This window comes from Coregonus lavaretus (genome assembly GCF_964263955.1).
Source record: "Coregonus lavaretus genome assembly, chromosome: 38".
Lineage (NCBI taxonomy): Eukaryota > Metazoa > Chordata > Actinopteri > Salmoniformes > Salmonidae > Coregonus > Coregonus lavaretus.
Window position 1 is genome coordinate 29,551,612 of NC_140025.1, and position 71,230 is coordinate 29,622,841.

The 71,230-nt window shown below is 44.7% G+C and overlaps 3 protein-coding genes, 1 long non-coding RNA gene and 1 pseudogene across 6 annotated transcripts in view; 2 read left to right on the plus strand and 3 right to left on the minus strand.

The window, feature by feature from the left end:
• Positions 1 to 2,069: 2,069 nt before the first annotated feature.
• On the minus strand, positions 2,070 to 4,272 carry LOC311112567 (T-cell ecto-ADP-ribosyltransferase 2-like). 2 transcript variants are annotated; one of them, XM_084155705.1, is made up of 4 exons: positions 4,209 to 4,272; positions 3,704 to 3,791; positions 2,632 to 3,341; positions 2,070 to 2,483 (listed from the first exon to the last, which is right to left on the minus strand). In XM_084155705.1, exons 2-4 carry the CDS (start codon positions 3,761 to 3,763, stop codon positions 2,351 to 2,353), a joined length of 903 nt encoding a protein of 300 aa, XP_084011831.1. In that variant the 5' UTR covers positions 3,764 to 3,791; positions 4,209 to 4,272; the 3' UTR covers positions 2,070 to 2,350. The 2 variants fall into 2 exon arrangements, with proteins under 2 accessions (XP_084011831.1, XP_084011832.1); XM_084155706.1 differs by having other exon boundaries at positions 3,704 to 3,786; positions 4,209 to 4,218.
• Positions 4,273 to 4,886: 614 nt separating this feature from the next.
• LOC311112570 lies at positions 4,887 to 7,522 on the minus strand. Its single transcript, XR_014610884.1, has 3 exons — positions 7,442 to 7,522; positions 6,333 to 6,701; positions 4,887 to 6,024 (listed from the first exon to the last, which is right to left on the minus strand). It is a non-coding gene; the product is annotated as an uncharacterized lncRNA (long non-coding RNA).
• Positions 7,523 to 15,355: 7,833 nt separating this feature from the next.
• Positions 15,356 to 23,668, plus strand: LOC311112121 (putative E3 ubiquitin-protein ligase HERC3; the record flags this gene model as incomplete). The annotated part of the gene is made up of 18 exons (XM_084155099.1): positions 15,356 to 15,435; positions 17,629 to 17,753; positions 17,852 to 17,928; positions 18,037 to 18,164; positions 18,356 to 18,415; positions 18,536 to 18,641; positions 18,805 to 18,997; positions 19,245 to 19,399; positions 19,657 to 19,779; positions 20,081 to 20,179; positions 20,550 to 20,717; positions 20,821 to 20,961; positions 21,285 to 21,454; positions 21,719 to 21,782; positions 22,258 to 22,328; positions 22,595 to 22,778; positions 23,081 to 23,183; positions 23,298 to 23,668. 18 exons carry the CDS (start codon positions 15,356 to 15,358, stop codon positions 23,507 to 23,509), a joined length of 2,259 nt encoding a protein of 752 aa, XP_084011225.1. The 3' UTR covers positions 23,510 to 23,668.
• LOC311112123 (beta-galactosidase-like) lies at positions 23,663 to 44,617 on the minus strand (the record flags this gene model as incomplete). The annotated part of the gene is made up of 19 exons (XM_084155102.1): positions 23,663 to 24,763; positions 25,175 to 25,414; positions 26,217 to 26,348; positions 26,708 to 26,821; positions 26,942 to 27,031; positions 27,657 to 27,731; positions 27,947 to 28,059; positions 28,394 to 28,434; positions 28,861 to 28,982; positions 29,154 to 29,212; positions 29,652 to 29,832; positions 30,041 to 30,135; positions 30,231 to 30,291; positions 30,497 to 30,647; positions 31,318 to 31,487; positions 32,683 to 32,777; positions 36,315 to 36,396; positions 37,348 to 37,518; positions 44,099 to 44,617. 19 exons carry the CDS (start codon positions 44,615 to 44,617, stop codon positions 24,509 to 24,511), a joined length of 2,766 nt encoding a protein of 921 aa, XP_084011228.1. The 3' UTR covers positions 23,663 to 24,508.
• Positions 44,618 to 61,258: 16,641 nt separating this feature from the next.
• The window catches only part of LOC311112124 (putative E3 ubiquitin-protein ligase HERC3), a 15,943-nt pseudogene continuing 5,971 nt past the window's right edge, over positions 61,259 to 71,230 (plus strand). Inside the window, exons 1-13 of the transcript in view lie at positions 61,259 to 61,490; positions 61,570 to 61,681; positions 61,887 to 61,963; positions 62,097 to 62,309; positions 62,691 to 62,782; positions 62,994 to 63,124; positions 63,287 to 63,411; positions 63,510 to 63,586; positions 63,695 to 63,822; positions 64,014 to 64,073; positions 64,194 to 64,299; positions 64,463 to 64,655; positions 64,957 to 65,111. The product of the transcript in view is annotated as a putative E3 ubiquitin-protein ligase HERC3 (transcript). The remainder of the gene's footprint in view (positions 61,491 to 61,569; positions 61,682 to 61,886; positions 61,964 to 62,096; positions 62,310 to 62,690; positions 62,783 to 62,993; positions 63,125 to 63,286; positions 63,412 to 63,509; positions 63,587 to 63,694; positions 63,823 to 64,013; positions 64,074 to 64,193; positions 64,300 to 64,462; positions 64,656 to 64,956; positions 65,112 to 71,230) is intronic.

The following is a 71,230-nucleotide window of genomic DNA, read 5'->3' on the forward strand; positions in this document are numbered from 1 at the left end:
ACACCACTCACACTCAATTGTTGTGATACCCAAATTATTGGCAAACATATACGACATTGTTTTAAAGGTCTTATCTAATCACCATGATCTTTTTTTACAAGAACAATAAAAGAGAATATCATTATGCTAAGAGGGGTTTGACAAGTTTGTGCTTTGTCACCTTTGATGAATATCTATGTGTCTGTGTGCATTGATATTGCATACAGTACCAGTCAAAAGTTTGGACACAACTACTCGTTCAAGGATTTTTCTTTATTTTTACTATTTTCTACATTGTACAATAATAGTGAAGATATCAAAACTATGAAATAACACATATGGAATCATGTAGTAACCAAAAAAGTGTTCAACAAAACAACATATATTTTATATTTGAGATTCTTCAAATAGCCACCCTTTGCCTTGATGACAGCTTTGCACACTCTTGACATTCTCTCAACCAGCTTCACCTTGAATGCTTTTTCAACAGTCTTGAAGGAGTTCCCACATATGCTGAGCACTTGTTGGCTGCTTTTCCTTCACTATGCGGTCCGACTCATCCCAAACCATCTCAATTGGGTTGAGGTCGGTGGATTGTGTAGACCAGGTCATCTGATGCAGCACTCCATCACTCTCCTTCTTGGTAAAATAGCCTGGAGGTGTGTTGGGTCATTGTCCTGTTGAAAAACAAATGATAGTCCCACTAAGCCCAAACCAGATGGGATGGCGTATCGCTGCAGAATGCTGTGGTAGCCATGCTGGTTAAGTGTGCCTTGAATTCTAAATAAATCACAGTGTCACCAGCAAAGCACCCCCACACCATAACACCTCCTCCTCCATGCTTTACGGTGGAACTACACATGTGGAGATCATCCGTTAACTCACACGCGTCTCACAAAGACACGGCGGTTGGAAAAATCTCAAATTTGGACTCCAGACCAAAGGACAGATTCCCACCGGTCTAATGTCCATTGCTCGTGTTTCTTGGCCCAAGCAGGTCTCTTCTTATTATTGGTGTCCTTTAGTAGTGGTTTATTTGCAGCAATTCGACCATGAAGGCCTGATTCACACTGTCTCCTCTGAACAGTTGATGTTGAGATGTGTCTGTGACTTGAACTCTGTGAAGCATTTATTTGGGCTGCAATTTCTGACGCTGGTAACTCTAATGAACTTATCCTCTGCAGCAGAGGTAAATCTGGGTCTTCCATTCCTGTGGCGGTCCTCGTGAGAGCCCGTTTCATCATAGCGCTTGATGGTTTTTGCGACTGCGCTTGAAGAAATTTTCAAAGTTCTGAACATTTTCCGTATTGACTGACCTTCATGGACTGTCATTTCTCTTTGCTTATTTGAGCTGTTCTTGCCATAATATGGACTTGGTCTTTTACCAAATAGGGCTTTCTTCTGTATACCTTGTCACGACACAACTGATTGGCTCAAACACATTAAGAAGGAAAAAATTTCCACAAATTAACTTTTAAGAAGGCACACCTGTTAATTGAAATGCATTCCAGGTGACTACCTCATGAAGCTGGTTGAGAGAATGCCAAGAGTGTGCAAAGCTGTCATCGAGGCAAAGGGTGGATATTTGAAGATGCTCAAATATAAAATATATTTTTTGGTTACTACATGATTCCATATGTGTTATTTCATAGTTTTGATGTCTTCACTATTATTCTACACTGTAAAAAAATGTTTAAATGAAGAAAAACCCTTGAATGAGTAGGTGTGTCCAAACTTTTGACTGGTAGTGTACATGTTGGTGTGTGTGAGTGTGTTTGTCCTTTTCAATAGACGTGGTAAAGAGGTCAATGAAACTCGACCAAAACAATGGAAATGCCATCGAAACGCATGGGGGGAAAGATGCTGTTGGGGAAAGATCCAGAATCTCCTCATTGCCCACCAGCAAAATTAGCCCACATTTAGGCTATTGTTTATATCACACTATGTTGAGGTAAAAATCAGAGTATAATGCTAGTATTGATGTCAACCCCAATACATGTTCATGTCATCATCACCAAGAAACTGCATTACAGTTAAAAACGACTTTGACTACCACCATCGATTTCTCTATAATATCTATGGTACCAGTTCATACGAATGTGAGTTAGCCTTTAGCAGTCACTTCTTCTAAACCTGAAAAGGGACTACTTCTAAATGTTATGCAGCGAAAACAGAAAAATATATCCAAATCAGACTTAGTAACCACATTGTGGACATGTTATAATAAATAACAAATTACAATTTGACAAATATCTATTTTGTTAAATCCGATTTGTTCAATGTGCGCTAATCTGCCGTCCTTCTTCTATCCCCCACGGTCTCCGTTCCATTGACTTCTTTACCGCATCTATTAGCATTCAAAACTTGTTTATCAGAGATGATCAGTCCTGGTGATCAGGGAGATAGAGAGAGATACAGCCACAAGAACAGACAGACTACTGCCAAGCCATTGAGTAGAGGAGCCTGTGGGGATGATTGATGGAGGACTCATACTTGTAGGAGATCTGGTGAGACAAACAGACAAAGACAGACTTTAATTCTCCAAAGAATAAGGTAGACATTTTAAAACCACTTGACTCTTGTGTCGTCTACACCTATTTGGTAGTCTAATGTTGTTTTCTCTTTTCGAACGGTTACATAGCCTGGCCTCACCTGGGGAAGAGGTAACAGTCGCGGACGCTGTCAATGCTGTGAGTCCTTGAACTTGTCAAAACGATCTCTCTGTACTCGTGATCTTTATTGCTTACACTCTTTACTTCAGCCACCCTGAAGACCTCTGCTGGGGATATCAGCTGATCAATGCTTTCTGAGAAGCAAGTGTAGTCCTCCACGTTGACTACAGTGCAAGAAGTGATGTTGAAAAGGCTCCCATTGTCTGTAGCAACTTCCTCCGAGTCGGAACGTTTGGCCTTGGTTGAGGTAAACCTCCCAAATCGCACTTCTGACCCTACTTGTGCCTCATACATTTTGCTTGAGCCACGAAACACAGTTTGGCAGTTATTTGGCTTCAAAAGCCTCATGGCATCCATCAGCAGGAAGTGAAGGGATTTGAACTGGAAGTTGCCATTATAGACATTGACATTCCCACCTTGATTCTCCACTGCATTGTTGAAATTCTTTCTGAACGCATTTCCCCCATGGTCGTAAGCCACCAATGCAGTCGTGTGTTCCTTGACGCCTCCCGGGATTAACTTTGTACACTGCTTTACCCCCCAGGCAGCACTATACTCTGGACTGCTATTCAGTTCTTCTTTCAGCAGACCCCCTTCCAAAACCTTCTCCAGCATCTGCTGCCGACAGTGAGTGTACTGCTCATCCACGGCATTAGGAGCCATGTCCATTTGCTTTGGCAGAGGAGTCACCTGTAATAGTACAGAGAATTGTTACCTCTTGTAATACAGGTAGTATCACAGTGTAACAATATATCTTACATATAGGCACTCAACAAGTTATGACAGTAACATTCCAATTAGCCAAGTTCAAATTCAAGCATTGGCCAAATTAGCCAACTCTGACCCAAATTTAGGACATCAAGGCCAGTTTCCCAGACCCAGAGTAAGCTTACTCCTTCACTAAAAACATGCTCAATGGAGAGTCCAGGAAAAGGCTCGCTCTAGATCTGGGAAACTGGCCCAGAAGTCTATTTACACAGTATGATGGTTCAATCAATTAAATGTTATGGCAAATGTATACATCTTTTAATGTGTTTGGTCAAAACTCTTACCATGTGAGAGAGCGCAGCAACGAGGATCAATATGAATATCTTCTCTCTCTGGCCCTGCATTTTCCCAGCAATGGCTCCCTCGTCTGTTCTGGTGGTCAATGAATGAGGGATTGAGAGGAGATCAGACAGATCAGAGATGAGAAATGAAATGCAATCAAGAGTAAATTACATAGAATAGAAAATAATCTTAAACATACACACAGACACACATTTACTGTTTGTCTTTCATCAGAAAATGTCCAAGTAATGTTTAACTACACAACTACTGCCCCTGCTCACATGTATTATTCTGAAAGTTTAAGTATCTACTACACAGATATTTTCAGTGTGGTATGTTCGTAGACTCAAGTGTAAGTAGCCTACAGCTGTTTTAATTAAGTAAATTCTACTATTAATCACTAAAACTATAGGCCTACAATTCACTTTTATAAAAGGCCCTAAAACCTAACAAGCATAACATGGGACAACCAAAAGAATACATGAACGATAAGAATTGGAAATATACCTTCAGAGTAGTGGGGTGCTCTCCTTGGGTAGGATAAATCACAGAATGAGAGAATATCAGTGTGCCTCTCTTCAGGGGCGTTTGCACATATTTTCCACTCACTCCCTGATTACCAAAAATGGAAGGAAACCGAGGCACTTATCTTTTCAGAGCAACTCCTTTTCCTTCCTCCTGACCATAGGATTTTTTCGCATCCTTTTTTTCCCTCATACCATAGTTTGGTTTGGCAATGGGCCAAGTGCAGTTTTACCAAGCCGTGCAATGGTTGATTTGTGGTTTTAGTGTTTTGAGTGGTATTTAGCACTTTTGTACTCCAGGGTTTCCAAAACTCAGACCTGGGGTCCCCCCTGGGTGCACATTTTGGTTTTTGCCCTAGCACAACACAGCTGGTTCAAATAACCAATGAATCATTAAGCTTTGATGTTTTTAATCAGCTGGGTAGTGCTGGGTAGTCCTAGGGGTGGCCCCAGGACCGAGTATAGGAAACCCTGTTATACTCCTTCCCAGTTTTGCACTTTATCGACCACTAGAGGGTACAGTGACCAAATCTCCACCCACAGTAATGCAGCCTTCATCCGATGTTTTTTGACATGAAGTACCAACAGGTTCACGAACAGTATGTGAAAAATAGTTCTGTATTCATGTCGATGGATACATTTCCTCCTTACACAATTTACTTAGCAAAACAAGCTTTATTGGGTTACAGATTCATTGCAACAAGCATTGACAAAGAGGTGATTGCACAACTCTGTGTGTGACCAAACAAGCAAACATACGCTTTACGAAGAATTACTACAAAGGATACGCTTTGAAATTGTAATACATATTATCCACATATTTAATCAATAGGATCATATTTATGGTCAGGGATTTGTTTAAAATATTGATGTAGCCTAAATCAGGGGTTTTCAAACCTCTCCTCAGGGACCCCCATCCATTCCTTGTATTTTAACTATTCCACAGATAGCACACCTGATTCAACTAATAATCAAGCCCTTGAATGGGTGAATCAGGTGAGCAAATTGTGAAACATCTGGGGGTCCCCAAGGAGAGGTTTGAGAGCCACTGGCCTACATCAATATCATTTATAGGTTCACAAACATAATTATATAATCATTATACAGTTGGCCTATACTAAATAGTAACAACAAACGTAATAGCCTAAGCATGAATTCTAAATCCAAAAACCATCATACCAGATATATTAGACACTTCCACATCTGTTAGACTAACAGCCATTAAAAATGTTGAAATTGTTGCCAACACTCAGTAGCCCTCTAAGCACAGTCTCAAGGGCTGTAACAGACGTATTATACTCTGTAACACCATCCTGAGCTGTGTTAGGACCCAAGGCACCTCCAGACTTGAGAGGTTTGCCGTTGTTGTCGGTGCAGCAGTAGGCATTCCAGTAGTGACTCGGAACATTGACTCGCTGGTTCTGGTCTACCCACGTGCCGCTTGGGACCACCCCTGTCACCACATACATCTTACTACAGCCTACACTCAAAACATTCTTCAGCTTCTTCTCGTACTCTTGCCATGGCCCGGTGTTCATCTTCCTGTCTTGCGGAGCTACGTTGGTATGGGTCATAGTGGCTTCGGCAGCATCTCGATTACCATGGTGTCCTGCGGCGTTGAGGTGCCCGCGGTCGTACTTGCCAAAGTTGTCATCGAGAGCCTGACTCCAGCCCAGCTTGTATTTCTGTTGGTATTGTGTAGAGCTTTCATTGCAGCCATTGTTTTGGTTGTATTTCTTGATCTCACTTTTGGATCCTTTAATATTCATTTGATTTGGTGTTAGGCCAGGATGCACAAGCTGAAAAATACAAATATTTATAAATTAGCCACTCCACTTCAAGCTTTATACAACCCAATATTATATTACTGGCATTCTAGGCCACTGGTAGTTAGTCTGAAATTACAATGTATGAAATAGTACATTCTAGTGCTTATTGCATAAACACAATCGTTTTCGAATCTGCTCTACAGCTAATGTCCTGTTCTACTGCAAATAGTACACTAAGGTGTTGCGTCATTCTGTAGTTGTGCAAGTCACATTAAATGGCTTCTGCACTGCATTTATATGACATTGAAAAGGTGATAATAAACATTTAAAATGCAAACCTGCGGTTCATAATAAACTATTTCCCCCGGTCTGTTGGGGTCCCCTTTGATATCCATTTCATAGGCAGAGTACAGAGGGATCCTCCTGGCTCGGTCATACAGAGTGGCAAAGTAATAGTGGTTACCGTTTCTCTGACAGATGTATGCAGGAGAGGTAGCATTGTAAGCAGAGAGACATTGCGCAGGATTCTTTAACCCCTGTGTGTTGGGCTCGACCGGAGTGGGGAGAGCTATATTCAGACCCGACACTGGTGTATTTTTGAAGAAAGAACCTTTGCAGTTGTCGAAATTTGGAGCCACTTCCCCTTTGACCCCCAACAAGGAGAGCAGAGAGAGGGACAAGAGGGACAGAGTCACCATGCTGTGCCCCTGTGGAGAAAAACATTACAGATGAACATATATTGCAATGATACCTTTACATTATGACTGTATAAGGTAATAATTTACATTTACATTTACATTTACGTCATTTAGCAGAAGCTCTTATCCAGAGCGACTTACAGATTGGTGCCATCACCCTATAGCCAGTGGGCTAACCACTTTACAAATATTATTTTTTTTTGTTTATTTTATTTCTTTTTTATTTATTTCTTTTTTGTATTTCTTTTTGTTAGTTTTTAACTGGAAGCCAGTGGAGTGTGCGCAGGAGCGGGGTGACGTGAGAGAACTTGGGAAGGTATAAGAAGCAGGAAGTCACTAGAATCAACTCAAATCAGGTTATATGAAAACCACCCGAGTTCCTGAAACATTATAGTTCGTCTTTACTGTAGTCTCCCCCCATCTAGAGGTTGACTTCCTGCTTCTTATTTCTGGTCAAAGGTTTCTTAATGATCATGTTGCTGTGCGATTAATTATGCTATAATAATTTACACTGCAAACATATTGTTAATTTGTCAGCAGATACTTTAGAGGTATATTTCCTTAAGTGCATACCTTGATTGCATGACATGAGTATTGTTACTTAAGTTTTCACTAGCCTTTTTCATTTCCATGTTTGAGATAGCTGTTGCTGTGCTCGATACAGAGAACTTTGCACTATTGCATCGATTTGGAAATAACCATAACAAATTGAATATCCAAATAATTATTTGTTAGATTTTCAATCTCACCTTCTGAACTTGTTTAACAGTCCGTTGAATTGTTTCAATCCCTCAGAGGTCTGTAGCTTCAGAGTAAACACTTCCTCTTACTCGTTATTATATACTGTACTCTCTCACACACACACACACACGTGCTCACACACGCGCACACACACACCTTTTCCTGCAATCTAGAGCCTTAATCATTATGCCTAATTCTATGTAAAAAATTTATACATTTTTCTGTTAGGGATGTGCATGGTTATTTGAATATCCGACCTACAACCCATACACTTATTATGGACACAGCGTGCCTACATTATTAGTTATCTTGTTATTGTTGTTGTTAGTTGTTATTAGTCCCATCCTTCAATTCCATTCAACACCTCCCATCTATCTTTTAACACCATCCATATAGGATTTCTATTTGCCATATATTTCAACAGTACTGTGATGTTCTGAACCTTTCTATTCTCATTGTTTCTACAGATTGTGAATTGAAAATAAACATTTTTGCTAATAGTATTATTATGTTATTGATAGATTGACTATGACTTTTCAGATCACCCAGTATGTTTTAACCGACTTGCCAAAAGTTATTTGTTAAATAGAAATTTGTAAAATAGAAATTTGTTAAATAGAAATTTGTGGAGTGCTTGAAAAACTACTTTTAATGACTCCAACCTAAGTGTATGTAAACTTCTGACTTCAACTGCACCTCTTTACCTGTTCAATTGTCATTTTAATTAATGATGCACATTGATTCTTTAATAACTTTTATGCCTTAGGAGTTTAGCACATCTGAAAAAAACAAAACAAAAAACAGGGCAAATCTGAGGGATGCGACTGAAGCATGGGTCTTTTCAAACTCCGAAACAATTTTCACTTCAGCATTTAACGTTAGCTGTCAGGCATGACACAGCATAAAGTAGACGTAGAAGCCAGCTCCACTGAAATGCGTCTAGGTAGGTGTCGACTGGGTGCAGTGGCGGTTCTAGACACATTTTACTAGGGGGGCCAAGGAGGGGCCAGTGTTTAATCAGGGGGGCACACATAAAAAAACTGGCAACACATGATATTCAAAGATTATAAACTTTATTTTACTTTAAAATCATATGACATTTATTATAACACGTATTTTGTACAAGAGTGCAGATGCAAGAGAGATAGTGCCATAAAAATGAAAAAATAAATAAATAAAAGAAAATTAAAAAGTACAGGGTACAAATACAGGGTTCATATTCAATGTGAACAAAACTCCAGGATACAACAAAGGGTACAACAATGTTTAACAAAAATTATGAATTTATAACTATTTTACACGCGAGCGCCAAAAGCGGAACTAATGCAACGCTCTACACGGCAACGTTCTACACGGGTAAATTAGAGTGGCGCACCCAAAAACGGTGTGGTTTTTAGCGTCATGGCAGATGAAACAAAGGATATTTCAAAAAAAGAACAGATGTCCTTCACACTCAGGTACTATTACAATGGGGCCATTAAGGAGAGTTTTCTCCATTTTGAATCTGCAGAGAGGTTAGATGCAGCAGGGCTTACTGGAAAAATAGTACACTTACTGGAACGTTATGGCCTGGACTACAAAAATAACCTTGTAGGCCAAGCGTATGATGGCGCTGCCGTTATGAGCGGTAAGCATTCAGGGGTTCAGGCAAGGATCAAAGAACAGGCCAAATTTGCCTTCTACGTCCATTGTAGTGCTCATTGTCTGAATTGAGTGTTAGATGATGTAGTCAAAAGTGTCCCAGAAACGGAGGAGTTTTTTTCTTTGTTACAGAGTCTTTATATGTTTACTTCTTCCTCATATGTGCACCCAAAATGGCTGTCTCTCCAAAGAGAAATGTATGGCAGAACCAGAGAGCTGCAACGTTTAAGCGACACACGTTGGTCATGCCGATTTCTAGCCCTACGTAATATCATGGACACTCTACCTGCCCTTAAACCAGTGGCGGTTCTAGACACATTTTACTAGGGGGGCCAAGGAGGGGCCAGTGTTTAATCAGGGGGGCACACATAAAAAAACTGGCAACACATGATATTCAAAGATTATAAACTTTATTTTACTTTAAAATCATATGACATTTATTATAACACGTATTTTGTACAAGAGTGCAGATGCAAGAGAGATAGTGCCATAAAAATGGAAAAAAAAAAAAAAAAAAAAAAAAAAAGTACAGGGTACAGGGTTCATATTCAATGTGAACAAAACTCCAGGATACAACAAAGGGTACAACAATGTGCCATTTCCTATTTATGGAAGCCTCACTACTGTGGACAGTTGATTCCACATTTTGTTTTAAGAAAGAAAACTTTCTGAGTGATTTATAAACAAAACACACTACCCTGTATCCATTTAGGTAAAATAAACCAAATCAGAAAAGAAATTCAATTCAAAGAGGCTTTACTAGCATGACCATATTGACATACAGTATTGCTAAAGCACATAAACAGGGAAACGTGTTACACATTAACATCCAGTAGTCCAATAGGATGCAGACAATAAACATTAAGTTAACATTCGTTTAAAAGCAACAATCATGTCAACACAATGTAGCAATATGAACAACACTGATGGATATCAGCAACAACATGAAAACAAGAATATTACAGGTGTCTGTGTGTGTGTGTGTGTGTGTCTGTGTCTTTGTGTACTTCACTGTCAGTTGATGAGCAGGTGTACAAAAAAAGGCTTTACAACATACAACACATTCATTTTACCGGTGGTATTGAGAACAGATAAAGCCACCGTGTCTTAAGAAGCTCAAGCTTGTTGTTTTATTGTTCATTATATCTCTTTTTCCTCACAGCGGCACTCATACGCTACTAGCGTATATATCATATAGATACACTACAGCAACAGGATACGGCGGTTGTGCTGTCTGGCAAAACGGTCCACAAATACATCAAGATCCAGAGCCTTGGACCTTCTGGACTCTATGCTCAGGACACCAAGATCACTGAGTCTCTCATCACTAGTGGTGGACCGCAGGAAGGTTTTTATCAGTTTCAGTGTGGAGAAACTGCGTTCGCAAGAGGCTGAGCTTACAGGAAGGGTTACAGCAATCTTGCACAGTCTAAAGAGCTCAAAGAAAACTTCCCTGTATGGCTCAATAAATCAAACCAGCTCAACTGTACTGCATGGCTTTTTGACTTCACCACTCTGTATTTTTCTGTCCAAAACTCTCTTAAATTGATGGAGCTCATGCCCTAAATCATCAATGTCTGCATTATACAAACGGCCAAATGAAAAAACATTGCTCTCCTTTAAAAAGGTATCACTCTGGGGACTGAGAGACTGTATGCTTCTCATGAGCTCACAGTTTGTATTGGAGAAACGTCTGTTCAACTCATTGAGCATGCTGTCAATTACAGGATAGAAAAATGATGTGAGAAACATATCTTTGTCACGTTCTACCTCCCTCTGACCAACAGTGCTTAGCATGCAGTAGCCACTGAGTCTAGAGCTCAGCATTTTCTGACGTTTCGCCACTGACCTTGTTGCAGAATCACACTGCTCACAAATATTCAATGCTTCATCCCACAACTCATCAAAGAAAGACTCCTGCCTGTGGTCTTTCAATGTCAGGACTAAAGCATTTACTAAGTCAACAGCACTTGACAGATCAACAGTTTGTGACTGTAACATGTCAGACAATAGCTTTGTCTCCCCAAACAACTTACGCAGAGTAACAAGATGCACAACAAATTCTAGGTCAATTTGAGCAAGAAGACCTCGGGCCTCAACAGTTATTTCACCATGACGTTCTTGAGCAATCTCTTGCAGTAGTCGTTTAAGGCAGTGGCGGTTTTACACGGAGGCCGGGGGAGGCCCGTGCCTCCCTGGAAATGTCCCTGGCCACCCCTGTGGCCCCCCCGTGCTGACCAAATAAAAAATTATGAATTTATAACTATTTTACACGCGAGCGCCAAAAGCGGAACTAATGCAACGCTCTACACGGCAACGTTCTACACGGGTAAATTAGAGTGGCGCACCCAAAAACGGTGTGGTTTTTAGCGTCATGGCAGATGAAACAAAGGATATTTCAAAAAAAGAACAGATGTCCTTCACACTCAGGTACTATTACAATGGGGCCATTAAGGAGAGTTTTCTCCATTTTGAATCTGCAGAGAGGTTAGATGCAGCAGGGCTTACTGGAAAAATAGTACACTTACTGGAACGTTATGGCCTGGACTACAAAAATAACCTCGTAGGCCAAGCGTATGATGGCGCTGCCGTTATGAGCGGTAAGCATTCAGGGGTTCAGGCAAGGATCAAAGAACAGGCCAAATTTGCCTTCTACGTCCATTGTAGTGCTCATTGTCTGAATTTAGTGTTAGTTGATGTAGTCAAAAGTGTCCCAGAAACTGAGGAGTTTTTTTCTTTGTTACAGAGTCTTTATATGTTTATTCTTCCTCATATGTGCACCCAAAATGGCTGTCTCTCCAAAGAGAAATGTATGGCAGAACCAGAGAGCTGCAACGTTTAAGCGACACACGTTGGTCATGCCGATTTCTAGCCCTACGTAATATCATGGACACTCTACCTGCCCTTAAACCAGTGGCGGTTCTAGACACATTTTACTAGGGGGGCCAAGGAGGGGCCAGTGTTTAATCAGGGGGGCACACATAAAAAAACTGGCAACACATGATATTCAAAGATTATAAACTTTATTTTACTTTAAAATCATATGACATTTATTATAACACGTATTTTGTACAAGAGTGCAGATGCAAGAGAGATAGTGCCATAAAAATAAAAAAATAAATAAAAAAAAAGTACAGGGTACAGGGTTCATATTCAATGTGAACAAAACTCCAGGATACAACAAAGGGTACAACAATGTGCCATTTCCTATTTATGGAAGCCTCACTACTGTGGACAGTTGATTCCACATTTTGTTTTAAGAAAGAAAACTTTCTGAGTGATTTATAAACAAAACACACTACCCTGTATCCATTTAGGTAAAATAAACCAAATCAGAAAAGAAATTCAATTCAAAGAGGCTTTACTAGCATGACCATATTGACATACAGTATTGCTAAAGCACATAAACAGGGAAACGTGTTACACATTAACATCCAGTAGTCCAATAGGATGCAGACAATAAACATTAAGTTAACATTCGTTTAAAAGCAACAATCATGTCAACACAATGTAGCAATATGAACAACACTGATGGATATCAGCAACAACATGAAAACAAGAATATTACAGGTGTCTGTGTGTGTGTGTGTGTGTGTCTGTGTCTTTGTGTACTTCACTGTCAGTTGATGAGCAGGTGTACAAAAAAAGGCTTTACAACATATATGGGCAAGTCCATTTAGGACAGCACATTTCCACCATAGTTCACATTAGGAAAAAATGACAGCATGAATGCTCACTAAACAAACATATACAACATATACCTTTTTATACACATTTTTTTTCAGTAATTTTTTAAGAGTGAAAGGGAAGTAAGCAATCGCTCATCATAGGATCATACATATTTCAGTTACAATATTAGTTACAATATTAGTGTTAGTTAGATCATCATGTCAAAGCTGGACCTGCAAAGTCTGAACGACACAAGTGTGCAATGATTGGAGTGATTTTGTTTCTTTTTTTTCTTGCTTTGCTTGTTTTCAAAAGGAAAAATCATAGTTGGTAAAAAATAAAATAAACTTTCGTTGAAAGGTATCACACTGTATAATTTACAAATATCTAAAGAGGTTTAGTGGATGCCATAAAACATCTGTGGAGCTTGAAGATTTGTAGTACATAGATGTTTGGCAGAGATAATTCAAAAGAATAAAATCATAAACTCTATCTATCGAGAGAGAGAGAGAGAGAGAGAGAGAGAGAGAGAGAGAGAGAGAGAGAGAGAGAGAGAGAGAGAGAGAGAGAGAGAGAGAGAGAGAGAGAGAGAGAGAGAGAGAGAGAGAGAGAGAGAGAGAGAGAGAGAGAGAGAGAGAGAGAGAGAGAGAGAGAGAGAGAGAGAAGTGTTTCCTTAGAGCACCGTAGAGCAGTACATGCAGCAATCACTTAATGGAGTGATGTCATAATGGGCCACAACACTTTGGGGATGTGGATGGAAAGTTACAGGCAGGAGAGGGGAACCAACAGAAGCAGGTCTTGAGACATGAGTTTGCCCCTTTTTGAAAACCTCTTGAGAGAGGATTGGTGGGATATATATACATACATACAAACATACATACACTCTAGTAGTGTGTGGAACTACTGGTACTGTGAGGAAAAAAAGATAGATGATGTAAAATGAAAAATAAAACAAGCTTCAGCTTCTTAAGACACGGTGGGTTCATCTAAATAGACACATGTAACTTCATGTGGACACCAGACTGTCTTTGTCTACACATCTAACTTCATATGGACCCCAGACCGTCTCTGTTTACACATGTAACTTCATATGGACACCAGACTCTTTGTCTACACATGTAACTTCATATGGGCACCAGACTGTCTCTGTCTACACATGTAACTTCATATGGACACCAGACTCTTTGTCTACACACGTAACTTCATGTGGACACCAGACTAACTCCATTCATTTTACCGGTGGTATTGAGAACAGATAAAGCCACCGTGTCTTAAGAAGCTCAAGCTTGTTGTTTTATTGTTCATTATATCTCTTTTTCCTCACAGCGGCACTCATACGCTACTAGCGTATATATCATATAGATACACTACAGCAACAGGATACGGCGGTTGTGCTGTCTGGCAAAACGGTCCACAAATACATCAAGATCCAGAGCCTTGGCCCTTCTGGACTCTATGCTCAGGACACCAAGATCACTGAGTCTCTCATCACTAGTGGTGGACCGCAGGAAGGTTTTTATCAGTTTCAGTGTGGAGAAACTGCGTTCGCAAGAGGCTGAGCTTACAGGAAGGGTTACAGCAATCTTGCACAGTCTAAAGAGCTCAAAGAAAACTTCCCTGTATGGCTCAATAAATCAAACCAGCTCAACTGTACTGCATGGCTTTTTGACTTCACCACTCTGTATTTTTCTGTCCAAAACTCTCTTAAATTGATGGAGCTCATGCCCTAAATCATCAATGTCTGCATTATACAAACGGCCAAATGAAAAAACATTGCTCTCCTTTAAAAAGGTATCACTCTGGGGACTGAGAGACTGTATGCTTCTCATGAGCTCACAGTTTGTATTGGAGAAACGTCTGTTCAACTCATTGAGCATGCTGTCAATTACAGGATAGAAAAATGATGTGAGAAACATATCTTTGTCACGTTCTACCTCCCTCTGACCAACAGTGCTTAGCGTGCAGTAGCCACTGAGTCTAGAGCTCAGCATTTTCTGACGTTTCGCCACTGACCTTGTTGCAGAATCACACTGCTCACAAATATTCAATGCTTCATCCCACAACTCATCAAAGAAAGACTCCTGCCTGTGGTCTTTCAATGTCAGGACTAAAGCATTTACTAAGTCAACAGCACTTGACAGATCAACAGTTTGTTACTGTAACATGTCAGACAATAGCTTTGTCTCCCCAAACAACTTACGCAGAGTAACAAGATGCACAACAAATTCTAGGTCAATTTGAGCAAGAAGACCTCGGGCCTCAACAGTTCTTTCACCATGACGTTCTTGAGCAATCTCTTGCAGTAGTCGTTTAAGGGCAGGTAGAGTGTCCATGATATTACGTAGGGCTAGAAATCGGCATGACCAACGTGTGTCGCTTAAACGTTGCAGCTCTCTGGTTCTGCCATACATTTCTCTTTGGAGAGACAGCTATTTTGGGTGCACATATGAGGAAGAAGTAAACATATAAAGACTCTGTAACAAAGAAAAAAACTCCTCCGTTTCTGGGACACTTTTGACTACATCAACTAACACTAAATTCAGACAATGAGCACTACAATGGACGTAGAAGGCAAATTTAGCCTGTTCTTTGATCCTTGCCTGAACCCCTGAATGCTTACCGCTCATAACGGCAGCGCCATCGTACGCTTGGCCTACGAGGTTATTTTTGTAGTCCAGGCCATAACGTTCCAGTAAGTGTACTATTTTTCCAGTAAGCCCTGCTGCATCTAACCTCTCTGCAGATTCAAAATGGAGAAAACTCTCCTTAATGGCCCCATTGTAATAGTACCTGAGTGTGAAGGACATCTGTTCTTTTTTTGAAATATCCTTTGTTTCATCTGCCATGACGCTAAAAACCTCACTTTTCTTCACTTCTTCTATGATTTCAGACCGAACCATTTCTGCCAAACAACCCAAAACCTCATTCTGGATGATCTTGCTTGTGTACTTTGCATTGTGAATGGAAGTTAATCTTCTCTTAACAAGTTGGTCGTGGTTAGCAACTGTGTTAAGAATTTCCCTAAAGTTTCCTTTGTTAGTGGACCCTTCAGATTCATCATGTCCTCTTTGTGCTATGTTTTGTGTAGCTGTAAGCAACAGCACTTCCCCAACTGTTTTAATGTATGCCTGATTTTCTTGTACTTGTTTAGTGTGTTCTTTGTCAAGGAGATCTGTTAGTGTTGCATCAGTTCTAACAGCTCTTTGATAATCCCTCCATGCGATCATTGCACACTTGTGTCGTTCAGACTTTCCATGTAGTGAAAACCCTGCATTTCTCATAGTTGCCTTTTTCCAGTTTGTAAAACCAGGTGTTGAAACAAAAACGGTGTCTGGGGCATTTGGTGTGCTAAAATGTCTACATGCATAGCAACATGTAGAGTCCGTCATTACAGAATACTCAAGCCATGGATGAGTAGTGTACCAGTTTGGTCTGAAGCTTCGTCTTCTGTCCCCCATCAGTGTGGTTGGGAATATCTTCAAGTTCGGCTGTACTGGTACGTCATACTTAGACTTGCTGATATCTGAAGAAGATGGACAGTAAACATAGGGCACAACTACAACATTTATTTACTGTATATCTGCATGTATTTCAAAATGTAGGCAAAGTATTTACTTTTTTAAAAAAACAGAGCCATATTGACACAAAAAAGAATTAACAGCAGAAAGCAGCATTTTAAGGACACCCAGCAGGCCTACCATTACATTGTAATTGCATTGCTTTGCAAATAGTAAGAACCTTCCTCATCACAAACCTGATGGTGCAGTACTTGATCCACATGGATCCACTTGCTGTCCCTCTGGCTGTTCATCTCTCTGTCCCTGTATGCTTTCTTCTTCATGCTTCTCACCCTCTTCTTCATTCTCCTCACCCTCTTCTTCATCCTCCTCACCCTCTTCTTCATCCTCCTCACCCTCTTCTTCATCCTCCTCACCCTCTGGAATTTCCCTCTCTTTGTCAGACCCCTCACTTTCATCACATGCATCCTGTAATCTCCCTCTTCCTCAACTTTCTCAAAACCTTGATTTGTTTCTCTCACTTTTTTGTTTGCTGGGGCAAAAAATGACTTTATGTCCCTTCCTCGTTTCATGATAACTATTAGAAGAAGAAAAAACGTAGGGGCATGCATTACATTTTGTTACCTAACCATCCCTCCCTACTTAACACTGGCAGATAACCTGTTGATTACTTTACTAAAAATGTATTTGTTATCGCGATGCAACAGCCAAGACGGATGAAGTTACGTGGTTAACATCACAACATTGTGTAGACCTAGCAAGGATAGCCTACTAACATTTGGATATTTGCTTCTGCTTCGATGAGTTTGCTTAGATATGATTACATTTCTAAACAAATCGAGACCAGACATTTAAAAACTTGATTTGATTTATGTGTGAGGAACAAAAGGAACATGTAGGCTATGTGCAAGAACAACAAGTCACTTATGATATTAAATCGTTTTGCTTACCTTCGACTCCTGCAAATAGTAGTTGCTGAGCTTTCATTCACCGAAGCAGCACCACACGTGGCAGGCAGGCAGATGGCAGGATAGTTTTTGGGTGCGCCACTCTAATTTACCCGTGTAGAACGTTGCCGTGTAGAGCGTTGCATTAGTTCCGCTTTTGGCGCTCGCGTGTAAAATAGTTATAAATTCATAATTTTTTTTTTGGTCAGCACGGGGGCCACAGGGGTGGCCAGGGACATTTCCAGGGAGGCACGGGCCTCCCCCGGCCTCCGTGTAAAACCGCCACTGCTAGACATGATCTGGATTTGACCAAATATTTTGACAGTACACAAATTGTGATATAGGATCTGTTTGGTTATGTTCATCTTAGAATTCATTGTTGATTTGAGAAATGTTTTCTCTGTCCGTTTGCCACATTAGACACCACACATTAGCATGTGTGGGGCCATCTAATGAGATCTACTCATTTGGGCGCGGAGAGCAAGGGCAGCTGGGAAATGGAGTAAAGATTGATCAGTCTGTGCCCCTCCCAGTACAACTGCCAGGTAAAACATTCATTTATTTCAATACGCAACTAAAATAACATGAAGTAAACATGAAATAACATTAACTCGATCATGAACTATTTTTGTCAACATTTCAGACCAGATTGATGACAAGAAAATTGAACACATTTTTGCTGGAGGAAACCATTCCTTTGCATTGTGCACTCTTGGTCAGGTATGGACACAATTCGGTTTGGAACATTTAGTTAACAAAACAGAACATAGTTTGTCCTTTGTACTTAACATTGCTGTGATACATTGCATCACATTGTCATCTTCACAGGAGTCTGAAGAAAGGTCAAACAATCTCAGGTCAAGTGTGGGCAAAGTGACACAACAAGCATTAGATGAAGAAATCATTGACAAATGGATCTCAGAATGTGATTCAAAATCATGGAAAAAAGTACAGAAGTAAGTATGATTACATTTTTACATTTTAGTCATTTAGCTGATGCTCTTATCCAGAGCGACTTACAGTTAGTGAGTGCATACATTTTTCTTTTGATATAAGTAACTATCATTTACTGTTGTTGCTGTTTCCTTGTTTTGTTTATGTACGGTCACATACTGAACTGAATAATTACTCAAACTTGTATTTGCAGGGAAATCAAAAAAATGTTTTCCTCTGCGTCATGTTTAAATGGGAGCTTTCTTGATAAAAGGTAACAGTTTTTAATATTGGTTCAAATACATGACTGACTTATGTTTGAAATATTGCATTATCGAAGAATGCTGGTTTAAATATGGCATAGATATTGACAATTATTTATTGGTTTTATTAGTTGTGACAAAGATTACCAAACCTCACCAAAACAGTCTGGCCTGGATTTGTCACTCGTCCAAGGCGCATTCCGGAAGCTGGCAAAAAAGGACAAAGTTTTGACTGAGGTATTTTGTGAATACATTTATGAATTGATATGTAATCGTATTCCTATTCCTATGTATTCTGACATGTGTCTTTGATTGCACATTGAATTGCTGAAATACTTCTAAATTGTTGTTATTATCATTTGAATGAGGGGCGATTCACACACCTCTTTCATTGCACTAGGTTGAAGCTGTTGTCCAGCACACACTACTTCCCTCCCTGTATGAGGAGCCGATTGGAGTGGAGAGCTTGAGGGTCTACCTGGTTCTCCCTGAGCTCCTGAGGGTCCTTCACAAACGGCACAGAAGGACAGATCTCACTGAAGCCCTTGCTGCTGCTATCCTCAGACTGCACCCCGACAAGCTGCAGGTCCTTGGTAATGTTGCCGTCCATTTAAAATGTTTCACCCAAAATTAAACTAATCAACAATTCGCTGTCTGGCAGATTTAGACTAGGCAACATTTACAAAACCAGTGATTATTTGAATCGAGTGTGGTAGTGCTGGGCTAAAACAAAATGTGTGCACTTTGGGGGTACCCCTGGAATGATTGTGAAGTAGAGCAAATTCTATGCCCCCACAAAATGGTTTAATAATGTAATCTGTGTGTTATCATGTCCTGTAGGTGACTGCTGGTCCTCATTGAAGCCCTCTGTCATGACCAAGCACATTGGGATGTGGAAGAAGGCCCTGTCGGTGATTCTGACAAGTGAACATATTCTACCCACCCGTGACCATGGGGTCAAACACCTGCTCCATGTCCTCGGCCATCTCCACAGAGTCAGTGTCCATGCTTCTCTGCTCGTACTGTCAATCCATTTATAAAGCTGTTTTCCCATTTTGACCAGTCATCTTCTGGGACCAATCTGGTGCCAGGGTGCCAGTTATTTCAATGCAACCTATTTAGAATCGATGAGACAATAACTGAGATTTGATTAAATAATATTTTGCTGACACACATGGAAAATATTTAGCTAATACTTGCTAATAAATAAATATTGTCAAAATGTATTTTACTTTTCTATATTATTTCAAAGGCAAACCAAAAATCTGGAGAGACCCAGACAGTTCCATACAGTACCTTTTGTATGGAGGAGGTTCACTTCTATCCCATATTTCTAGCGGAGGATGTAAAGCTTTGGCGTTTATGGTCAAAGCAGGTAAGAAAAGTTATTTTGTCTCAGTCACTGATTGCTAAACATGCTAGTTGCTGTCAGTCTTGAGGTGTTTTGATGTTTGTTGTTTGGGTCTTAGAAAGTGTCATAGGCTGCATCTCAATAGAGGCTTTAGATTTCCTCTACCTGAAATTATCTGGAAAGAGAGAGTAAAGGAAACATTTTGTTTTCCTACTAGAGAATCTTTCTCACCTTCTTAAGTTGCAGTGCAGATTAACATAATTAGACACAGGAGCTCCGTAATTGAGATGCATTGTAAATATGTATTTTTTTACACCACTTTCAGGATGTGGATCAGACACCTGCCATCTTTTGTCATTACCCATTCTTGATGAATCTGCAGAGCAAGATAAACGTTTTTAACATCAACGCCGTACTCACACAGGTAATGACACTTGCGTCTCAATATATAGTATTATAATATACAGCAGATACTATAAATCAGGGGTGGGTAAACTCCCTACTAGAGACTAACTGACTGTGTATGCAATCTTTTGCTCTTGCCCTGCTCTAACACACCTGGTTCTACTAATCAGCTGCTCACCAGGACCTTGATTAGCTGAATCAGGTGTGTTAGAACAGGGCTGGAGCAAAAGCCTGCATTCCAAGTAGCTCTAGAATGTTGACCATCACTACTGAAGAAACCAACCATATTTCTGAACCTTTTTGATGGGAGAAACTGGTTGAAATGTATACCTGTTTTGTACTAGAAAAGCACTAACTGAAGACTTAATATTGTACTGTATGCATTGCAGAATCCCCCTAACAATCACCAAAGGACTGGCATGTGGCCTTTTAACATGTTCCCCGTGGCGGCCCCTGCTGCTTTCTTTGAGCTGAGGCTGAAGCGAGCATCACTCATCGAAGACACTTTCCAACAACTGAATGTAGCAAGACCCAGTACCTTCAAGAGGCCCCTTGTGGTAAGTCCATATTTTTACATTTAGGAATGATAGCTTTCCAATGACGAGACAATGTTTTGAACAGAGAAGGGATATGCCAAAATATAGTGCTTACCTCTCTCAGGTGTATTTCGACGAGGATGCGAAGCTAACAGACGTCTACAAAAGGGACTTCTTCCTCCATTTGTTTGATAAGCTGTTGGTACCCGAGTCTGGGATGTTCATGTACAACGACAACAAGACGCTAGCCTGGTTCCCTGCAAAGGTAAGGTACGTTTAGGGAAATCACACATGGATTATGAGGTTTTCCACCACCTCACCACATTATTCTATTTCTACATCGATAATCATTGTATTTTCAAATAGCTTCAAATGTGCTGGTAGTGAAACACTAATGATATGTTCCTAGAGAGGAACTACTACAGTATTACTACTGTATTACTAGCCTACTACTGTATTCTAGAAACCACAGTACCTTCCCTTTACTGTATATTAAGCTATCATTTTTCACAGGTTATTAACAGCATGTCCTATACTTTCACTCATGGTATATTTCTTGTCTCTTGTCCAACCCATCCTCACTAACAGCCTAGAGTGGAGGAGAAGCGTTATTTCCTGTTTGGGGTTCTGTGTGGGTTGGCCCTGTACAACAACAACAACATGGTGCACCTCCCCTTCCCCATGGCCTTCTTCAAGAAGCTGGTGAACATCAAGCCTTCTTTAGAGGACCTGAGAGAGTTTAGCCCCATTGAAGCAGGGTAAGTTCATACCATAATATATTGTTATCCCTTTGTCAGTAATATATTATGGTACAAGCAGTTGTGTTTGTTATAAGGACACCAAGGACAGACTAAGAAATTGCATCTCAAGGCATATTATTGCATCTCAGGGGCAGGGCACTTGCTCTGTGTGGATAAGCAATTATTAATTATTTGGATAAATCGTTTTTTATTGATTAATGCATCATGATTTATTGATTGCCGATTTATAATTGTCACATCTTTTTTTCAATGCTTTTGAAGGAGTTTGCAGTACATCTTGGATTACCCTGATGATGATGTCGAAAACATGGACATTACTTTCTCAGTATGTATTGCTTTCAAACAGTTTGATCGATGAACAAGTAAAATGTAACATAATACAGATGTAGGATCTTAATTTGATCACTCTTTTTTTGCTGACAATTTTCCCGCACAGCAGGAAATGCAAAGTTGTAGTGTATTCAAGTTTTTAAAAGGCTTCTAAAGTTAGTAATTTCCACTTTAAAATGACAGAATTGATTTGCCCTTACGAAAAATGTATCAACCCCTACAAAAAAATTCCATTAATGATAATACACAGAATAATTCACATTTCCTGCTGTATCAAATTGGCTCAAATTAAGATCCTACATCTGTAGTTAATTGAAGTGAAGCTGTATGAATTACTTAACATAAGATAAATTATATTATATCAGTGTGTATGTCTCTCCCAGATCACTCCCATCTATTTGTCTATACCCTCAGTCTGCAGTGTTGTCATTGTTCATTTACCTCACTATTTTCATTACTCACTATAATAGGTGGTATGGGATAACGTAGCGGTGGAACTTGATCCCAAAGAAACTGGAAAACTCGTCACAAGTGCTAACAAGTAAGATTATAGCAATATTTACAACTGACAAAATACAAGGTTTACCGTATGACACATTTTCCCATTGCTACAGCTACCAGGGTTGGGGTCAATTCCATTTCGGCAATATCATCTCACACTGAAATGTAATTGTATGAATGGAAAAATCATCATTGAAAGTAAATGGCGCTTCTCATTCCTTGAATTGACACCAACTGGAATTGACACCAACCTATACTAGCTTCAACTCAATGGATATCTGACTCTGTATGTCATTCTTTTGACAGGAAGGAGTTTGTTGACACCTATGTGAACTACATCTTCAACCAGTCAGTAGAGAAGGTGTTTGAAGAGTTCAGGAAAGGCTTCTTCAAGGTGTGTGACATGGACGTGGTGGAGTTCTTCCAGCCAGAGGAACTGAGGGGGGTGATGGTGGGGAAGGAGAACTTCGACTGGGAAACGCTGAAACAGGTCAGAACCATGTTTTGTTACTACATGACTGAAGCTAAATCCCAAATCTACCCCTAGCCAATTGTCTACATCTGAGAGCATTAGACAAGTAAAAACATATAATATATGACGAAGATTTCACCTAGCCTATCAGAGGGCAAAAAACAAGTGTTCTAGGGGTTGATTTGGGATTCATGGTATGTAACATGTTCTGGAACCTAGCTAAAATGTTGTTTTGATACATTGATTTGCCAAATGGTTTGAATGGTGTCAAGTGTCTATTTCTTCACCATATTAATTGAGGGCATTGTCCCCCAAACTAGAACACTGTGTATGAAGGAGAGTACCATGCTGGACATCCCAACATCGTCACATTCTGGGAGGTGTTTGAGGAACTGATAGAGGATCAAAAGAAAGCTTTCCTGCGTAAGTATGGAACGTTTTCATTGTAACAGATGAACAAATAACGTAGGCTACTGAGAATAAAGTTATATTCTGTCATTCACTGCCCTCCCTCCCCTCCCACCTTTGCCCCTTCAGTGTTCCTGACTGGCTGTGGCCGTGTGCCTATCCTGGGTATGAACCAGATCAGGATGAGGGTCCAAATCCTTCTCAACTCCTCCGAAAAGCATTTCCCAGAGGCGCTGACCTGTCACTCTCTGTTGCAGCTGCCCATATACCTCTCCAAAGAAACACTACAGAGCAGGCTTATAGAAGCTGTCGGCCCCAACAGAGGCTTATGGAATGAATAATGGGTGTATAGTGTTGCTGCTGTATATACTCCTCTCCTGTGTTCATCTTTTCATTGTTCTATAGTTGGGTTTAAGATTTGGATTGTTTTAATATAGGGTTGTATTTCAAATCCTAACTTGAGATCTGTGCGGTACTATGACATTTGTGTGTAATCATTATTGCATTCACCACATTTTATTAAAACATTTATAAATCAAAAAGTACAGCATGGTTTGTGCCTGGACATTAAACACATTCAAATTAACAAAAATGATAACAACCAAAATACAAGGAAATCCCAAAGTATTTGAAATCATCAAATTGTACAAAAGAAGCATATCAGGGTTCCAGCTGAACACAATAACTATTCATTTACAAGACGCACCCAATGGTTCATTACAGAAATCAATGAAAACATAATATCCCTGCAGTTAGGTGGCACACAATAAGGCACAGATCATTTGGCACACGTCCTTCCCAACCATGATTCCCCAATTCACAACATAGGGCAGGATTTAATTCAAGGTGCGCTATAGCACAGTGCACTATAAGAGACTTTTAAAGGTAATTTACACTTGAGCAGACATGCCAGCGTTTACCATGAATGTGATCTCTGTGAACATGCCTTTAAAAGGCGTATTGTCGGCTGCATAGTGCCCTGACATAAAAAGAAAACCAGCAGTACTAGGGACCTCCAGGCTCATGATTTGAGCACCACTGACCTCAACTTACATTTAGAGTACTACTCAAGTTCATAGCACTTCTAAATGACTCATTTTCCTTAGTGAACTTGAGTACATTTCCAGACAAACATACTGTTCAAATGAGGCATACTTAATTCCCTTTGAATACAGATGCTAGTGTAAACAAAGTCATGTAGGGTTTTAAGACACTGAATAGTCAGAGGTAATATTAGAGGTACAGCCACCCGTGATTAAATTACAAACATTTAAAATGATCAGTGCAAAATAGATCACTTCCAGATACATACAGTAAAGTGCATTTTTGATCAGTGCTCATCATAAGAGATCCTCTTTATGGAACAGCGCCCTCTGGTGTTTGTGGTCAGACTTAACGGTGGCGTTCAGGACCGGGGTGTTGGCGAACTCCACGGTACAGGGCCCGGGGGTGCATGGGTCCCCCTCCAGCTCCAGGACGGTCACGTTGTTGGGCGCGGCCGTGCTCAGGATGCTAGCGGGCACGTACAAGGTGATTTGTGGGCCGCGAGCGGGCCAGTAGCGGCCCAGGTTGAAACCGTTGATCCACACCTGGCCCTAGTGATAAAAACAAAACATAAAGGAAAAGCATTTAAAAAAAGACTAGAAATAATGTACGTGTTCGGGATTCAGTAGTGTCAGGGACCATGAACAAGTTGTATGTTGCACCAGGGTATGTGAAACTAACGAGTTCAGCAAACCACGCTTACGTGATGAGTAACCTTGCCTGAGATATGAAGAGGTGTGTCTAAGGCTAATGCCTAGGCTTTAGCTCAGAGGGCTAACACAACAGTCTTGTCAGCGCACAGATGACACAGGTCAGTTACATTAGCTATAAGGCCATTTGCAGTTGACTAGTCAGTCACATTATCTATAAGGTCATTTGCAGTTGTGGTCCCTGCTCGGGAACAACATACAATAGAGCCATTCAACAAACAATTAAAATCTACTTAAAAGGTAAAACCCCACCTTTCTCCAGTCTGGGAACTGGATGTAGGTGTCCTGGGGCAGATCTGGGATGCCACCGGGGATGACGAAGGTACCCCCATAGAAGGAGGGGACGGAGAGGGATGAGGGTGGTGGAGGACCAGCCTCCCTAGAGGCCATCTCCCAGAGAAGACCCTGGCTAACAGCCTGGTCGATGCTAAGGCTGTAGACGGCCCAGCCGGTGAGGATGTCGGCCCCCAATGTCAGGTTAGACACCAGGCCCTGTAGAGAGAGAGAGAGAGAGAGAGAGAGACAGAGAGAGAGACAGAGAGAGAGAGAGAGAGAGAGAGAGAGAGAGAGAGAGAGAGAGAGAGAGAGAGAGAGAGAGAGAGAGAGAGAGAGAGAGAGACAGAGAGAGAGAGAGACAGAGACAGAGACAGGGAGAGAGAGAGACAGAGACAGAGACAGAGACAGAGAGAGAGAGAGAGAGAGAGAGAGAGAGAGAGAGAGAGAGAGAGAGAGAGAGAGAGAGAGAGAGAGAGACAGAGAGAGAGAGAGAGAGACAGAGAGAGAGACAGAGAGACAGAGACAGAGAGAGAGACAGAGAGAGAGACAGAGAGAGAGAAAGAGAGAGAGAGAGACAGAGAGAGAGACAGAGAGAGAGAGAGAGAGAGAGAGAGAGACAGACAGAGAGAGAGACAGAGAGAGAGAGAGAGAGAGAGAGAGAGAGAGAGAGAGAGAGAGAGACAGAGAGAGACAGAGAGAGAGACAGAGAGAGAGAGAGCGAGAGGGAAGGAGGGAGTCAAAACATCATAGTCATGTATGTGTGCATAGGACACTTAGGGTTGGATTCCCAGACTCAAAATAATACTAATGGTGGGCTAAAAAGCAGGTTCAATTCAAATTCTACAAAGTGCTTCTTAGTCCAGAACTTTGCTTAATCTATTTCCAGGCAACCAGCCCATAATGTTCAGTGGGACCGAATAAGGTTCTGTAGAATTAAGTAGCTAATGGAAGGGTGCTGTATTAATGGTGGTTACTCAGGAGAGCCAGCTTTAAATAACTGTTGAAAAGAACATCTTGCCTTAAAGTCATTGATGTCTTTCCCATAGTTGACTCGGCCCATATTCTCCACCAGTATGTCCACCTGACTCCCAGCCTTCCCAGTCACATTAATGGTCAGGGCCTTGTCCCTCGCTAGGATCCCAGCAGCAACCTGATGACAGACCATATTGAATTACAACAGACATTTTCCTTTTTTTGAAGAACCTGAAGACTTTTCTCTCTTCCTCTTTTGAGATAATAATCAGTGCCTCAGTCTGACATCGTATGAATGACAGTGATCACCAACTGGGTCTTGAGACCTACATGCTGTGCAGGTCTTGGTTCCAGTCCAGCACTACAACACAGATTTCACTAATCAAGGTCTAAATTGGGTGTTCTAGTGCTGAGCCCGGGACAAGAACCCGTCCTCCTTGGACAAGAATTTGTGACCATTGACCATTATTGAGCACCAACATGTTAACTTGCAGCAAACCAAATGAATTGCAGGGGAAGTTTTGATGACTAACTCACCCCGTCGACTGATACATATGCCCGATCATGGACTCCATTCAGTGGTGAGGAGAGAGGGGTGGGCTTACTGCAGTCCACAGGCAGCTTGGTCCGATAGAGGACGAACCCAAACGGCTTTTGGAGAGAAAACAAATCAAGCGAGCAAAGCCTCTCAGCCATTTTGGATCATAACAACCATAGCTGCTTACACTTAGTGTAGAAAAGGACAGACCGACATTGAGCTTGTGGACGTACTTGGTTCATCTCAATGAAGGTCAACGGGTAGAGGCTTTTCACCGGACCGGAGAAGGAAAGTATGTCTAGAGCATCGACTACTGTGTGAAGCTGAGGAGGCAGAAAGAAACACATTCTGTTGGAATATACTGGATTATATTCTACACGGTGTACACTCCATGCTCAATCAACACAAGAGGAAAAAGAGAAAATATAAATTTTCTTTTAGTGTATTATGATATGCCTATGATACAATGTATTTTTTAATAATACAATTACTTAACCAGAACTTGCACTTAACCCTCCCCACCACCCACCCTTCTAGCTCTGACTCTACTGATAGCTTCGTTATTGAGGGAAAATGTACTTTCTATGCCTTTGATATGTGGTTGTCCCACCTAGCTGTCTTAAGATGAATGCACTAACTGTAAGTTGCTCTGGATAAGAGTGTCTGCTAAATGACTAAAATGTTAAAATGTAAATATTGCAACACTTCTCCACACTGTGTGCAATGTGTCAACAAAGTAAGGTCAAAGTCAAGACATTTCTATCCGGTGCTGTGGCTTAGTTGGTTAAAGCGCCTGTCTAGTAAACAGGAGATCCTGAGTTCAAATCTCAGCAGTGCCTTTTCTTGCATTCCATTGTACTGTGTACACTTCTCTTTAATCCGTGCATATGACAAATAAACGTTGATAAAAATGTTAACTCAAATGTTTAATGTCTGAAGATGATCTACCTTCTTCATTGGCACAGCTCCGTAGGCATATTTAGGTGTTGATGGAGGCACGGGTCCCTCTGGTATCTTCCGATACTGTTGAGGGAAAATACAGATGGATATGACATCATTAGGTAATCATTTGTAAAACTGACCGATTTACCTTTAATTACTACCCATGTCAAGCTTATAAGAAGTCAGGGTACTAAAATGCTGACCATAGAAACTTTTGCTATAAAAATCACGAGAAAGCATAATCTAATCAAACATATTGTATGTATGACATGTAGTGTGATATCTCTGTTACCAACCATTTTGATGACATCCTGGATGGCAAAATATTTGTCAGTGAGGTCTCCTGCCTCAGTGAGCGGAGCGTCATAGTCATAACTAGTAGGCTGGGGGGCATAGGGGCTATTGGCACCTGAGAGTATGAAGAGACAAACGTGATTTTATACAACGGGTGGGTCTAATCCTGAATTAGTTAAAACCGCATTCCAGCCGGTGTCTATTCCACAAGTTACCACCGGCTAAATCTATGACGTTAAAATGCCTATTTACTCTGTTCCATCTGACTGGACTAACGTCTCGGGCCTAACAACACCCGTGCCAATATATCCTCCAAACACCGGCTTCTTGGGCAATTTCACTTAAATAAACTAATCTTCACATCATGGCCAAACACAAATAAAGTGAAATAGATTGGGTTCTGCAATAGAGCGCTAGAGAATATGGGATCATTGAACAATTTGACTCACCATTCCAGTATCCAAAATTGGTTCCTCCAATAAACATGTATCTGCAGAGAGAGAGGTTTATAACTAGTTGTCAACAGCTGAAAAATCCTCTGTGCCTTTTTGATGTTAAATGTTTCATGTGTGATGATGTCAACACATATTCCTATCAATCATTGTTGGTTGGTGATCTAATTATTACTTTATCTACCATTTAGGCGGGGCGGCAGGTAGCTTAGTGGGTAAGAGCGTTGTGCCAGTAACCGAAAGGTTGCTGGTTCTAATCCCCGAGCTGACTAGGTGAAAAATCTGTCGATGTGCCCTTAAGCAAGGCACTTAACCCTAATTGCTCCTGTAAGTCGCTCTGGATAAGAGCGTCTGCTAAATGACTAAAATGTAAATGTAGCGTCTGCTAAATGACTAAACTTTAAATTTAAAGGTCTGTCATTCAAATCAATCAATCCATCTCGCTGTCTATACCCATGACTCACAGATTAACGCTGGCTCCGATGGCGAGGATCTCGTTGAGGGACTTGGCCACGATGGCGGTGGACACTGTCGAGTGATGCTCTCCCCAGTGGTCCAGCCAGCCGGTGTAGAACTCAGAGTTCACCTGCAACACAGGATTCAGTCAGCACTATCTGGCCATGCTAGAGAGGACAGAAGTGTGTTGGACTTTTACCACTAACATCTAGTTATTGTTTGTGTGCGTCTGTAAGTTGTTGTTTGTATCTGGAGTGGAGGAAAAAATTATACAAAAGAAAATAATGACAGAGACGCTTACCAAGGGTCCATGGGGCTCTGCCTGTCTCTGGGCATCAAATGCAGCAGACACATTCCCACCTGTTAAACAAATACAGACGTATACAGACAGACAGAGACAGTTATTGAATAATGCTGGATGAGATGGTATAACACATGAGTCATAGATTTCTAAGGCGCAATGAGTCAACACGTCTGTTTTGGCAAACAAAGGAAATAGGCTAGGTTAGACGTCACATGATCAACAACCACCCAACAGCACGGTCAGATCTAAGACAGATAGATACCATACCAACTGAACACCCCTATGCTTCTTCAAATCATACCTGTTCCATTAACCAAGTATCCCAGGCATTTCACAGAAAAATTATCACCATTGATCTTTGTTGTGTATATTTTGACTTGCATCAGTTCCCCCTCGACACTGATCTAAGGTCTGTCTTGCCATTTCCCCTATTATCAGTATGGTAGTGATTTGGGAAATATAATCTGATCCTAGATATTTGCCTCAGAAGCCTACCTGGGCCAAAATCCACAGTGGCGTAGAGGCCCTGCAGAGAGCCACACTTGAGGTACCCGACCCCAGCCCCATCTGTGGTGAACAGCACCACGTCATTCCCCAAATGGGAGCGGAACAGACTGGTCAGGTGACGCAGGTAGTTGTAGTCACAGGCAAAGTAGCTGCCGTACTCATTCTCCACCTGAGAGAGAGAAGGGGAGGAGGGGGAGGGAGAGGAGAAAGAGGGAGAGAGAGAGATGGGCTCTTGTTGAGGAGATGAGAGGCAATGTTTGACAAACAGTCTTCTATTGAATTGTACAGCTTTAAGGCACAATATGAAGTTATCTGAACTTTTGCTATTGATTCCCCAATTAATTTTGTATTAATCATTGAATATCAACATGACTCACCTGAACAGTGATGATGGGTCCACCGTTCTGATAAAGGAACGGTTTTATCATTGGCAGTAGCTTGCCCAACCACTTATCAACAGCCGCAATGTAATCTGAAACAAACGGATTTAAATTACATAAAAACACAATTCTTATATTGTAATACTAATAGAATGCATTGCATTCTCATCTGACGGTCAATACACACCTGGGTCTGAGGAACGTAGGACAATGTCTTTCTTGTGGAGCAGCCAGGCAGGCAAGCCCCCCTAAAGACCAGGTCATGAAATTGGCAAATTATCACACAGTCCGTCAAGAAATACACGGCTGATGTAGAAGTGCCGTTACTACATTGTGACTGATCATCTTCCGTAAACAACTTGAAATACAGGCACAATTTGCCAACATTATTACACATCATATCATCAACTTGTATATTAATCATAAAACAATTGTTTACAGTCATTCTCTCACCATATCCCACTCTCCACAGATGTAGGGCCCAGGCCTCAGTACAACCAGCAGACCAATGTCTTGGGCCAACTGCAGGAAGTGTTCTAGATCCCTGTCCCCACTGAAGTTGTACTGATCCGAGGAGGGCTCGTGGAAATTCCAGGGGACGTACCTGGAATGTCAAATGTCATTTTTCAACCAAAATGGATAATGAAGTACTATTTAAGTCCATACCACCGGATGGTAAATCATAGCTCTGTCTGAGGTTTACGGCCAACAAAGGAATTCTGTTGGGTTATCAACATTTGGAGGTGATGTGACTAAATGGCTCTGTCTTTGAATTACTTGATCAACATCAATTCTATGTACCAATTGGCCACTGAAATGACTAACTGAAAACTAGAAGGAACATTTAAGACACTCATCTAACTGGTTGGCATTCAGTGTATTTATGACATAGTGGCCAGTCTACATTTGTCTGGCTACCCAGACTCCTTGCTCCGGCTAAACGCTACTCCAAGCCTACGGACGTAAGTTTCTTCTCCACAATGAGTCTGGATCTGAGTATACCTCCCGACCGTTCACCGAATGAGAACACATTCTGGGCCGTCTGATTGGTCCAGAAACCAATGGGTTGGGCCAGAGCCAGAACACACGTGAGTAAAGAGGCGGATTGATACTCTGATTGGTTAGAGACGATCCAATCGCTGATGACATTGTTTTGTACAACGCCCCTCTTCACCACAAACAACTTCAATGATGACAGTCTCAGACTAAAGTATGTAGCGAACGACAGAGCAGCGAAATAACTTAGTGTGAGTCGTCAGGCTAAGTCTACATACGTCTGAATGGCGTTCAGTCCGGCCATATACATCTTGAGTAGCCTGTCTTTCCAGTAGGCCCTGGGGATCCTGTTGTAGTGGATGCTCCCGGAGATGTAGCGGAACTCTTCCCCATCCTTAAGGAAGCAGTCGTTCTTGTAGTCCACACTGAAGGTCTGCGGCACTCCAAGCTGACAGAGATTTAAACAAAGTAAGGGTCACATATAGTAGTTTTAAATCCCGGGGAGCCATGCAGTCAATGTGCTGTTTTTTTATGGCTACATCAAAGTGACTTTAGAGAGATAGTTGTCTGAGGGAACGCATCTTGAGAGCAATTGGTATAATTTCATTGCAGTCATGTAACTGTTCTGTTACAGTTTCAGCTTTTTATGGTGAAGGGGTGATTTATCAGGTGATGGCACAAGGTTGGCAACAACGTGACTGCCAATCTTTGTCCTCTAGTCAAGTGATGTTGCTGGGTGTATAAAATGAAAAGGCCTACATCGCGATGAAAATGAATACAGAGAGCAGAAGAGGACATTCTAATGCACATTTACGTTATTAATTTAAATGGCTTAATTTGTATAATTTATATGGCTTAATTGATTAATTTATATGGCTAGATCAACCACAGACAGAAGGGGTAACCCTGACACTTCACAGGGGCTATAACGCTGAAGCATCCCTTTAGAACGTTCTCACCACAAAATATATGGTAGTGAGAGGAAGTCCAGTCTGGGGTAGTGTGAGAGGATGAAACTAGGTGAAACTGGGCCGACATTCAGCTTTTCTTTTTCTGTTCACAAAACTAGAATATGTTACGAACACAGTGCATTGATTTGACGCTTTGCCAAAGTTGAAAAGGTCTACTTCTCGATTAAAATGAATACACAGGGGAAAAGAGGTCATTCTAATGTACATTTACGTTTTTAATTTCTATGGCATGCAGTAGATCAACTGTGATAGTTAATGTCAGCTAAGTAGAGTTTGAAATGATGCTTGCCAGCTACTTTGAAAGCAATCAACCCAGATATGCAAAGTCAGTGCACTAGCGGGTAAATGGTTAAAGGAACCTGCGATTAGTTGAAATTATAGGCTAATCTAAACGTCATTCAAATGTTAAGTTCATTCCAAAATTAAGGTAGTTGTAGTCACAGGCAAAGTAGCTGCCGAACTCATTCTCCACCTGAGAGAGAGAAGGGGAGGAGGGGGAGGGAGAGGAGAGAGAGAGAGATGGGCTCTTGTTGAGGAGATGAGAGGCAATGTTTGACAAACAGTCTTCTATTGAATTGTAGAGCTTTAAGGCACAATATGAAGTTATCTGAACTTTTGCTATTGATTCCCCAATTAATTTTGTATTAATCATTGAATATCAACATGACTCACCTGAACAGTGATGATGGGTCCACCGTTCTGATAAAGGAAGGGTTTTATCATTGGCAGGAGCTTGCCCATCCACTTATTAACAGCCGCAATGTAATCTGAAACAAATGGATTTAGGTGTCATAAAAACACAATTCTTATATTGTAATACTAATAGAATGCATTGCATTCTCATCTGACGGTCAATACACACCTGGGTTGTCACGCCCTGGCTCTGGGGACTCTTAAATGTTGAACCAGGGTGTGGATTTTTCTACGTTTAATTTTTCGATGTTTTCGTTCTAGATTGGTTAGATTTATGTTGGCCAGGGTGGTTCCCAATCAGAGGCAGCTGTAGCTCGTTGTCTCTGATTGGGGACATACTTAGGCAGCCTGTTTTCACTAGTCATTGTGGGATCTTGATCCGTATAGGTTTGTTTTGGTGTTAACCTAGGACTTCACGTATCGTTCCTTTTGTTATTTTGTTCGTGTGTTGTGTACGAAATAAAGAATGTACGCTTACCACGCTGCGCCTTGGTCCGTGTCTTCATCCTGTAACGACCGAGACAGAAGATCCCACCATCAGAGGACCAAGCAGCGTGCCCAGGAGGAGAAGATGGCGATGTCCCAATTGGGCAAATGGTGGTCTTGGGAGGAGATATTCGCGGGCAGAGGGCCATGGGCAAAGGTAAATGTCCAGGCAGGAGAGGAGAAACCGCGCCGACGAGAGGCAACCCCAATAAAAAAAAATTGGGGGGCACACGGCATGGACGGCGGGGCAGCAGGAGGCTGCTACAGGGCGAATCTGCGGACTAGGAGAGGAGGCGACCAGGTTACGGGGGCTATTGGTCATGAGGGAGAAGGAGAGTGTAGAGTCAAGGCAAGAGGAACTGGTTAGGCAGCAGAGGGAGCGGAGGTTTATAAGGAAACCCAGTCCCGCTCCTCGCACCAAGCAAGTGGTGTGTGTCACCAGTCCTGTCCGGCCCGTTACTGATTCCCGCACAAGGCCAGTGGTGTGTGTTCCCAGTACGGTCCGGCCCGTTCCGGCTCCCCGCACTAAGTTAGTGTTGCATGTTCCCAGTACGGCCCGACCTGTTCCTGTCCCTCGCACCCAGCCTGTGGTGCGTGTCGCCAGCCCGGTCCGGCCTGTTCCTGTCCCTCGCACCAAGCCAGTGGTGCGCGTCGCCAGCCCGGTCCGGCCTGTTCCTGCTCCCCGCACCAATCCAGTGGTGCACCTCGCCAGCCCGGTCCGGCCCGTTCCTTCCCCTCGCACCAAGCCAGTGGTGCGCCTCGCCAGCCCAGTCCGGCCCGTTCCTTCCCCTCGCACCAAGCCAGTGGTGCGCGTCGCCAGCCCGGTTCGGCCCGTTCCTGCTCCCCACACCAAGCCAGTGGTGCGCGTCGCCAAACCCGGTCCGGCCTGTTCCTGTCCCTCACAGCAAGGCAGTGGTGCGCGTCGCCAGCCCGGTCCGGCCTGTTCCTGTTCCTCGCACCAAGCCAGTGGTGCGCCTCGCCAGCCCGGTCTGGCCTGTTCCTGTCCCTCGCACCAAGCCAGTGGTGCGCGTCGCCAGCCCGGTCCGGCCCGTTCCTGCTCCCCGCACCAAGCCAGTGGTGCGCGTCGTCGGCCCGTTCCTGCCCCTCGCACCAAGCCAGTGGTGCACATCGCCAGCCCGGTCTGGCCCGTTCCTGCTCCCCACACCAAGCCAGTGGTGCGCGTCGTCAGCCCGGTCCGGCCTGTTCCTGCTCCCCGCACCAAGCCAGTGGTGCGCGTCGTCAGCCCGGTCCGGCCTGTTCCTGCTCCCCGCACCAAGCCAGTGGTGCGCGTCGTCAGCCCAGTCCGGCCCGTTCCTGCTCCCCGCACCAAGCCAGTGGTGCGCGTCGTCAGCCCTGTCCGGCCCGTTCCTGCTCCCCGCACCAAGCCAGTGATGCGCGTCGTCAGCCCGTTCCTGATCCCCGCACCAAGCCAGTGGTGTTTGTGTCCAGTCCAGCACGGCCCGTGCCTGTTCCACCGATGCCTGGTCCGGCACCGGTCAGCTGCTCCACTCCGGAGCCAGAGCAATCCGCTCCACCGGTGTCCAGTCCAGCTCCAGTCAGCGGGACCAGACCAGGGGCGCAACGGGGAGGTGGAGAAAAGGTGGTGGTCACGCCCGGAGCCGGATCCGCCTCCGAGGCGGAATGCCCACCCGGCCCCTACCCTCTTGTGTTTGTGTGGCGCGGTCGCAGTCCGCGCCTTTGGGGGGGGTACTGTCACGCCCTGGCTCTGGGGACTCTTAAATGTTGAGCCAGGGTGTGGATTTTTCTATGTTTAGTTTTTCTATGTTTTCGTTCTAGATCAGTTAGATCTATGTTGGCCAGGGTGGTTCCCAATCAGAGGCAGCTGTAGCTCGTTGTCTCTGATTGGGGACATACTTAGGCAGCCTGTTTTCACTAGTCATTGTGGGATCTTGATCCGTATAGGTTTGTTTTGGTGTTAACCTAGGACTTCACGTATCGTTCCTTTTGTTATTTTGTTCGTGTGTTGTGTACGAAATAAAGAATGTACGCTTACCACGCTGCGCCTTGGTCCGTGTCTTCAGTCGACGAACGTGACATGAGTCTGAGGAACGCAGGACAATGTCTTTCTTGTGGAGCAGCCAGGCAGGCAAGCCCCCCTAAAGACCAGGTCATGAAATTGGCAAATTATCACACAGTCCGTCAAGAAATACACGGCTGATGTAGAAGTGCCGTTACTACATTCTGACTGATCGTCTTCCGTAAACAACTTGAAATACAGGCACAATTTGCCAACATTATTACACATCATATCATCAACTTGTATATTAATCATAAAACAATTGTTTACAGATCCCTGTCCCCACTGAAGTTGTACTGATCCGAGGAGGGCTCGTGGAAATTCCAGGGGACGTACCTGGAATGTCAAATGTCATTTTTCAACCAAAATGGAAAATGAAGTACTATTTAAGTCCATACCACCGGATGGTAAATCATAGCTCTGTCTGAGGTTTACGGCCCAACAAAGGAATTCTGTTGGGTTATCAACATTTGGAGGTGATGTGACTAAATGGCTCTATCTTTGAATTACTTGATCAACATCAATTCTATGTACCAATTGGCCACTGAAATGACTAACTGAAAACTAGAAGGAACATTTAAGACACTGATCTAACTGGTTGGCATTCAGTGTATTTATGACATAGTGGCCAGTCTGCCTGGCTACCCAGACTCCTTGCTCCGGCTAAACGCTACTCCAAGCCTACGGACGTAAGTTTCTTCTCCACAATGAGTCTGGATCTGAGTATACCTCCCAACCGTTCACCGAATGTGAACACATTCTGGGCCGTTTGATTGGTCCAGAAACCAATGGGTTGGGCCAGAGCCAGAACACGTGGGTAAAGAGGCAGATTGATACTCTGATTGGTTAGAGACGATCCAATCGCTGATGACATTGTTTTGTACAACGCCCCTCTTCACCACAAACAACTTCAATGATGGCAGTCTCAGACTAAAGTATGTAGCGAACGACAGAGCAGCTAAATAACTTAGTGTGAGTCGTCAGGCTAAGTCTACATACGTCTGAATGGCGTTCAGTCCGGCCATATACATCTTGAGTAGCCTGTCTTTCCAGTAGGCCCTGGGGATCCTGTTGTAGTGGATGCTACCGGAGATGTAGCGGAGCTCTTCCCCATCCTTACGGAAGCAGTCGTTCTTGTAGTCCACACTGAAGGTCTGCGGCACTCCAAGCTGACAGAGATTTAAACAAAGTAAGGGTCACATATAGTAGTTTTAAATCCGGGGGAGCCATGCAGTCAGTGTGCTGTTTTTTTATGGCTACATCAAAGTGACTTTAGAGAGATAGTTGTCTGAGGGAACGCATCTTGAGAGCAATTGGTATAATTTCATTGCAGTCATGTAACTGTTCTGTTACAGTTTCAGCTTTTTATGGTGAAGGGGTGATTTATCAGGTGATGGCACAAGGTTGGCAACAACGTGACTGCCAATCTTTGTCCTCTAGTCAAGTGATGTTGCTGGGTGTATAAAATGAAAAGGCCTACATCGCGATGAAAATGAATACAGAGAGCATAAGAGGACATTCTAATGCACATTTATGTTATTCATTTATATGGCTTAATTTGCATAATTTATATGGCTTAATTGATTAATTTATATGGCTAGATCAACCACAGACAGAAGGGGTAACCCTGACACTTCACAGGGGCTATAACGCTGAAGCATCCCTTTAGAATGTTCTCACCACAAAATATATGGTAGTGAGAGGAAGTCCAGTCTGGGGTAGCGTAAGGGGATGAAACTATGTGAAACTGTGCCGACATTCAGCTTTTCTTTTTCTGTTCACAAAACTAGAATATGTTACGAACACAGTGCATTGATTTGACGCTTTGCCAAAGTTGAAAAGGTCTACTTCTCGATTAAAATGAATACACAGGGGAAAAGAGGTCATTCTAATATACATTTACGTTTTTAATTTCTATGGCATGCAGTAGATCAACTGTGATAGTTAATGTCAGCTAAGCAGAGTTTGAAATGTTGCTTGCCAGCTACTTTGAAAGCAATCAACCCAGATATGCAAAGTCAGTGCACTAGCGGGTAAATGGTTCAAGGAACCTGCGATTAGTTGAAATTATAGGCTAATCTAAACGTCATTCAAATGTTAAGTGCATTCCAAAAGGTGACCGTGACCGTACAAGGCCAGGGGGTGCATGGGTCCCCCTCCAGCTTCAGGACGGTCACGTTGTTGGGTGCGGTCGTGCTCAGGATGCTAACGGGCACGTACAAGGTGAACTGTGGGCCGAAGTGGGCCAGTAGCGGCCCAGGTTGAAACCGTTGATCCACACCTGGCCCTAGCTATAAAAACAAAATAAAGGAAAAGCATTGGGAAAAATATAAATAATGTACGTGTTCGTGATTCAGTAGTGTCAGGGACCATGAACAAGTATGTTGCAACAGGGTATATGTAACTAACGTGGTTCAGTAAACCACACTTATGTGATTAGTAACCTTGCCTGAGATCTGAAGAGGTGTGTCTAAGGCTAATGCCTAGTCTTTAGCTCAGAGGGCTAACACACCAATATTGTCATTGCACAGAAGACACAGGTCGGTTATACTGACCAAAACGATAAATGCAACAATTTCGATTTTACTGAGATACAGTTCATATAAGTAAATCAGTTAATTGAATTAAATTAATTAGGCCCTAATCTATGGATTTCACATGACTGGGAATACGGGTATGCATCTGTTGGTCACAGACACAGAGTATGGGCGTGGATCAGAAAATCAGTCAGTGTCTGGTGTGACCACCATTTGCCTCATGCAGTGTGAGACATATCCTTCGCATAGAGTTGATCAGGCTGTTGATTGTGGCCTGTGGAATGTTGTCTCACTCCTTTTCAATGACTGTGCGAAGTTGCTGGATATTGGCGGGAACTGGAACAAGTTGTCGTACACGTCGATCAAGAGTATCCCAAACATGCTCAATGGGTGAGATGTCTGGTGAGTATGCAGGCCATGGAATAACTCGGACATTTTAACCTTCAAGGAATTGTGTACAGATCCTTGCGATATGGGGCTGTGCATTATCAAGGTGAAACATGAGGTGATGGCAGTGGATGAATGGAGCGTCAATGGGCCTCAGGATCTCGTCACAATATCTCTGCGCATTCAAATTGGCATTGATAAAATGCTATTGTGTTCGTTGTCCGTAGCTTATGCCTGCCCATTCTATAACCCAGCGCCACCATGGGGCACTCTGAACACAACTTTAACATCAGCAAACCGCTCGCCCACACGATGCCATTCATGTGATCTGCAGTTGTGAGGCAGGTTGGACATACTGCCAAATTCTCTAAAACGACGTTGGAGGCGGCTTATGGTAGAGAAATTAACATTCAATTATCTGGCAACAGCTCTGGTGGACATTCCTGCAGTCAGCATGCCAATTGCACGCTCCCTCAAAATTTGAGACATCTGTGGCATTGTGTTGTGTGACAAAACTGCATATTTTAGAGTGACCTTTTATTGTCCCCAGCACAGGTGTGTGCAGCTGTGTAATGATCATGCTGTTTAATAAGCTTCTTGATATGCCACACCTGTCAGGTGGATGGATTCTTGGCAAAGGCGAAATGCTCACTAACTTTGTGCACAAAATCTGAGAGAAATAAGCTTTTTGTGCTTATGGAACATTTCTGGGATATTTTATTTCAGCTCATGAAACATGGGACCAACACTTTGCATGTTGCATAAATATTTGTTTTCAGTAATAGATGAGCTGGTTAAGAAGCTAAGATTTAAACTTGGGTTTTTCTACAGAAACAGTTCGGGCCTTTCTCTAAGCAGTAGGAAGCAGATTATTCAGTCAACCTTTTTATCTGTTCTTGATTATGGTGATATTTATCAGCTGCTATGACTCTTAAACCTTTGGATGCCATCTACCATAGTGCCCTTCGGTTTGTTACAGATGACAGTTTTGATACTCATCACTACATCCTGTATCAAAAGGTTATTAATGTGTATATATACACAGTGCCTTCGGAAAGTATTCAGGCCCCTTGACTTTTTCCACATTTTGTTACGTTACAGCCTTATTCTAAAATGGATTAAATAAATAAAAATCCTCAGCAATCTACACACAATTCCCCATGAAGACAAAGCGAAAACAAGGTTGTAAGACATTTTTACACATTTATTAATAATACAAATCAGAAATACCTTATTTACATACAGTACCAGTCAAAAGTTTGGACACACCTACTCATTCAAGGGTTTTTCTTTATTTCTTACTATTTTCTACATTGTAGAATAATAGTGAAGATATCAAAACTATTAAATAACACATATGGAATCATGTAGTAACCAAAAAAGTGTTAAACAAATTAGACTCCTGAGTGGCGCAGTGGTCTAAGGCACTGCATCACAGTGCTAACTGTGCCATTAGAGATCCTGGTTCGAATCCAGGCTCTGTCGCAGCCGGCCGCGAACGGGAGACCCATGGGGTGGCGCACAATTGGCCCAGCGTCGTCCAGGGTAGGGGAGGGAATGGCCAGCAGGGATGTAGCTCAGTTGATAGAGCATGGCATTTGCAACGCCAGGGTTGTGGGTTTGATTCCCACGGGGGGCCAGTATAAAAAAAATATGTATTCACTAACTGTAAGTCGCTCTGGATAAGAGCGTCTGCTAAAATGTAAATGTAAACAGATTCTTCAAATAGCCACCATTTGCCTTGATGACAGCTTTGCACATTCTTGGCATTCTCTCAACCAGCTTCATGAGGTAGTCACCTGGAATGCATTTCAATTAACAGGTGTGCCTTCTTAAAAGTTAATTTGTGGAATTTCAATCCTTCTTGATATGATAGGGGGGTATACAGAAGATAGCCCTATTTGGTAAAAGAACAAGTCCACATTATGGCAAGAACAGCTCAAATAAGCAATGAGAAACAACAGTCCATCATTACTTTAAGACATGAAGGTCTTATATAAAATATATTTTGATTTGTTTAACACCTTTTTGGTTACCACATGATTCCTTATGTGTTATTTCATAGTTATGTCTTCACTATTATTCTACAATGTAAAAAATAGTAAAAATAAAGAAAAACCCTTGAATAAGTAGGTGTGTCCAAACTTTTGACTGGTAGTGTAAGTATTCAGACACTTTGCTATGAGACTCGAAATTGAGCTCAGGTGCATGCTGTTTCCATTGATCATCCTTGAGATGTTTCTACAACTTGATTGGAGTCCACCGGTGGTAAATTCAATTGATTGGACATTATTTGGTAAGGCACACAGTTGACAGTGCATGTCAGAGGAAAAACCAAGAATTGTCTCTAGAGCTTCGAGACAGGATTGTGTCGAGGCACAGATCTGGGGAAGGGTACCAAAAAGTGTCTGCAGGATTGAAGATCCCAAAGAACACAGTGGCCTCCATCATTAAATGGAATAAGTTTAGAACCACCAAGACTCTTCCTAGAGCTGGCCGCCCGGCCAAACTGAGCAATCGGGGGAGAAGGGCCTTGGTCAGGGAGGTGACCAAGAACCTGATGGTAACTCTGACAGAGTTCCTCCAGAAGGACAACCATCTCTGTAGCACTCCATCAATCAGGCCTTTATGGTAGAGTGGCCAGATAGAAGCCATTCCTCAGTAAAAGGCACATGACAGCCTGTTTGGAGCTTGCCAAAAGGCACCTAAAGACTCTCAGACCATGAGAAACAAGATTCTCTGGTCTGATGAAACCAAGATTGAACTCTTTGGCCTGAATGCCAAGAGTCACATCTGGAGGAAACCTGGCACCATCCCTACGGTGAAGCATGGTGGTGGCAACACCATGCTGTGGGGATGTTTTTCAGCGGCAGGGACTGGGAGAACAGTCAGGATCGAGGGAAAGATGAACGGACCAAAGTACAGAGAGATCCTTGATGAAAACCTGCTCCAGAGCGCTCAGGACCTCAGACTGGGGCGAAGGTTCACCTTCCAACAGGACAACGACCCTAAGTACACAGCCAAGACAACGCAGGAGTGGCTTCGGGACAAGTCTCTGAATGTGCTTGAGTGGCCCAGCCAGAGCCCGGACTTGAACCCGATCGAACATCTCTGGAGAGACCTGAAAATAGCTGTGCAGCAAAACTCTCTGTCCAACCTGACAGAGCTTGAGAGGACCTGCTGAGAAGAATGGGAGAAACTCCCCAAATACAGGTGTGCCAAGCTTGTAGCGTCATACCCAAGAAGACTCGATGCTGTAGTCGCTGCCAAAGGTGCTTCAACAAAGTACTGAGTAAAGGGTCTGAATACTTATGCAAATGTAATATTTCCCAAAAAAAATGGTAATATACAGTGGGGAAAAAAAGTATTTAGTCAGCCACCAACTGTGCAAGTTCTCCCACTTAAAAAGATGAGAGAGGCCTGTAATTTTCATCATAGGTACACGTCAACTATGACAGACAAATTGAGAAAAGAAAAATCCAGAAAATCACATTGTAGGATTTTTAATGAATTTATTTGCAAATTATGGTGGAAAATAAGTATTTGGTCACCTACAAACAAGCAAGATTTCTGGCTCTCATAGACCTGTAACTTCTTCTTTTAGAGTCTCCTCTGTCCTCCACTCGTTACCTGTATTAATGGCACCTGTTTGAACTTGTTATCAGTATAAAAGACACCTGTCCACAACCTCAAACAGTCACACTCCAAACTCCACTATGGCCAAGACCAAAGAGCTGTCAAAGGACACCAGAAACAAAATTGTAGACCTGCACCAGGCTGGGAAGACTGAATCTGCAATAGGTAAGCAGCTTGGTTTGAAGAAATCAACTGTGGGAGCAATTATTAGGAAATGGAAGACATACAAGACCACTGATAATCTCCCTCGATCTGGGGCTCCACGCAAGATCTCACCCCGTGGGGTCAAAATGATCACAAGAACGGTGAGCAAAAATCCCAGAACCACACGGGGGGACCTAGTGAATGACCTGCAGAGAGCTGGGACCAAAGTAACAAAGCCTACCATCAGTAACACACTACGCCGCCAGGGACTCAAATCCTGCAGTGGCAGACGTGTCCCCCTGCTTAAGCCAGTACATGTCCAGGCCCGTCTGAAGTTTGCTAGAGTGCATTTGGATGATCCAGAAGAGGATTGGGAGAATGTCATATGGTCAGATGAAACCAAAATATAACTTTTTGGTAAAAACTCAACTCGTCGTGTTTGGAGGACAAAGTTGCATCCAAAGAACACCATACCTACTGTGAAGCATGGGGGTGGAAACATCATGCTTTGGGGCTGTTTTTCTGCAAAGGGACCAGGATGACTGATCCGTGTAAAGGAAAGAATGAATGGGGCCATGTATCGTGAGATTTTGAGTGAAAACCTCCTTCCATCAGCAAGGGCATTGAAGATGAAACGTGGCTGGGTCTTTCAGCATGACAATGATCCCAAACACACCGCCCGGGCAAGGAAGGAGTGGCTTCGTAAGAAGCATTTCAAGGTCCTGGAGTGGCCTAGCCAGTCTCCAGATCTCAACCCCATAGAAAATCTTTGGAGGGAGTTGAAAGTCCGTGTTGCCCAGCGACAGCCCCAAAACATCACTGCTCTAGAGGAGATCTGCATGGAGGAATGGGCCAAAATACCAGCAACAGTGTGTGAAAACCTTGTGAAGACTTACAGAAAACGTTTGACCTGTGTCATTGCCAACAAAGGGTATATAACAAAGTATTGAGAAACTTTTGTTATTGACCAAATACTTATTTTCCACCATAATTTGCAAATAAATGCATTAAAAATCCTACAATGTGATTTTCTGGAAAAAAAAATCTCATTTTGTCTGTCATAGTTGACGTGTACCTATGATGAAAATTACAGGCCTCTCTCATCTTTTTAAGTGGGAGAACTTGCACAATTGGTGGCTGACTAAATACTTTTTTTCCCCACTGTATTTGCACACATTTCTAAAAACCTGTTCATGCTTTGTCATTATGGGGTATTGTGTGTAGATTGATGAGGGGAAATAAAAAAATGTTAAATCAATTTTAGAATAAGGGTGTAACGTAACAAAATGTGAAAAATGTCAAGGGGTCTGAATACTTTCCGAATAACTGTATATATATTATTGGGTATAATGTATATATTTATGTTGTGTGTATATAGAGGACACATTTGTAAAAGATACCTAGGTCTCAATATGTATTCCCTGTTAAAATAAAGGTACAAAAATAAAATACGAATACAATAAAAGTTTGGGTTGGCATTGGGCCTAGTGCAGATTTACCAAGCCTTGCAATGGTTTTGGGGTTTTACCATGGTACAATAAACCTAAATGTAATGAACAAAGACACAGCCAGACTCTGGAAGTTGGAAAGATAAGAGTTGTGTAACAATGGCACTGCATAGGGCTACAATATTCAAAACACATTTTACTAATCAGTTTCGGTTTTTATCAGAGTAGATGGGAATTAAAAAGAATCGACTGAGTTGTTCGACTGAGTCATGAATCACTCTCTATCTATGACATTTCTGTCTGCAACTGATCGTGGCCTGGTATTTAGCCCTTTTATCTCCTTCCCAGTTTATGAACTTTATAGACCACTAGAGGGTAACGCGACCAAAGAAATCTCCACCGACAGTATTGCTGCCTTCATTCGATCTCTTTTCACATAAAATACCAACAGGTTCACCAACTATATGTAAAAAATAGTTATGTAATATGTCGTTGTACACATTTCCTACTTCCACAAGTTGCTTTGCAAAACAAGTTTTATTGAGTTATAGATTCATAGCAACAAGCATTCACAAAGAGGTGGTTGCACAACTCTGTGTGTGACCAAACAAGCAAACATTCCATGTATTTTAACTAAGCATGAATTCTAAATCCCAAACAAAATCATACCAGATTATAATGGACTAACAGCCATTAAAAATGTTGAAATTGTTGTCAACTCTCAGTGGCCCTCTAAGATCATTCTCAAGGTCTGTAACAGAGTTATACTCTGTAATAACATCCTGAGCTGTGTTAGGACCCAAGGCACCTCCAGACTTGAGAGGGTTGCCGTTGATGTCGGTGCAGCAGTAGGCATTCCAGTAGTGACTCGGAACATTGACTCGCTGGTTCTGGTCTACCCACGTGCCGCTTGGGACCACCCCTGTCACCACATACATCTTACTACAGCCTACACTCAAAACATCCTTCAGCTTCGTCTCGTACTGGTTCCATGGCCCCTTGTTCATCGTCCCGTCTTGCGGAGCTACGTTGGTATGGGTCATGGTGGCTTTGGCGGCATCTTGATTAGCATGGTGTCCTGCGGGGTTGACGTGCCCGCGGTCGTACGAGCCAAAGTTGTCATCGAGAGCCTGACTCCAGCCCAGCTTGTAGTTCTGTCGGTATTGTGGAGAGCGTTCATTGCAGCCATTGTTTTGGTTGTATTTCTTGATCTCACTCAAGGATCTTTTCTTATCCATTTGCTGCGATATTAGGTCAGGATGCACAAGCTGAAAAATACAAATATTTATAAATTAGCCACTCCACTTCAAGCTTTATACAACTCATTATTATATTACTGGTATTCTAGGCTACTGGTAGTTAGTCTGAAATTACAATGTACGAAATTGTACCTTCTAGTGCTTATTGCATAAATACAATCGTTTACAAACCTGCTCTACAGCTAATGTCCTGTTCTACTGCAAATATTACACTAAGGTGTTGCATCATTCTGTAGTTGTGCAAGTCACATTAAATGGCTTCTGCACTGAATTTACAGGACATTGAAATGGTGATAATACATATTTAAAATGCAAACCTGTGGTTCATAATAAACTATGGACCCCTCTCTTTTGGGGACCCCATTGATATCCATTTCATAGGCAGAGTACAGAGGGATCCTCCTGGCTCGGTCATACAGAGTGGCAAAGTAATAGTGGTTACCGTTTCTCTGACAGATGTATGCAGGAGAGGCAGCATTGTAAGCAGAGAGACATTGCGCAGGATTCTCTAACGTCTGTGTGTTTGGTTCGAGCGGAGTGGGGAGAGCTATATTCAGACCCGACACTGGTGTATTTTTGAAGAAAGAACCTTTGCAGTTGTCGAAATTTGAAGCCACTTCCCCTCTGACCCCCAACAAGGAGAGCAGAGAGAGGGATAAGAGGGACAGAGTCACCATGCTGTGCCCCTGTGGAGAAAAACATCACAGATGAACATATTTTTATTTATTTTTATTTTTATTTCACCTTTATTTAACCAGGTAAACCAGTTGAGAACAAGTTCTCATTTACAACTGCGACCTGGCCAAGATAAAGCAAAGCAGTGCGATAAAAACAACAACACAGAGTTACATATGGGGTAAAACAAAACAAAGTCAAAAAAATACAACAGAAATACATATATATACAGTGTGTGCAAATTTAGCAAGTTATGGAGGTAAGGCAATAAAATAGGCTATAGTGCAAAATAATTACAATTAGTATTAACACTGGAATGATAGATGTGCAAGAGATGATGTGCAAATAGATATACTGGGGTACAAATTAGCAAAATAAATAACAATATAGGGATGAGGTAGTTGGGCGGGCTAATTTCAGATGGGCTGTTGTACAGGTGCAGTGATCGGTAAGGTGCTCTGACAACTGATGCTTAAAGTTAGTGAGGGAGATAAGTGTACCCAGCTTCAGAGATTTTTGCAATTTGTTCCAGTCATTGGCAGCAGAGAACTGGAAGGAATTGCGGCCAAAGGAGGTGTTGGCTTTGGGGATGACCAGTGAGATATAACCTCTGGAGCGCAGACTACGGGTGGGTGTTGCTATGGTGACCAATGAGCTAAGATAAGGCGGGGATTTGCCTAGCAGTGATTTATAGATGGCCTGGAGCCAGTGGGTTTGGCGACGAATATGTAGTGAGGACCAGCCAACAAGAGCGTACAGGTCACAGTGGTGGGTATTATATGGGGCTTTGGAGACAAAACGGATGGCACTGTGATAGACTACATCCAATTTGCTGAGTAGAGTGTTGGAGGCTATTTTGTAAATGACATCGCCGAAGTCAAGGATCGGTAGGATAGTCAGTTTTACGAGGGCATGTTTGGCAGCATGAGTGAAGGAGGCTTTGTTGCGAAATAGGAAACCGATTCTAGATTTAACTTTGGATTGGAGATTCTTAATGTGAGTCTGGAAGGAGAGTTTACAGTCTAACCAGACACCTAGATATTTGTAGTTGTCCACATACTCTAGGTCAGACCCGTCGAGTGTAGTGATTCTAGTCGGGTGGGCGGGTGCAAAGAGCGACGTCATTGATATACACAGAGAAAAGAGTCGGCCCAAGAATTGAACCCTGTGGCACCCCCATAGAGTCTGCCATAGGTCCAGACAACAGGCCCTCCGATTTGACACATTGAACTCTATCTGAGAAGTAGTTGGTGAACCAGGAGAGGCAGTCATTTGAGAAACCAAGGCTATTTAGTCTGCCAATAAGAATGCGGTGGTTGACAGAGTCGAAAGCCTTGGCCAGGTCAATGAAAACGGCTGCACAGTACTGTCTATTATCGATCGCGGTTATAATATCGTTTAGGACCTTGAGCGTGGCTGAAGTGCACCCATGACCAGCTCGGAAACCGGATTGCATAGCGGAGAAGGTACGGTGGGATTCGAAATGGTCGGTGATCTGTTTGTTGACTTGGCTTTCAAAAACTTTTGAAAGGCAGGGCAGGATGGATATGGGTCTGTAACAGTTTGGATCTAGACTGTCACCCCCTTTGAAGAGGGGGATGACCGCGGCAGCTTTCCAATCTCTGGGGATCTCAGACGTTACGAAAGAGAGGTTGAACAGGCTAGTAATAGGGGTTGCGACAATTTCGGCGGCTAGTTTTAGAAAGAAAGGGTCCAGATTGTCTAGCCCAGATGATTTGTAGGGGTCCAGATTTTGCAGCTCTTTCAGAACATCAGCTGTCTGGATTTGTGTGAAGGAGAAGCGGGGGGGGGCATGGGCAAGTTGCAGCGGAGGGTGCAGAGCTGGTGGCCGGGGTAGTGGTAGCCAGGTGGAAAGCATGGCCAGCCGTAGCAAAATGCTTGTTGAAATTCTCGATTATTGTAGATTTATCGGTGGTGATAGTGTTTCCTAGCCTCAGTGCAGTGGGCAGCTGGGAGGAAGTACTCTTATTTTCCATGGACTTTACAGTGTCCCAAAACTTTTTGGAGTTAGTGCTACAGGATGCAAATTTCTGTTTGAAAAAGTTAGCCTTTGCTTTCCTAACTGCTTGTGTATATTGGTTCCTAACTTCCCTGAAAAGTTGCATATCGCGGGGGCTATTTGATGCTAATGCAGTACGCCACAGGATGTTTTTGTGCTGGTCAAGGGCAGTCAAGTCTGAGGAGAACCAGGGGCTATATCTGTTCTTAGTTCTGTATTTTTTGAATGGGGCATGTCTATTTAAGATTGAGAGGAAATTACTTTTAAAGAACAACCAGGCATCCTCTACTGACGGAATGAGATCTATATCCATCCAGGATACCTGGGCCAGGTCAATTAGGAAGGCCTGCTCGCTGAAGTGTTTTTGGGAGCGTTTGACAGTGATGAGGGGTGGTCGTTTGACCGCGGACCCGTTACGGATGCAGGCAATAAGGCAGTGATCGCTGAGATCCTGGTTGAAGACAGCGGAGGTGTATTTAGAGGGTAAGTTAGTCAGGATGATATCTATGAGGGTACCCATGTTTACGGATTTAGGGTTGTACCTGGTAGGTTCGTTGATAATTTGTGTGAGATTGAGGGCATCTAGTTTAGATTGTAGGATGGCCGGGGTGTTAAGCATATCCCAATTTAGGTCACCAAGCAGTACGAACTCTGAGGATAGATGGGGGGCAATCAATTCACATATGGTGTCCAGGGCACAGCTGGGGGCTGAGGGGGGTCTGTAGCAAGCGGCAACAGTGAGAGATTTATTTCTGGAAAGGTGGATTTTTAGAAGTAGAAGCTCAAACTGTTTGGGCACAGACCTGGATAGTATGATAGAGCTCTGCAGGCTATCTCTACAGTAGATTGCAACTCCACCCCCTTTGGCAGTTCTATCTAGACGGAAAATGTTATAGTTGGGGATGGAAATTTCAGAATTTTTGGTGGCCTTCCTAAGCCAGGATTCAGACACTGCTAGAACATCAGGGTTGGCGGAGTGTGCTAACGCAGTGAATAACTCAAACTTAGGAAGGAGGCTTCTGATATTTATGTGCAGAAAACCAAGACTTTTACGGTTACAGAAGTCAACAAATGATAGCTCCTGGGGAGTAGGAGTGATACTGGGGGCTGCAGGGCCTGGGTTAGTCTCTACATCACCAGAGGAACAGAGGAGGACTAGAATAAGGATACGACTAAAGGCTTTAAGAACTGGTCTTCTAGTGCGTTGGGTACATAGAATAAAGGGGGCAGGTCTCCGGGCGTTGTAGAAAAGATTCAGGGCATTATGTACAGAAAAGGATATGGAAGGATATGAGTACAGTTCAGGTAACCCTAAGCGTTGGGTAACAATGAAAGAGATAGCGTCATTGGAGGCACCGATTGAGCCGGTCTCGGCGTGTATAGGGGGTGGAACAAAGGAACTATATGAGGCAGTTTGAGAGGGACTAGGGGTTCTACAGTGAAATTGTATAATAAGAACTAACCCAAACAGCAATAGGCAAGGCATAATTGACATGGGAGAGAGGCATAAAGCAGTCACAGGTGTTATTAGAGAGAGCTAAGACAACAACTGGAAATAGCGATAACGTTTGGGCTAAGACTAAACAGAATAAACAGGACAGGGTACCGTGTAAAGGAACAGTCCAGCAGGCATCAGCTGTGCAGCTGAGTGATCGTAAGGTCCAGTGAACAGCAATATGTGAGTCCGAGAGCAGTTCAAATTGGTGCTTCAGCACAGCTAGCAGGGAGCACAGTTGTAGTTTGCGTGTGCTAGCGGGTCGGGGCTGGCAGATGGATCTTCGTGGTCGTCGCAACTGGAAGCCTGATGAAACCACATCAGACTATTTCGTCGGCAAACCAGTCGTGTTGGATCGGCGGGGCTCAGTGTTAACACTAGGAGGTCCCGTCCGGTTGACAGAGAGGTAGATTGCCAGGAGATGGGCCTGAGGCTAGCTCAGGGCTAACTGGTGCTTGCTATAGGGCAATGGTAAATCAGCCACAACAGGTTGCAGCTAGCTAGCTGGTTGTGATGATCCGGCACTAGGGTCCAGTGATTCCGGCAGAAAGTCCAATAAGCTCTGGGTCGATAGCACGCTGGGTCGATAGCACGCTGTGCAGACTGGCCGACGAATTGTCCAGGCTAGAGCTAGAGCTGGCTGGTGGATAGTGTAGGCCACGGACAGTGGGGAAGACGCTAACGGTGACTAATAACAGGTAGCCATTTAGTTGCGGCTACACTAGTAGCTATCAGCTTACGGTTCTTGATGAAAGTTATAAAGAAATAATAGAATCCTTTCCACGTTGGGTGAGGCGGGTTGCAGGAAAGTATATTTAGCTAAAGAATGAAAAGTAAAAATTAAGAGATATATACAAAATAGACAAAAAAAGAAAAAGAAAAAAAGGAAACGGGATATTTACACAGGACGATGAAATAAAGCGACCGCACTGCTACGCCATCTTGGAATATATTGCAATGATACCTTTACATTATGACTGTATAAGGTAATAATTTGTCACTAGAATCAACTCAAATCAGGTTATGAAAACCACCCAAGTTCCTGAAACATTATAGTTCGTCTTTACTGTAGTCTCCCCCCATCTAGAGGTTGACTTCTTGCTTCTTATTTCTGGTCAAAGGTTTCTTAATGATCATGTTGCTGTGCGATTAATTATGCTATAATAACGTACACTGCAAACATATTGTTAATTTGTCAGCAGATACTTTAGAGGTATATTTCCTTAAGTGCATACCTTGATTGTCACACCCTGGCTCTGGGACTCTATATGTTGAGCCAGGGTGTGTGCATTCTATGTGTTCATTTTCTATGTTGGGTATTCTAAGTTGTTCCTTGTCGGTATGTTTAACCGTGGACTTCACGAATCGTGTTTTGTTTGTATTTAGAAACTTTAATTTAATAAAGTCATGTTTGTTTCACACGCTGCGCCTTGGTCCGCTTCCTGTAACGACGATCGTGACAGAAAAACCCACCGTAAAAGGACCAAGCAGCGTGTCCAGGAGCAGGCAGACTGGACAACAGAGGAGCAGCGGCGTCAGCAGTGCCATCGTCGGACGGACGAGAGGCACCCCCAATAATTTTTTAGGGGGGGGCACACGTCATGGGCGACTGGGCAGCAGGAGGCTGCCACAGGGCGTATTGGGCGATTTGGAGAGGAGGCCACCAGGTTAAGGGGGCTACTGGCGAAGAGGGAGCAGGAGTTAATGTTGCAGAGGATGGAGCTATTAGAGGCGATTAGGGAAAGGGTGAGAAATGAGGCACGGCGAGAGGAACTCGGTAGGCAGCTGAGGGAGCGGAGGGTTATGATGAAACCCAGTCCCGCTTCTCACACCAAGCAAGTGGTGTGCGTCACCAGTCCGATCCGGCCCGTTCCTGCTTCCCGCACTAAGTGTATGGTGCACGTCGCCAGCCCGGCCCGGCTCGTTCCTGCTTCCCGCACTAAGTGTACAGTGCGCATTGCCAGCCCAGCCCGGCCTGTTCCTGCTCCACGCACCAAACCTACGGTGTGCGTCGCCAGCCCTGCCCGGCCTGTTCCTGCTCCTCGCACTAAGCCTACGGTGTGCGTCGCCAGCCCAGCCCGGCCTGTCCCTGCTCCACGCACCAAGCCTACGGGGTGCGTCGCCAGCCCAGCCCGGCCTGTTCCTGCTCCACGCACCAAGCCTACGGTGTGCGTCGCCAGCCCTGCCCGGCCTGTCCCTGCTCCTCGCACTAAACCTACGGTGTGCGTCGCCAGCCCAGCCCGGCCTGTCCCTGCTCCACGCACCAAACCTACGGTGTGCGTCGCCAGCCCTGTCCGGCCTGTTCCTGCTCCACGCACCAAACCTACGGGGTGCGTCGCCAGCCCAGCCCGGCCTGTCCCTGCTCCACGCACAAAGCCTACGGTGTGCGTCGCCAGCCCAGCCCGGCCTGTCCCTACTCCACGCACAAAGCCTACGGTGTGCGTCGCCAGCCCAGCCCGGCCTGTTCCTGCCACTCGCACCAAACCTACGGTGCGAGTCGCCAGCCCGGCCCGGCCTGTTCCTGCCACTCGCACCAAGCAAGGGGTGCGAGTCGTCAGCCTGGTCCAGCCTGTTCCTGCCACTCGCACCAAGCCAGGGGTGCGAGTCGTCAGCCTGGTCCAGCCCGTTCCTGCCACTCGCACCAAGCCAGGGGTGCGAGTCGTCAGCCTGGTTCAGCCCGTTCCTGCTACTCGCACCAAGCCCGGGGTGCGAGTATTCAGCCAGGTAAGACCGGTCAGCTGCTCCACAACGGAGTGTAAGCAATCCGCTCCGTCAATGTCCAGTCCAGATCCAGCCAGCGGGGTCAGACCGGACCAGGGGCGCTACGGGGGTATTATGGAAGGGTGGTGGTCAAGGCCGGAGCCGGAGCCGCCTCCTAGGAGGAATGCCCACCCAGCCCTCCCCTGTTTGGGGTTTTGTTAAGACGCGGTCGCAGTCCGCGCCTTTAGGGGGGGGTACTGTCACACCCTGGCTCTGGGACTCTATATGTTGAGCCAGGGTGTGTGCATTCTATGTGTTCATTTTCTATGTTGGGTATTCTAAGTTGTTCCTTGTCGGTATGTTTAACCGTGGACTTCACGAATCGTGTTTTGTTTGTATTTAGAAACTTTAATTTAATAAAGTCATGTTTGTTTCACACGCTGCGCCTTGGTCCGCTTCCTGTAACGACGATCGTGACATTGATTGCATGACATGAGTATTGTTACTTAAGTTTCCACTAGCCTTTTTCATTTCCATGTTTGAGATAGCTGTTGCTGTGCTCGATACAGAGAACTTTGCACTATTGCATCGATTTGGAAATAACCATAACAAATTGAATATCCAAATAATTATTTGTTAGATTTTCAATCTCACCTTCTGAACTTGTTTAACAGTCCGTTGATTTGTTTCAATCCCTCAGAGGTCTGTAGCTTGAGAGTAAACACTTCCTCTTACTCTCTATTATATACTGTACTCTCTCTCTCTCACACACACACACACACACACCTTTTCCTGCAATCTAGAGCCATAATCATTATGCCTAATTCTATGTAAAAAATGTATAAATGTTCCTGTTAGGGATGTGCATGGTTATTTGAATATCCGACCTACAACCCATACACTTATTATGGACACAGCGTGCCTACATTATTAGTTATCTTGTTATTGTTTGTTGTTAGTTGTTATTAGTCCCATCCTTCAATTCCATTCAACACCTTCCATCTATCTTTTAACACCATCCATATAGGATTTCTATTTGCCATATATATTTCAACTGTACTGTGATGTTCTGAACCTTTCTATTCTCATTGTTTCTACAGATTGTGAATTGAAAATAAACATTTTTGCTAATAGTATTATTATGTTATTGATATATTGACTATGACTTTTCAGATCACCCAGTATGTTTTAACCGACTTGCCAAAAGTACAGTTTGTTGAATAGAAATTTGTGGAGTGGTTGAAAAACTAGTTTTAATGACTCCAACCTAAGTGTATGTGTCACGTTGCTGTGGATTGGTGTGGTGTAGAATCAGGCGCAGGAAGCAGAGGATAAGTCCAAATAGACTTTACTAGAGCACACAAAAATAATCCAAACAGCCCGGAGGCAAAAGGACGCACACAGGCGTAAATAAGCGAGCGCACACACAGGTGCGAAAATACTCTCCTAAACACAAGGAGGAAGCTATGAAAATAGCGTACCGACACGGGTAGCGCAACAACACGACACGAACACACCCTGGCTCAACATACAAAGTCCCGGAGCCAGAGCGTGACAGTACCCCCCCCTAAAGGCGCGGACTGCGACCGCGCCTCAATAAGGGCTAAACAAGGGAGGGCTGGGTGGGCATACCTCCTCCGCGGCGGTTCTGGCTCCGGCCCTGATCCCCACCTCCTCTCCAACCCCCCAAAGTACCCCTGGTCCTGTCTAGCCCCGCTGGTCGGAGCCGGACTGACGACACGCGCCCCTGGCTTGGTGCGTGGAACAGGAACGGGCCTCACCGGACTGACGACTCCATTCCCTGGTTTGGTGCGAGTAGCAGGAACGGGTTGGACCAGGCTGGCGACTCGCACCCCTGGTTTGGTGCGAGTGGCAGGAACAGGCCGGGTCGGGCTGGCGACGCACACCGTAGGCTTTGTGCGTGGAGCAGGGACAGGCCGGGCTGGGCTGGCGACGCACACCGTAGGCTTTGTGCGTGGAGCAGGAACAGGCCGGGCTGGGCTGGCGACGCACACCGTAGGCTTTGTGCGTGGAGCAGGAACAGGCCGGGCTGGACTGGCAACGCACACCGTAGGCTTTGTGCGTGGAGCAGGGACAGGCCGGGCTGGACTGGCGACGCACCTCGTAGGCTTGGTGCGTGGAGCAGGGACAGGCCGGGCTGGGCTGTCGACGCACTCCACTGACTTGGTGGGAATGGCAGGAACCGGCCGGGCTGGGCTGACGACGTGCACCACTGACTTGGTGGGAATGGCAGGAACAGGCCGGGCTGGGCTGACGACGCGCACCACTGACTTGGTGGGAATGGCAGGAACAGGCCGGGCCGGGCTGTCGACGCACACCACAGACTTGGTGGGAATGGCAGGAACAGGCCGGGCTGGGCTGACGACGCGCACCACTGCCTTGGTGGGAATGGCAGGAACAGGCCGGACCGTACTGGGGACACACACCACTGGCCCCACGCAGGGATCAGGAACGGGCCGGACCGGACTGGTAACACACCCCAGTACCTCTCGCCGTGCCTCCACACTTTCCCTCTCCTCTGTGCCCAGTGGCCCCCCTAACCTGGCGGCCTTCTCTGCCAACGCTTTGCACCGCTCTAACCCGTACACCTGCTGCCCCGACGTCGTGAGCCCCCCCAAAAAAAATTCCTGGGGGTCTCTCCTCCCCGTGGCCCAGGCCTCTCTCCCTCTTGCCAGACTCGCAATCATCTCCTCCCACGTCCATCCTCTCTCCTCGTCACGCTGCTTGATCTGGTTAAGGTGGGTTTTTCTGTCTCGATCGTTGGTTAGAGAGGACCAAGGCGCAACGTGTTGAGCGAACATACTTTAATAGTAAAGTGCACACACGAATACAAAACAATAAACGATACGTAACATCCTCAGACAATGACTGACAAGGAACAAAAACCCACCAACACAAGGTGAAAACAGACAGTATAAATATGGCTCCCAATCAGAGACAACGAGCCAAACAGCTGACACTCGTTACCTCTGATTGGGAGTCACTCATCCAAACAAAGAAATACAACCACATAGAACAACCCAACCAAACAGAACACAACGAAACGAACACACCCTGGCTCAACATACAAAGTCCCGGAGCCAGAGCGTGACAGTATGTAAACTTCTGACTTCAACTGCACCTCTTTACCTGTTCAATTGTCATTTTAATTAATGAGGCACATTGATTCTTTAATAACTTTTATGCCTTAGGAGTTTAGCACATCAAAAAAAAAAAAAAAAAAAGAAACAGGGCAAATCTGAGGGATGCGACTGAAGCATGGGTCTTTTCAAACTCCGAAACAATTTTCACTTCAGCATTTAACGTTAGCTGTCGAGCGTGACACAGCATAAAGTAGACGTAGCAGCCAGTTCCACTGAAATGCGTCTAGGTAGGTGTCGACTGGGTGGTAACGTTTAAAGAATTTTCATGTGTGTTAAAATGCGTCAGTATATTGTAGGCTACTTCCCAGAAAGCTGGGCTGCTATTGTCAGTAGATGTTCACTTTCGTTTTCGGCCTTGAGTCAACAAGTAGCCTAATCCAAACTATAAATTATTGTAATGACCTGACTAGATCATAAAAGAACAACTGTCGGGACAGAGGATTGAGTTTACGAATGGACGGTTTATTAAACCAACTTTACACAGGCTACTGTTTGGCCGTAGCCCACGCCAAATAAATGAAAGATAACCCACAAGCCAATCGTGACCTTCTCTTGTGAAGCCCAGACGTAAAAGAGAGAGAACAAAGGCTAAACCTGGTCTTAACTTCCAATGCTCCATCCCCCTGCCCAACCCCCCTCCACGCCACTCCGCCAACCGCCAGGATGCCCGGCATCAGAACATTCCAGGCATTCCCGTGATTGGCAGATAGCAGGTTGATTGACATGTCGGACCCCGCGAACACTGGGTACTGGTAGGTACAACACAACCATCTACTAGCCTAACACATAACACACAGCTGTCTGTGCGGGTCGCTACACAGCCCCCCCACCACAAAGTCCCTCGTCCCCGAGGGAACAAACAAAGTCTCTGAAGCGAACCGGAGGTCTCCTTTGCCTGCATGGCTGTGATGGCCGCAGAGTGCCCCTCTGGGAACCAGGGGATGAAGGCAAGGGCATGGGGGACAAGGAAGCGGGAACGGGTAATACAGTCCGTGGCTCTGGGGAACCACGCGGTGACACAGGGGGAGTGGGCTGTCTGGAGCCTTGTCTGCGGCACCTGGGGGTGGGTGCCTGGAGAATGTAATTGCCAGAGAGGGGAATTGTGGGGGTTCCTGGGGTTTGGGGAGAAGAGGCCCCTCTATATGGGGCTAACCTGTCCCGGTGCAGTGTCACCTTTCTCCCCCTGGGAGGAAGCTGCACCCGGTAAACAACCTCCCCTACCCTCTCCAGGACACTGCAGGGTCCCACCCAGTGGCTGTCCAACTTGGGGCATCTGCCTTTTTTCCTTAGCGGGCTGTAGACCCAGACCAGCTCCCCAGCCACAAAGTGCATTCCCCGGGTGTGCACGTCATAGTTCCTCTTCTGCCTCACACCTGCATTCAGCAGCTGCTCTCTGGCGAAGGTGTGGGCTGTCTCCAGGCGGTCCTGGAGTCTCCGGGCATACTCCGGCCCCGGGGAAACATGAGGGCTATCCAGGGGCCGACCAAACGCCATCTCCGCAGGGGTACGGATCTCTCTCCCCAGCATGAGGAGGGCAGGCGTGCAGGAGGTGGAGTCTTGGACAGCGGAGCGGCATGCCATGAGGACCATAGGCAGGTGCTTGTCCCAGTCACGCTGGTGTTTGGAAGAGACGATGGCCAGCTGCTGTCCAAGCGTTTTGTTGAAGCGCTCCACAAGGCCATCACTTTGAGGATGGAGAGGAGTAGTGCGGGTCTTGTGCATACCCAGCCTCTCACACATGGTGGCGAACACACGGGACTCAAAGTTTCTGCCTTGGTCGCTGTGGATGGACTCTGCAGCTCCAAACCTGCTGAACATCCCCGCTGTCAGGGCGTCGACGATGGTCTCTGCCTCCTGGTCAGGCAGAGCATAGGCCTCGGGCCATTTTGTGAAATAGTCCATGGCCGTGAGCACCCAGCGGTTTCCACTGTCTGTGGTGGGGAACGGCCCAACTACATCCACTCCCACCCTCTCCATGGGAGCCCCCACTGGGAACTGTTGGAGCTGAGCATGAGAGCGGCCTGGGGGGCCCTTTCTCGCTGTGCAGTTGTCACAGCGGCGGCAAAAGTCTTCCACATCCCTCTTGTGCTGCCCCCAGTAAAAGCCCTGACGGAGGCGGCGCAGTGTTTTTGTGACCCCAAAGTGTCCAGTCCCCACCCCCCATGAGTACTCTGGAGCACAGCCTCCCGCAATGCTTTTGGGACCACCACCTGCCACCTCTCCTCCCCCGTAGCTGACTCCTTCCATGCCCGCTGTAACACGCCATCAGCCAGCCGCAGTCGCTCAAACTTTGACCACAACCCTTTGGTCGCGAGTGAGAGCGCTGTCACCTCTTCCCATGGTGGCCTCACCTGCGCCTCTACCCACTGTAGCACTGGCTGTAGGTCTGTGTCCCGTCCCTGCTGCTGCCCCCATTCAGCCACGTCGACAGTCTGCAGATCACAGCAGACAGGCCCGCTCGCCCGACACACTGTGGCACAGACCCCCTCCTCTGCACACAGCTCTCTCTCCCGTCCCTCTCTCCGTTCACAGTGGCGGCAGCCGTCTGCAGTACAGGGCCGACGGGACATGGCGTCGGCGTTGGAGTGGCGTGCCCCTGCCCTGTGCACCACCGTGAAGTCATACGGCTGAAGCTCCTCCAACCAGCGTGCCACCTGCCCCTCTGGCTCTCTGAAAGACATGAGCCACTGGAGAGCAGAGTGGTCAGTCCTTACAGTAAAGGGCAGACCACCCAGGTAGTACTTGAAGTGTTTGACGGAAGCCACAACAGCCAAGAGCTCCCGCCGGGTGACACAGTAGCGGCGCTCATGTTTGTCAAATGTTTTGCTGAAGTACGCCACCGCTCTCTCCCCCTCTGGCCCCACCTGGGCCAGCACCCCACCCATGCCCACATTGCTCGCGTCTGTGTCCAGGATAAAGGGCAATGTGAGGTCAGGGGGGGCGAGCACGGGGGCCTCGATCAGTGCACGTTTGAGGGTGTTGAACGCCTCCTCACACTCCACTGTCCAAGTGAAAGCCTTGTCCTTTGGCAGCAGGCGGTTCAGTGGAGCAGCAACGCTTGAGAAGCCCCGTACAAACCTCCTGTAGTACGAGGCCAGGCCCAGGAAGCTCTTCAGCTGACGCTGGTCGGTGGGGGTGGGCCAGTCTCTGACAGCCGCTACCTTGTCCTCCATGGTGCTGATCCCCTCCTTCCCCACTCGGTGGCCCAAGAAGGACACCTCTCTCCTCATGAAGTGGCACTTCTCGGGGTGGAGCTTCAGACCTGCGGCAGCCACCCTCTCCAGCACACACCGTAGCGCCCCCAGGGCTGACTGGAAGGAGCTGCCATGGGCCAGGATGTCATCGAGGTATACCAGACACTGCTGTCGGGGGATGCCATCCAGCACCCTGTCCATCAAACGCTCAAAAGTAGCCGGAGCGTTGCACAGGCCAAAGCACAGGACCTTGAACTGCCAGTGTCCTCTGTTAGTGGAGAACGCAGTTTTGGCTCTGGCCTCTGGGGAGAGGGGCACCTGCCAGTAGCCACTGCGGAGGTCTAGTGAGGAGAACCAGGAGGACCCCCTAACCAGGTCCAGCGACTCATCGATACGTGGTATGGGGTATGAGTCCTTCCTGGTTACCTCATTCAGCCACCTGTAGTCCGCACAGAACCTCAGCTTGCCCCCCTTCTTCAGAACCATGACGACTGGCGCCGCCCAGGGGCTGTCTGAGGGCTCAATGAAGTCTGCCCGCTGCATCTCCAACACAGCCTTGTCTGCCGCCTCCTGGCGTGCCAGCGGGATACGGCGGGGACGCATCTTGATAGGTCGAGCATCACCTGTGTCGATCTCATGCTGCACCAGATGAGTCTGACCCACCTCTTCCTCACTCAGCGCAAAGCTGTCTCTGAATTCAAACAGCAACTGCCTCAACCGTTCCTGCTGCTCGGGGTCAAGACCAACACAGTTCCTCCCCCATATCTCCCTCACTGCAGACAGTGTCCTCTCCCCTCCCATCTGGGGTAGCTGGGCTGGGGGGGCGCGGCCCGGGCTCACAGAGGGCTGTGTCGTGGAGGTAGCTGGGGGAATGTAACACAACGCCGTAGGTGACAGGGGAGCTGGGGAAAAGTCACACCCAGATGTGGGGGAGGGGGGGCAGCCATGAGTCTCTGCTGCTTTAACTGTTGGAGTAAAGGGTTTGTTGGGTTGAGTGAATGTGACATTAGGGGCCATGGTGACCTCCGGCCCTCCCTGGAAGCTCAGTGTGCCCCTATTTAGGTCTAACTGGCAGCCTGTGCTCCTAAGAAAGTCCAACCCCAGGATACAAGGGTCCTGCACAGCCACCACCCACACAGGATGACGCACAGTCCTGCCCCCTACTGTCAGAGTCATTATTCCCTTCCCTTTCATGGGTGCCAGCTCACCTGTGACTGTGCGGAGCTGCACAGTTGTAGGCTCACACTGAGTCCAACCTGGCACAATATCTGGCCTCACCAGGGTTACTGTGGACCCAGTGTCCACCAGGGCGGAGCAGGGCACCCCCTCCACAGTGACAGGGACATGACAAATGTCCCCAACACAGGTCCGGCCCACCACAACAACAGGCTCCATCCGCTTGCCCTCGTCTGCTTCTGGGGGAAGTGGAGCCTTGCTTCCCCGTCTGTGCCGGTGGGCTCCTCCTGAAGAAGATGGTGGTTGGGATAGAAAGCCAGGGGTCCGCACTACCCGGTCTATGCGGACCCCGAGCCGTTTCCCTGAGCTCTGGGGGACATGGGGCAATCTCGGCGCAGATGGCCTGGCTGGCCACAACCCCAGCAGACCCTGGGACCAGGACGTGTGTTTCGTGCCGCCTGTAGCAACACAGCACAAATTAGTTCTGTCATTTCAGCCACCCATGCAGGCTTTTCCGGCTCCGGGCTGCTCTGCCCCCCAGCTCGCACAGAGGGTCTGTCTCCCTGCACCCCCACCAAAGCCCCAGCTGAAGCCCCAGCCCACACCAGCTCCCTCTCCAAAGCCATCTCCAAGGCTACCTGCAATGACTCAGGATGAGCCAGCTGGGTCTGTATGCGCAGCTCCGTAGGAGAGAGCGCCTGTATGAACTGGTCCCGTGCTAGCTCGCTCTGCACGGAGGGGGGCATGTGAGCATATGCCCACCGAGAGAGGCTCTCAATGTCATTAGCTAGCACCCGTAGAGGCTCTCCAGGCTGCCTGCGTCTATTACTCAGTTCGGAGCGCAGTAGCCCGGGCTGTACACACTGTCCATAGCGCCTCCTCAGTGCTCCCACTAAAGCACCATAATCACGTCTGTCCTCGGGGCTAATCAATATCAAACAGGCCAGAGCTTCATCCGTGAGGCATAAAGCCAACTGCAGTGCCCTATCTTCATCTGACCACCCCCTAAAATGAGCTAACAGTTCAAACTGAGCATGAAAAGCTTCCCAATCCGCCTTACCGGAGTACTTCGGGGTCTTAACGGATACGGATGCAGCCGGGAACTGGGCGCCGCCATGTTTGTTTACATCCTGAGCCCCAGATTCCTCGTCCCGCCGCGTCGACGTCACCCCTTCGGTCCGCCCACCAGAATCCGCGCGAAACACAGTCGACGAAGCACTCATGCCCGCTTCAGCCGCCATCACTCTAACGTCCTCCCTCAAGCGGCCTCTGGGCTCCGAGGCCCTGGCGATCTCCTCAGCCAGAACCCCCGACGTCCATGCACACGCACCTCCTTGGCCATAATCGTCCCCTACCTCCACCTTCACTTTCGGATTCCCTCGAAGCATCTTCAACCCCCGTTCTCACCTACGGTAGCTAGCCACAGAAGTCAGCTAGCTAGCTGGCTAACTTTTATCAACGTTTTTACTTCTGACACCAATGTAATGACCTGACTAGATCATAAAAGAACAACTGTCCAGACAGAGGATTGAGTTTACGAATGGACGGTTTATTAAACCAACTTTACACAGGCTACTGTTTGGCCGTAGCCCACGCCAAATAAATGAAAGATAACCCACAAGCCAATCGTGACCTTCTCTTGTGAAGCCCAGACGTAAAAGAGAGAGAACAAAGGCTAAACCTGGTCTTAACTTCCAATGCTCCATCCCCCTGCCCAACCCCCCTCCACGCCACTCCGCCAACCGCCAGGATGCCCGGCATCAGAACATTCCAGGCATTCCCGTGATTGGCAGATAGCAGGTTGATTGACATGTCGGACCCCGCGAACACTGGGTACTGGTAGGTACAACACAACCATCTACTAGCCTAACACATAACACACAGCTGTCTGTGCGGGTCGCTACATTATGTTTGTTTGAAGGCATGTATTCTTTTATGCCCTCAATAAATACCCATGCAGATTTTGTATTGGGCCCACAGGGCTACTTTATAAATATCCATACGATGGCCTAAGTTTCTGTTCGGGCGATTCATTCAAGATTAATTTTCGTTTCGTGCTTTGTTGATGATGAGGCTTTCTGTATGTCATAGGGTCGGTTGCGGTCATATAAACCCATCATTGAGTCGGAGCATCGGCAGGTGCTCTCCTTTAAGTGTTAGAATCTGTATGGACTAGTTTAGGAATATAACACAACAATGTTTTCATGGGGAGAGGATAGTCGTAATGGCTTTGGTTTAGTGAAGGCGAATGTTTTAGATACGACAAGAACTGATATAAATTGCGTTAATTTTATACACCTGAAATCTAAAATTCAGGACCTGTCCGCAGGTAACAGTGTGGTCGCCTTTATCAGAAATAATGTGAGACAAGTGTCAGTCGCACGGATTCAAGTGGACCAAGATGGGAGAAGAATCACAGGGAAACTGAGTAGGTCTAATCTTTTTTCGAATCAATATTTATAATATATTTTCCTGAGTTGCGGAATCATATGTTTTATGTGCTTTAGAGATTGTGAACTGTAAGGAGAAGATTCGGGCTCTGAGTTGTGGAGATTCTCATGCGGTTTTACTGTCTGAAGAGGGCCGGGTTCTCTGCTTGGACAAAGACAATATTCCCAGGTGGGTTCCATTCCATAATGATACATTCATGTAGCTTACCCTCAAAAAATGTAAGCAATGCCTCAGTGTCAGTGTTTTGATTGACGTTTTAGTCACCCCCACATTCAAATAGCTAAAGTATAAAAACTATTTGTTGTTTGTCATTTAATTCAAATGAGCCAACTCTAATCTTATTCATCTGTTTGTTTTTTAATTTTTCTATCAGACCATTGGATAACCTATGTAACCGACAGGTAACTCAGGTTGCATGAGGAGACCAGCATTCAATTTCACTAACACAGGGTAAATGACCATTAACACACCACTAATAGCACAGTTTCACAATACATCTTAACCAAAACAGTCTAAAAGTTCAAAACTGTAATCCTGTACAATGTTCTCACTGTATGGTTGCTAACTTATGATTTCTGTTCAGACGGTCAGGTGTTCACGTGGGGTCAGAACACCAGCGGTCAGCTGGGTTTAGGATGGGGCGAGCCAAGCGCCATGTCCCCCAAGCCCCTGAAGTCTCTATCAGGGATCCCCCTGGTTCAGATCACTGCGGGGGGAGACCACAGCTTCGCTCTGTCCCTTTCTGTCGGCTGGGGCAAGAACACCGCCGGGCAACTGGGACTAGGGGACACAAAAAGTACAGTATACATTACACAATATATGTGTATGTTGTCTGTTGTTAAATATATTTAAATAATCAAGGTCCAGCAGTACATTATTTGAAGCAGGTGTTAGTGTTGGGCTTAAACAAAAGCCTGCACACCCAGTAGCTCTCTCAGGCTGTAGCTGGAGACCACTGATATATCTAATATGAACCACTTTTGTTGTGGTTGAAATTATGTTGAAAAAATAAACAAAAGTATAGAAATGTGCCTTTATCTGTCTAAAAACTATTTTGACCAGGATGAGATGTTGTGTCATGTTTGAGGTTGATATGTTGTATGTGTTGTGTTGTAAATAAATGATTGTAAAAAATAATATATAATAATAACAATAAAATGAACCCAATTTTCTGTAGGCAGACATGCTCCAGCTCCTGTTGATTGCCTGAATCTGAAGAAGACTGATTTAATTTTATGTGGAGGAGAACATACTGCCGTTCTGACAAAGGTTGTATATCTGTCTGACACAATAACACTTTTCCCTATTATTTGAACTAAATGTTGTTTGGACCATACAATATGTCTACATGTTATGTGTATTTATTTATATGGATGTCTCAATGTTGTAGTTTTTAGTTCCCTGGAAATTCGTATTGAAACGTCCTCATTAACGAGAGGAAAACACTGTATGATAACTGTCTGGGTGGATTTTGTTCTAGGGAGGTGTGGTGTTCACATTTGGCTCAGGCCGCTATGGACAGCTTGGACACAACTCTCTCCGAGATAAACTACGACCTAGAGTGGTGGGGCAACTCTGGGGGTTAAAGGTGACCCAGATAGCCTGTGGAAGGTAGGCTACACTTACTAGACATGATCTGGATTTGACCAAATATTTTGACAGTACACAAATTGTGATGTAGGATCTGTTTGGTTATGTTCATCTTAGCATAAGACCTTTTTAGAATTCATTGTTGATTTGAGAAATGTTTTCTCTGTCCGTTTGCCACATTAGACACCACACATTAGAATTTGTGGGGCCATCTAATGAGATCTACTCATTTGGGCGCGGAGAGCAAGGGCAGCTGGGAGATGGAGTAAAGATTGATCAGTCTGTGCCCCTCCCAGTACAACTGCCAGGTAAAACATTCATTTATTTCAATACTCAACTAAAATAACATGAAGTAAACATGAAATAACATTAACTCGATCATTAACTATTTTTGTCAACATTTCAGACCAGATTGATGACCAGAAAATGTAACACATTTTTGCTGGAGGAAACCATTCCTTTGCATTGTGCACTCTTGGTCAGGTATGGACACAATTTGGTTTGAAACATTTAGTTAACAAAACAGAACATAGTTTGTCCTTTGTACTTAACATTGCTGTGATACATTGCATCACATTGTCATCTTCACAGGAGTCTGAAGATAGGTCAAACAATCTCAGGTCAAGTGTGGGCAAAGTGACACAACAAGCATTAGATGAAGAAATCATTGACAAATGGATCTCAGAATGTGATTCAAAATCATGGAAAAAAGTACAGAAGTAAGTATGATTACATTTTTACATTTTAGTCATTTAGCTGACGCTCTTATCCAGAGCGACTTACAGTTAGTGAGTGCATACATTTTTCATTTGATATAAGTAACTATCATTTATTGTTGTTGCTGTTTCCTTGTTTTGTTTATGTACGGTCACATACTGAACTGAATAATTACTCAAACTTGTATTTGCAGGGAAATCAAAAAAATGTTTTCTTCTGCGTCATGTTTAAATGGGAGCTTTCTTGATAAAAGGTAACAGTTTTTAATATTGGTTCAAATACATGATTGACTTATGTTTGAAATATTACATTATCAAAGAATACTGGTTTAAATATGGCATAGATATTGACAATTATTTATTGGTTTTATTAGTTGTGACAAACATTACCAAACCTCACCAAAACAGTCTGGCCTGGATTTGTCACTCGTCCAAGGCGCATTCCGGAAGCTGGCAAAAAAGGACAAAGTTTTGACTGAGGTATTTTGTGAATACATTTATGAATTGATATGTAATCGTATTCCTATTCCTATGTATTCTGACATGTGTCTTTGATTGCACATTGAATTGCTGAAATACTTCTAAATTGTTGTTATTATCATTTGAATGAGGGGCGATTCACACACCTCTTTCATTGCACTAGGTTGAAGCTGTTGTCCAGCACGCACTACTTCCCTCCCTGTATGAGGAGCCGATTGGAGTGGAGAGCTTGAGGGTCTACCTGGTTCTCCCTGAGCTCCTGAGGGTCCTTCACAAACGGCACAGAAGGACAGATCTCACTGAAGCCCTTGCTGCTGCTATCCTCAGACTGCACCCCGACAAGCTGCAGGTCCTTGGTAATGTTGCCGTCCATTTAAAATGTTTCACCCCAAATTAAACTAATCAACAATAACATGGTCGTAAATCTGTTTGTGCTGTAACCAACTTATTTTGTCCTTGTTCATTCGCTGTCTGGCAGATTTAGACTAGGCAAAATTTACAAAACCAGTGATTATTTGAATCGAGTGTGGTAGTGCTGGGCTAAAACAAAATGTGTGCACTTTGGGGGTACCCCTGGAATGATTGTGAAGTAGAGCAAATTCTATGCCCCCACAAAATGGTTTGATCATGTAATCTGTGTGTTATCATGTCCTGTAGGTGACTGCTGGTCCTCATTGAAGCCCTCTGTCATGACCAAGCACATTGGGATGTGGAAGAAGGCCCTGTCGGTGATTCTGACAAGTGAACATATTCTACACACCCGTGACCATGGGGTCAAACACCTGCTCCATGTCCTCGGCCATCTCCACAGAGTCAGTGTCCATGCTTCTCTGCTCGTACTGTCAATCCATTTATAAAGCTGTTTTCCCATTTTGACCAGTCATCTTCTGGGACCAATCTGGTGCCAGGGTGCCAGTTATTTCAATGCAACCTATTTAGAATCGATGAGACCATAACTGAGATTTGATTAAATAATATTTTGCTGACACATATGGAAAATATTTAGCTAATACTTGCTAATAAATAAATATTGTCAAAATGTGTAGTGGCTTCCTTTCCTCTTTACCATAGCCACTGCCCTAGCCTGAAGCGGGGTTGTTTCGGACGCATACAGTCCACACTCAACGTTTCCAAACGGCCAAACATTCAATGAGATCCAGGGATATAGTGCAACAGAAAATGTTTATTCTTCTTATCTAACAAAAAGGTATTCTCCAATCAACTTAAAGCAGAGATTACTTGAAATGCAAATACATAATATAATATGACCTGTCTGTCTGTATTTCTGTATGTCTATATAGTCAAAAAACTATACCGCTCCCGCATCTAGCAAGGACTCCTCCCCCCGAAGGCCCAACTTCCTGCCTTTATACTAACACAATTAACACAGTACAATGAATGGGCAAGAGGGGGGGCCAAAAACTGAGTTACACTAATAACAAATGAATATATCTCAATCCGGTAAATAAATCATAAAGGTACGTACCTAATATTTCATCATATACATTAATATTTAATATATTTACACAAATGTACATGGAGCTCAGTATGTTCAGTCTTTTATACAAAATATGCCCAAATCGGCTCTAACATACCGGCCCCTAATTGTTGACTGCACTGAATGCACAACAATTACTTAATATTCAAACGTAGAGCCAATACAAAAACATTCTATACCAGAGCACCATTACAGTTCATAGCTATATACAAATATACAAGGTGCCATATAGGAAAATAGTCCATAGATCTCAGTCTGAGTTGAAGTGTAAAGGTGTTCAACTTCCAAAAAATGTCAAGAGTTTGACGTCCACAAAATGTATGACATCAAAGAATGTAAGAGTACGACATCAACGAATCAGAGGTGCACGTGATTCAAAGATGGAGCACTGTGTGTGTGTGTGTGTGTGTGTGTGTGTCTCACTTCGTCGCCTCAAGGAGCAGACAGAGTTTATTGATAGGTCTCTGTAGGATATTGGTCTTAGTCTTAACCATGACGCTCCGGACAAGACCTTTGGCCCCTGGCAAAGCCTTCACCACACGCCCCATTAGCCAAGAGTTCCTTGGGGCGGTGTCATCGACGATGACCACAAGGTCACCAGGACTGAAGTTTCTCTTAGTTTTGTTCCACTTGTTCCGCTCCTGCATAAGTGGAAGATACTCCCTGATCCATCTCTTCCAGAAGAGGTCAGTGATATATTGTACTTGCTTCCATCTCCTTCGTGAGTATAGGTCACTTCTCTGGAATAGTCCTGGTGGCAGGACTGGCTTTGCTTTCAGATGAAGCAGATGGTTCGGAGTCAGGGGTTCTAGATCGTTAGGGTCATTTGTTACAGTAGTGATTGGTCTGTCGTTCATAATCGCCTCAACTTCACACAAGGCTGTCTGCAAAGCCTCATCATCCAGTACTTGCTCTTTAAGGACTGAATAGAGGATCTTTTTCACCAGTCGGATCAACCTCTCCCATACCCCCCCATGGTGGGCTCCAGAGGGAGGGTTGAATGACCATGTCACTCCTTCCTTCAGTAATTTATTTTGAATATTGTTGTGATCCAGCTCTTTCAGAGCTTCTCCTAGCTCTCTGTGTGTTCCGACAAAGTTGGTGCCATTGTCTGTTCTGATACTTGTTACTGGGCCCCTTCGACAGATGAACCTGCGCAGGGCATTGATGCAGGAATCAGTATCCAGATAACTAGCAACTTCTAGATGGACAGCTCGACTCACAAGGCAAGTAAAGATCACACCATACCGCTTCACATGAACGCGGCCTCGCTTCACCTCTATGGGGCCAAAGTAATCTATGCCCACGTGGGTGAAAGGCGGCAAATCAGGTGCTACCCGATCTTGTGGAAGGTCAGCCATCTTCTGTTCCCCAGCTCTAGCTTGCATCCGCCTGCAGAAGACACAGCTCTTAAGGATCTTCCTTGCTAAGGAGTTGGCACAGGGTATCCAATATCGCTGGCGAAGTCTAGAAAGCATGTGACCTCTCCCAGAGTGGCCAACCTGCTCATGGATGTGGAGTAAGATCAGTCTGGAGATGTAGGAGTCTTTGGGCAGGATCATAGGATTCTTTAGTTCCGTAGGCATAGCAGCTTTGCTTAACTTTCCTCCTACTCTCAGAATGCCATTGTCAACTACTGGATCAAGCTTACAGATTGAGCCGCTTCTCTTGGCACATTGTTTTCCTTTTACAACTAGTGCAATTTCTTGTTTAAAGTGCTGTCGTTGCTCAAATAGAATGATGACCTTTTCTGCTTCATCTAGGTCATCTACAGACAGACTTTCTTTTCCAAACGTCAGTTTGAGCTTGTCAATTTGTTCCTTCAGTGAGTTTGTCAGACTCTGATCTGATCCTGGATCAGTTTGGGTGAGAACTTTCCTTTTCTGGCTTAACTGTAGTAGAAGTCTCTTCAGTTTCAGCATCCAGGCAACTGCTTTCTTCAAGCTGTTCCATGTTGAATAGTACTCAATCAGTTTGCTGGTCGGACTCTTTTCTTCCACACATGTACTGTTTACGATGACGTCTTTTCTCACCTCTGGATCATCTGGAGGGATGGAGCCAAGCTCCTCGGGGACTTTCGGCCATTGTGTTTCTGTTTTCTCCAGGAATTCTGGTCCTTTGCGCCATCTCTTTGAGTTCAGGAAAGTTTCAACATGTAATCCTCTTGAGGCATCATCGGCTGGGTTGTGTTTGGAGTTCAAATACCTCCACTGTTTTGCTTTCGATAGGTCACGGATCATAGCAACCCTATTAGCCACAAAAGTATGGAATCTCTTGGTATCGTTGCGGATGTATTTTAGCACCGACTGGCTGTCCGTCCAGAAAGTTGACTCCTCAAGTTCAATCTGGAGCTCCAACCTTAACATCCTGTCCACTCGCACTGCCAATGTTGCCGCAGCAAGTTCCAGTCTGGGGATCGTCATCTGCTTGAGTGGAGTCACCCTTGATTTCCCCAGTATGAATGCGATGTGGACCTTTTCCATAACGTTTGTGAACCTAAGGTAGCTTGCCGTGCCATAACCTTGTTCACTTGCATCACCGAAGTGATGCAGCTGTGCGGTCATGATTTGACCAAAGTTCTCCGGCATCATACACCTGTTGATCTGGAATCTGGAGAGCTGGTCCAGCTCTGAGAGCCATCTCTTCCATGAAATAGAGTGTTCTTCAGGGATGACTTCGTCCCATCCACACTTTAGCTTGCAGAGCACTTGAAGAATTTGCTTTGCCTTTAATACGAATGGGGCGAGGAAACCTAATGGATCCTAAATAGAGCTGACAGTTGAGAGAATACCTCTTCTTGTAAGGGGTCTGTTCTTGACAGTGACCTGGAAGGTAAACACATCCCTTTCAATGTTCCATCGGATTCCAAGTGCTCTTTCAACAGGCAGCTTTTCTCTGTCCAGGTCCAGTTCTTTTATCTGCTTGGCTTTGTGTTCATCAGGGATAGAAGCTAGTACAGTGCGGCTGTTGCTGACCCACTTGGTCAATTTGAACCCACCTTGAGAGCACACATCCCTGAGGTTTCTTGTGAGAGCTACGGCTTGTTCTTCTGTGGCCACTGACTTGAGGCAGTCATCAACATAGAAGTTGGACTTGACTGTTTGAATTACCTCTTCATCGTACCCCTCACAGTTGTCTTCTGCAGTCTTTCGCAGTGCAAAGTTTGCACAACTTGGAGAGGATATAGCACCGAAAAGATGTACTGTCATTCTGTACTCCTCCAATCTTTTGTTAGTATCACCATCCGGCCACCATAGGAATCGCAGGAAGTCTAAGTCATCTTCATGGACACGTACTTGATGGAACATTCCTTCGATGTCTGCCATCATGGCAATGTGCTCTTGCCGAAATCTTAGCAAGACTCCTATAAGCGTGTTTGCCAGGTCAGGGCCTTGAAGGAGTTCACTGTTAAGAGATGTACCTTTATAGGATGATGAACAGTCAAACACCACTCGTATCGTTCCTTTGCGCTTATGGTGAACGCCATGGTGTGGTATGTACCATACCTTGCCTTTCTCTCTGAGGAGCTGTTCTTGTGGTACCTTCTCGGCGTAACCTTTTGTTATCATCTCTTCCATGAAGCCTTTGTACTCTGCAGCGTAACCTTTGTCCTTCTTGAACTTCCTGATAATATTTAGAGCCCGCTGCTTTGCCATGTCGCGGTTGTTTGGCAGGACTACATCTTTGTTGCGAAAGGGCAACGGTAAGTAGTAGTGATGGTCTTTGAGGGTTATGGAGCTTGATACTATCTCCATAAACCTACGATCCTCAGCTGACATCTCACTTTTCTCTTCATACTCTCTCTCAGGGAAGTCATGGTTGTACTGATTTACAAGAAGAACCCCCAGGTCGGCCATTGAGATACGATTGGCCATCACCGTAGGACGCCCGGATTCTTCTGCCATGGTACAACTGTTGAGAGGACCATTCATCACCCATCCAAAGAGGGTTTTCACTGCATACGGTCCGTTGCCTTGGCTATTTATGATTTGCCAGGGTTCCATTGCCTTTGGAGCATTTACGCCAATCAGAAGTTCGACGTCAGCATCAATCTCCTTCAACTGAACCTCTTTCAGGTATGGCCACCTTTTGAGCTCTTTCTGAGTGGGAATGTTCTCTCTTGTCACTGGGATCTTATGTTGGGTGTAGACCTTTGGTAATGCAAGAAATGTGTCGCCTTCCACATTGCCAATCTCTAATCCAGATATCTCAAAGCTCTTGGTAGGACTCTCCTGCCCCATTGTGCGTAGCAGAATTTCAGTCGCACTGCCTTTAGCTTGCAACTGCCTCATGAGTCTCTCCGTACAAAATGTTGCTGAGCTACCAGAATCGAGAAACGCATAGGTTAACACAGACTTGCTTCCATTTGCCACCTTTACTTGAACTGGCACAATTGCAAGTGCACAATCTGTACCGGCCCCGGTATCTTCACCAGCTTCCAGTGAAACAAGAGCACTGCTGACAGTCTCCTCCCGCTTTACTGCTACATCACTCATATCTGCCTTTTGAGATCTAAATCTCTCTCTTCCTTCAATGTGCAGGATAGTGGGGTGCTTTCTTTGACAGCTCTGACAGGTCATCCTTCTTTTACATTCTCTGCTTAAGTGTCCTCTCATCAAACAGCCAAAACAAAGGCCTTTTGATCTCAGAAACTCAACCTTGAATTCATGTGGCTGTGCCTTCACCTGTTGGCAGTCGACCAATAAATGCGCACCAGCACAAAATATACATGAGATACTGGGAGCATCAGAAGGGTAGGTGCCTGGTCTTTTTACTTTGAATGTTTGTTCTTTTAAAGGTTTTTCAGAGTCACAATCTGCCACTACAGCTACTGTAGTGGCAAAGCTGCTTCCCCTACTCTTGGACTTGAACTGCTGTTTAAAGTCAGCTTCTGTTTTGGGTTTTAAAAACCTTTTGTTGTACAGGGGATCTTGAATATCTCCATACAACGGATCCTGCAGTATTTTGGCCTGTTTTTCCATGAACGTTACCAGGTCACTGAACTGGGCCCTCAGGTGACTTCTCTCTAAAATATCACATGCCATAGACCTCCATTTTTCCCTTAGTTTATAGGGAAGTTTTGACATGATCAGCTTTATGTTGGAGGGAAGATTAAGCTCTTCCATGTTCTGTAGGTCTTGCATAGCGTTACAGCAACCTCTTAGATAGAGTGCATAACCACCCAGTCCCTTTCCATCATCGGGTTTGATGTTTGTCCAGTTCCAAGCCTTTTCCATGTAAGCAGTGGTGACTTTGATTTCATTGCCAAAGTGTTCCTTTAACAACCTCTTAGCTACTGCATAGCCTCTTCTGGCTTCCATATGCAGACAACTACGGACCAGATCCTTGGGCTGACCAGAGGTGTATTGTTCCAGGTAATAGAGCCTATCCTGGTGACTGCTTGTCTTATCTTCTATACCATGCTCAAATGCA

Coding starts and splice junctions, on each gene's coding strand:
- LOC311112567 (XM_084155705.1), bottom strand. CDS start 3,763: ATGCAGGGCCAGAGAGAGAAGATATTCATATTGATCCTCGTTGCTGCG. Junction 3,342..3,703: donor TTGCTGCGCTCTCTCACATG/GTAAGAGTTTTG, acceptor GTACTATTACAG/GTGACTCCTCTGCCAAAGCA. Junction 2,484..2,631: donor GACTGTTACCTCTTCCCCAG/GTGAGGCCAGGC, acceptor TTGTCTCACCAG/ATCTCCTACAAGTATGAGTC.